Source organism: Theropithecus gelada, chromosome 15 (assembly GCF_003255815.1).
Source record: "Theropithecus gelada isolate Dixy chromosome 15, Tgel_1.0, whole genome shotgun sequence".
Taxonomy (NCBI): Eukaryota; Metazoa; Chordata; class Mammalia; order Primates; family Cercopithecidae; genus Theropithecus; species Theropithecus gelada.
This window is the reverse complement of record NC_037683.1, coordinates 44,423,029-44,493,362: the sequence shown is the minus strand read 5'-3', so window position 1 is coordinate 44,493,362 and position 70,334 is coordinate 44,423,029. Positions and strand designations below refer to the sequence as shown.

Here is a 70,334-nt window from a genome sequence, read left to right as displayed (position 1 = left end):
AGAATCTTTAATGCTACTTTAATGGTATGTATTAGAGAACTGTGAAATCCTACTCACATAAGGGACCTTAGAGATCCTCTGAAAATCAGTGTATCTTTTAGCCTAAAATTCCTGAGGACTCTGTCATGTACTAGAATTTGTTTGGGAAACTAAATAGTATACCACTGGAAAATACTTATCACGCCCTTGCTTGGTGCTACCCCTGTGATAGATGCTAGGGGAAGCAGGGCTGAATAAGACGTGATTTCCATCCTTGAAGGATGAAACAAGCTACCCAACAAAATGAAGCAAAGCCATGAGACAGGTTCCGGCCTATTGCTGTGGAGTTTGGAGACAGAAGGTAGCACTACTTGCTTCAGTATAGTATAGGAAGGAGAAGGGGTTAAGGAAAGAGGCAAGAGGAAGGCTGAATTTGGCCAGACTTCAGTAGAGAGGAAAAGGCCTTCTGGGTCAGAAGGGGATGGTAAGCAGTTCACGCTGGAGCTTTGGGTATATGAAGGTGAAGAGAAAAACTGGAAATCATGAAAGAAAAATAAGAGTGTTTGACTGCCAAGCTGAGTCAATGATTGTTCAGAAGAAGGGAGGAATGAGGGGTGGGCCTGAGAAGGAAGAAGAGAAGCAGAAAAGCCCTGGGTTCTCTTCCCATTCTCCTGCCTGCTTCTTTTCTCAGCCTAGGCCTAGAGCATGTGCTTTTCGGCAGTCAGTGTCTCGGGAGTGTGGTTTCAGAGAGCTTTCCTCCAGCACTGTCAGCCCCAGGACCCTGCAGCACAAAACCAACTTACCAATTAGAGTGGCGTTTAAAAAAAATATTAACCAAAGTCCTTTCAAAAGATTTGGTGTGCATCTCAGTCATTTACAGTGATGGGCCAATGTAATCAGATTGCTAACCTAACAACGTAGGTGGAAGAAGAGAATCAGTGTTTTGAAAGAAAGGAAGAGCATCAGATAGTTAGGGGAAGGGGAGACACAGATGGATTCTTTGTTTAAGTAGAAGACCCAAAAGGTGGCAAAGAGACTAGATCACAGAAAGGACAGTTTTGAAGGTACAAGAAAAACTTCCCAATTTTTCCAAGGGCTAATTCTGCCCTCTCCCAGCTGTCCAGTTCCAGTCCCCAATCTCGCTTTACCTTTCTTGTCTAAGGAAAGAACTGGTAGTGGGAGAAGCAACCAGCGACATGGAACCGGTTCAGGGTGCTTGCCGGGCACTGCGGGTTACAAATAGAGATAAATACAGACTCTGTTATTGAGAAACTTAACATGGAAAATGAGACTTAATACAAATAATTAAAATAAGAAGTCATAAGTGTTCAGTGCTAGTAGAGAAATAAGAGGAAGTGGCACAGGAACAACAGAGAGGAAAGGGATATTTCTGGCTTAAGGGGGCTGACATCAGGCAGATGCTTTCCATAGGCAGTAGGTTTTGATGTAAGCTTTTAAAGAAGGATCAGGATTTAAATGGGAAAGGATGGCAGGGAAGGGATTCATAGAGCGGGAAGATAGGTACATAGCTGTGAAAATACAGATGTGTTTATGGCTGTGGCTCAGGGCTGTGTTGGAAAGAGTTTGGGGAGATAAATTTACACTTTGATTTAGCTCTTGATGGGGCTCCATCAGGCAATAGTCTGGAGGATTGGTGGTTAGGACCTAAAGCAGGAATCAAGGAGTTTGCAGCGAGAGGTATTATTGCTTACATGTGAAATGTATTTCCACTAGCTTGCGAATGGAAACTAATTCCCCTTCCACCCTCTGCAGTTACAGGATAGAGAATCCTACATTGCCCTTCTAGTTGGAGCCAAGTATGGGATTAGCCAAATTATCAATAGCAAACTCAACATCATGTCCACATTGGCAGAGTTTGCAAACATTAGCCGTGTAGAGCTAACAGAAGAGTCTGAGAAAGTGAGCGTGGTCAAAGTGTATCTTCAGGACGTCAAGGTAACACAATGGGGAGAGATTCTGAATTCAACTGCTGGAATCTGGGGCCAAATGGGGGCCAGGCTAGTTTATATGAATTTTAAATAATAATAAAGTCTAATGTCCAATATCTGCTTAAGAGGACGAATTGTCCGTCCTGTTCTATCAAAGGGAAAGTGGTAAATGGTACATTTTCCTGAAGAAGTCCTAAAAGGTTTTTTTATACAAACTGAGATGGACCATGTGCTTTCCTGTCGGGGTTGGAAACGTAGATGGAGAACACCAGAGGATTTTTTTTTTTTTGAGACAGAGTCTCGCTTTGTCGCTCAGACTGGAGTGCAGTGGCGCCATCTCGGCACACTGCAAGCTCCGCCTCCTGGGTTCACATCATTCTCCTGCCTCAGCCTCCCAATTAGCTGGGACTACAGGCGTCCACCACCACGCCTGGCTAATTTTTTGCATTTTTTAGTAGAGACGGGGTTTCACTGTGTTAGCCAGGATGGTCTTGATCTCCTGACCTCGTGATCCACCTGCCTCGGCCTCCCAAAGTGCTGGGATTACAGGCGTGAGCCACCGCGCCCAGCCCACTAGAGGATTTTATCACATGCATGGGATCAGATTGCTGCCCAAAAGCTTTGAGTGGTGGGCATTAAAATGGGTAAATAGTGGGCCAGGTGTGGTGGCTCACGCTTGTAATCCCAGCTACTTGGGAGCCTGAGGCAGGAGAATCACTTAAACCCAGGAGGCAGAGGTTGCAGTGAGCAAAAGATTGCACCACTGCACTCCAGCCTGGGCAACAAGAGCGAAGCTCTGTCTAAAAAAAAAAAAAAAGGTCACTAGTGCAGGGTACCTCTTGAGCCTCTCTCAAAGGTCTTACTTTTATTCTGCCCTCCTTTGATTTAATCCCAACATACTCCAGAGTGGTGCTTTATTCTTCTTATCACCCTCTCCCTCATTCTCCACATGTTCTTGCTCCTTTTTCTTTTCTAAGTTTAGTCTTGCAAGGTCCCTCTTGCAGGAATGAACAGGGTGGGATAGGGCAGTTTAGATATGGCCCTGGGGTAGAGGATGAGGAGCCAGAAGACACTGTACAGATTGGGCGGGAAGAGCCCACTGTGTGTGTGTGTGAGTGTGTGTGTGCACGAGTGCGTGTGTGTGTGTGCGCGTGTGCATGCATGTGCAATGGTGTCCGTGTATGAGTACATGCAGATCCTCATTTAAAGCCTTGCAGGTGAGGATATGGGGCACCAGGAGATCTATCGGTGGACCATGGCCGGATTTACTTGGAATCTCTCGTTGGTCCCACATGGCTTTGTTGTCAGTCTTCAGACTGTCCCTTGGTCCTTGATAAACATGAGATTTCTATTTGCTTTCCAAGGTGCTGACTTTGCTGCTGGAATCCAACAGTGCAAAAGACCTAGCCTGCCTGATTGCTGGGTACTACAGGCTGTTGGTTGACCCAGTTACCTCCATTTTCCTCTGGCCTGGAAACAAACAACAAGCGCACCGTGTATCCACAGAAGAAGGTGAGGCGCTGAGTCTTGCCCCAGTAAGGACAGGCCCCTTTCACTGGCCTTGTAGGTAAGGGCAGCCTAAAGGGAGGTGGTGAATTGAATTGAGCCGAGGCTTCAGCTCAAGCGGATGAGAGCTATTTCTCTGTTTATTTCCTAGTAAACAATTGATCTTTCATAAATACTAAACAAAGAAGCTTTCTTTGTATCTGAAATTTTCCTGAAACCAAGGAATGCTGTGGAAGAGCTCCAGTTCCCTGCAGTATTTCCTAAGATCGTCTCAGATCCACTGCATTTTATCATTATTTCTCAGCCAGGCGCAGTGACTCACACCTGTAATCCCAGCACTTTGTGAAGCTGAGGCGGGTGGATCACCTGAGGCCAGGAGTTTGGGACCAGTCTGGCCAACATGGTGAAACCCCATCTCTACTAAAAACACAAAATTAGCCGGGCATGGTGGCACACACCTATAATCCCAGCTACTTGGGAGGCTGAGGCAAGAGAATCACTTGAACCCAGGAGGTGGAGGTTGCAGTGAGCTGAGATCGTGACATTGCACTCCAGCCTGGGCAACAAGAGCAAAACTCCATCTCTCAAAAAAATAAATAAATAAATAAATAGATTATCATTATTTCTCATCAAAAAGTGATGTCACTTATTTGTTCAGGAAGTAGATGACCTAGCTTCTCTTCCATACCTATGCACTCTTTTGCAATCTCTTGAAGTATAAAAGAACATCTCTGCAAGGCAGGTAAGATACTTTCCCCCAGGCCAGCTCCCAGTTTCTGCCAGGCTTTTGCTTCAGCATCATTGATGCAGCATGTCCCCAGGGATATGCTGATAAATGTTTAACAACTCCCTGCAGGGGGACAAAAAACAATTTGAAGGAATTGCCCAATTCCATGGTGTCAACACTCTCACCGTGGCTAATTTCAGGCTACCACCACATGATGTCACTGAATGTGGAGATGGGAAGAGGTGGTCAGTAGCACACCATTGCAGTGTTTCCTCTATATGGATAAAGTAGAAATCAGCTCAAGAGAATAGGTATTAATACAGTAAGTAAAACAGAAAGTGATGAGTTTGGAGTATCTGTTACCTTTGTTTTTATTTTTATTTTTATTTTTTAAGAGGCAGTCTCGCTCTGTCACTCAGGCTGGAGTGCAGTGGAGCAATCTTGGCTCACTGCGGCCTCCGCCTCCTGGGTTCAAGTGATTCTCCTGCCTCAGCCTCCCGAGTAGCTGAGATTACAGGCACATGCCACCACGCCCGGCTAATTTTTGTACGTTACTAGAGATGGGGTTTCACCATGCAGGTCAGGCTGGTCTCAAACTCCTGACCTCAAATGATCTGCCCACCTCGGCCTCCCAAAGTGCTGAGATTACAGGCGTGAGCCACCACACTGGCCTGTTACCTTTGTTGTTACACAATGTATTTATGAACAAAGGGTGACTCCTCAGAGTCTGCTCAGGGAGACAACACAGAGTGGGAACAGGGCTGTTGTGGAGGGGCTGGGGGGTGACTGCTGCTGCCTGTCAGAGAAAGTCCTCTAGAGGAAGAGGTGTTAGAAGTAGATCTTGAAGAACATGCTGGAGTTAACCAGGCACAGAAAGGAAGACAGATCATTCAAGGCCGAGGGACCCTGGAGGAATGACCTGAGGAAAAGGCCATGACCTGAAAGAAGCTCTCCCTATGGGTGGCTGGAACATGGCAGGGAAGGCTGCTGTGGGGGACTGGGTGCCTGAGGAGGGGCTGGACCATATTGCCAGAGGGGAAAAGGGAGATGGTGAAAAGAGATAGGAGCCCCACCATGAGAAGGGCAGCTAGACTGCAGAGGAGACCTCAGGGCCGTTCTGTGAGGGAGACACTAGACTGAAGGGGAGGCATCAAGACCATCCTGTCGGGGGGACTAGACTATGGAGGAGGGTTCGAGGCCATCCTGGGAGAGGGGGAAGAGCCTGCAGAGGAGGCCTTAGGGCCATCCTTTGAGGGAAGGGAGGACTAGACTGTGCATGAGGCGCCACGGCCATCCTGTGAGAAGGGTAACAAGGCCATATTGTGAGAGTCTGTAGCTGTTGTGGGGGCGGTCAGGCTCTTCCCCATGGGCAGGGCAGCCATCAGAAGGTGTAAGCAGGGTGTGATGAGGTCGGAGAGAAGTTTGAGAAAGATCATTCTGGAGGCTTACAGGAATAAAGAGATTGCAACCTGGCTCAGTGCTCCCCACCCTCCTACCATTAATCCTTCCTGAGAACCTACAGCTGGATAAGTTTTCACTGTCCTACAAAGCCCGTAGCACCCATGGATCCAGAAGGCCAGGCTTTAGAATGGTGCCAGCCTAGCAGCCTCATACTCCCCATAAAATTGCTAAAAATATAGATTCTCAGGCCCCACTTCTAGAGATTTGACTCAGTACATCAGGGGTAGGGCCAAGGATCTGTTGTATTTTTAAAATATGATTCCCCATCTGACTTTGATGCCCAGACACAACAGAACTGAGGTCTGGGGAGGGGCTTAGCAAACCTGGGCAGTGCTGCCCCTGCAAAGAGGAATCAAAGTAAATACCACATTTCCATGAACAGACAGTTCTTCTTGGAGGTGGGGATGGAGTTAATCCAGCCTCCTTTAGCTCAGAGAGATGTGGGACAGGCGGTCTGATACTGTGGGGAGAACATGGAAGGTGGAGTCCCTCAGATCCCGTGTTAGTCAGTATAGCACGGTCTTAGGCCAGCCACCCTCTGGCCCTCAGTTTTCTTATCTGGCAGGTTTCTGTGGGGGTCGGGGGGGCTAGAAGGACACACAGGCGGGAGAGTTCTGTTGTGTAACTGTTGGTGTACCTTGTGTTGCAGGCTATGAATCCAGGGCCTGCAGTGACTCAGAGGAGTCCTCTGAGGTGGACTGCGTACTCGAACCTCTCTCTGACAGGCGCCTGGTGAAGCTGGCACCCTGCAGATCACTCATAAAGGAGGAGCAGCCTCCTGGGAACAGCCCCACACCTGAGGTGGCTAGGAGGGGCCCCAGCACCTGCGGGGCCAGCAGCACCACAGACAGTGCCGAGTCTGAGGCGTCCGACTCAGCCAACACTGAGAGCCGCGGCTACAGGACCAGCGGCTCGAGCGAATCCATGGACGCTCTGGAAGAGGATGACTTAGATACCTGCTCCTCCATCAGGTCCGCTTTCTTCCACTTCGGCTCGCCAAGCCTCCCAGAGAGCATTGACTCTGACAGCCAGGAGGAGAGAAGCGGGATTGAAACCAGTGGCTTCCTCTGTCTCCTGGACCTGGCCCAGAGAGCCAACCCCCAGTGCCAGAAGACAGAGTTTTCCGAGAGTGCCGCTTTGGAGACATTTGGCTGGGCACCAGAACTGAGCACAGTCAGGCTGGACCCCAGGCTGTATGAAGGCAGCCGCGCTGACTACTATAGCCTGTGCTCCAGTGTCTCCCCGGCCAGCTACCTGAGTGACAGTTCCGACAGCACAGCTTCCCGGCAAGGGGGAGCCCCACCAGCCTGGGGTCAGCAGGGCTGGACTGAGGCCCAGCCTAGTTCCATGCTGGAATCCCTGGCCCTGCACCCACCACTGGCCTTTGAGGATGGCAGCTCAGATGAGGAATACTATGATGCGGCTGATAAGCTCACTCCCCCAGGCCCCCCCTCAGGTGAGCCCTCCCTTGCAGGTCTGCAGACACAGCAGGCAGCTCCCGAGTGCCTCCTGGGGGCCAAGGCCCGGGGCCAAGCTTGAGAGGAAGACACATGAGTGAAACAGGGTCCCTGTCCACTTCTGAGGAGGTAGATACAGATTCCGTGGACGAAATTTGAGGCATCGTGGCAGGGCTGCAAGGGAGGTTCAGAGAACTGTGGCAAGCAGAGATGGAAGGGATTCGTCCAACAGTGGGAATCAGGGAAGGCCTCCCAGAAGAGGGGGCAAATGGGCTGGGCCTTGTGGGAGGGACAGAATTTACACAAAAGAAAAGGGCTTGGCAGGAGTGCCGGGCAGAGCGAAGTGGCTATGTCATCACTGATCCTGAGGCTGCATTAAAGGAGGCCGTGAAGCAAGAAGAACCAGACGGACAGGCCGTCCGGGGTCCAAGGGACCCTGACATCAGAAGGTGGGGGATCTGGTGGCTGTGTTTCAATCAGGTTCCTCACACATTCCTCCACCGCGAGTGTGGAGGGTCTTTCCGTGTAGGATGACTTCCCACGCAGAACTGAGATCCGGGCAGGACACACACACACACACACACACACACACTGCATTCTGAAGGAAACATACTGGAAAAGAGCACGTGGATATTGAAGGTGACCTGCCAGGAGCTGGGAGAGCTGCAGCCCTTGTTCCTGTCTCGGTGCTTTCCTGCTGCTCTCTGATCCTCTATTCCCTGCCCTCCTGTGCTCTCCTACTGTTCTGGAGAGAAAGGCCAGCTCCTCTGGGAGCCCTGTCAGGCCCTTTGAGGCCCTTTGTGACATGGCCTCTGCCTGTGTCTCTCCCTCCTCCTGCATTCCTGCCATACAGCCCGCCTTGCCACTTTCTACAAGTGCCTGTTTTTTCCCTCCTCCAGCCTTTGCACGTGCTGCTCTTTCTGCCCAAAACACCCCTCCCCTGATCGTGGCTGCTGGTGCCATCCATCTCTCAGATTCCAGTTGGAATTCACTTCCTCAGAGAACATTTCCCAGGCTTCCCAGCCCAGGGCAGGTCTCCCCATCCCTGTCACATGTTCTTGCAGCACCTGAGGCTCTCCCTGCCTGGCACCTAGCACAGCATGTAAATTACATATTTACTTGTATGATTCTGTGTTGATGTTTCTCTCCATCACTAGACCGAGAACTCCTTTGAGCGTTAGAACTGTGTGTTTCTCACTGTGTCTCCAGCACACAGTGTCTAGCAACTGTTGCTAAATGAATGAATGAAGTCTCCACCATCTACACTGAGTTCTACTGACTATGCCCCTAAGGAAAGGAGAAACCATGGCCAGACTGCTTACTGCTCCCCAAAGAACCCAGACAACCACTTTCTGTGCCCCCAGCCTTGCCCTGCAGGGCCAGCTGTTGTGCTGGGGGCAGGATGGAAGTGTGGCAGAAACCATCAGTCAGGGCCCTTTTATGGGAGTCTAGTCAGGGACATACGGGGTTCATACCGGACACTGTTGTTGTTTTTTTTATAGGGAGCCAGTGTGTTGCTGAGAAGAGAGCCAGAACTAGGATTCCTCAGCCTAGGTTCTGATCTGGCCCCTGACTCACTACTGGAGCTTCTCTGTCTTTGGGACTTAGAAACTCCTTGGTCAGTGGCTGTCAGTAGCCTAGGGCAGTCAAACGTGGCTGGGCATCAGAATCACCTGAGGGACCTTGTTTGAAAATCATAGATTCAGCTGGTGCGGTGGCTCATGCCTGTAATCCCAGCACTTTGGGAGTCCGAGGCAGGCGGATCACCTGAGGTCGGGAGTTTGAAACTAGCCTGGCCAACATGATGAAACCCTGTCTCTACAAAAAATACAAAAATTAGCTGGGTGTGGTGGTGCATGCCTGTAATCCCAGCTACTTGGGAGGCTGAGGTCAGAAAATTGCTTGAACCCGGGAGGTGGAGGTTGCAATGAGCCGAGATCGCACCACTGAACTCTAGCCTGGCCAACAGAGCAAGACTCTGTCTCAAAAAAATAAAAAAAAATAAAAACAACGACAACAACCTAGACCTTATAGATTCCTAGGCCCTAGCCTCAGAGATTCTGGGGAGCAGCATAGGACTTGATAGGGTTTCTAATAGCAGCCAGGTTAGAAATGACTGGTCTGACTACACAAGCTATCTGATTCTCAAGTGCTAGGCTCTGATCCTAATTCCTTCTGGCTGATTCCCAAGGGTTCTTCACAATAGTGCCTCTCCTCCCAGAAAGATCCATCCTGGGACGCACAAAACTCGATGCCTGTGACAGAGTCGTGGCCCCTTTGCATTCAGACATGAAATGGCAATAACAAGAATAGCTTCCTTTTAGTGAATACCTAATGAGGCAGAGGCCTTGTGCTGGGTGCTTTATAAAAATGCGCTAATTAATTTAACCTGCACAGCAGCACTGATTGGCACTATTGGCACTAAAAGACTTGGGTTAACATCAGCACAAAGAAAAAGTGTTAGGAAGTAAGATTGTTTATAGAATTGCTGGCTAACCTAAAGAACTGTGGATTCAGAAATAGACAGCAACCAGGCTAAGAGTCTAGTAACAGGATTCCCTACCTGTATTATCAAGATATTGTGGCTGGAAAGAACGGCACTGCTTTTTTTTTTTTTAATCAATGTCTTTGAGTTTGGACTTGTGGGGAATTTGTAGCTGACTGGCTGAGTGACTTGGCTGGCGTGGACAGAGCATCTTCATGAACACTTCCAGCAGGTTCTAACCACTGGGGAGATGTCATTCCCTAAATCGAAGTTGAGGTGCTGTGACCAAAAGACAATTAAATGGATCTTAGGGAGCCAAAAATTTAAAAATGTCTATCACAGCTGGGTGCGGTGGCTCAATCCTATAATCCAAGCACCTTGGGAGGCTGAGGTGGGAGGATTGCTTGAACTCAGGAATTCAAGGCTGCCGTGAGCTGTGATCGCACCACCGCACTACAGCCTGGGGGACAGAGTGAGACCCTGTCTCAAAAAAAAAAAAAGTGTCAGCCAGGCGCGGTGGCTCACACCTGTAACCCCAGGCCTAAGCAGGCGGATCCTTTGAGGTCAGGAGTTTGAGACCACCCTGACCAACATGGTGAAACCCCATCTCTACTAAAAATACAAAAATTAGCCTGGCGTGGTGGCAGATGCCTGTACTCTCAGCTACTCAGGGGGATGCGGTGGGAGAATTGCTTGAACCTGGGAGGCGGAGGTTGCAGTGAGCTGAGATCATGCCATTGCACTCCAGCCTGGGTGACAGAACGAGTCCCTGTCTCAAAAAAATAAAACAATGTCTGTCACAATTATTATACCCATCTTTCAGATGAGGAAGTTGCGGAGATCAGGATTGAACTTGCTCAAGGTTACACAGCCTGGCCAGAATTTGAACCCAGGCAAGCCCAAGGCCTGAGCCCCAAGCTCTATAAACCTCTTTGGTTTTCTGCTTTTTAATATATTTTTTCTTTCCTGACTCCCAGGGCCCAGAGATGTTTCTGCTGCAGAACCCAGTGCCACAAGCTTGCAGAATAAGGCCAGCACTTGTAGCCCTGAGAACAGCCTGCCTTGTGGGCCACATGGAAGAGAGCCAAGCAGGAGGGGAGGAGTCAAGAAGTATGCCAAGACCCTGAGGAAAAGAAGGTCTTTCCTACAGACCGACTACACCTCTCAGGTCTCATTTCCCCTGGTGCCATCAGCCTCCCTGGAGAGTGTAGACGACGTGTGCTACTATGACAGGGAGCCCTACCTGGCCCTTGGTGCACCCTCCCCAACTGTGTCCTCTCTGCAGGACATGCAGGGTGAGCCTGGCCTTCTGGAGACAAAGGCCCTGGGGCTGCTAGCTCCCCTGAGGGAGACCAAGAGCACAAACCCAGCCTCCAGGGTCATGGAGATGGAGCCCGAGACCATGGAAACCAAATCAGTCATCGACTCTCGAGTGTCTTCTATTTCTGCCATTCGCTTCCGGATTGACCCCAACAATAAAGAGAATTCTGGTGTTGTCCCTATTGCCAGCTCCTCAGCAAGCCCTCCTCACTGTTCTAATCCAGGTTCATCTGGCCCAGATACTGCTCAGGCAAGGCCTTCCCAAATCTTACCTCTATCTCAAGACCTGGATGGCACTGCCCCCAAAGAACCCACCATAGAGCATGGGGACAGCTCCTTCTCCCTCTCCAGTGGCGACCCTAACCCAGACAGAGTCTGCCTGGCCAGCAACCCAGGGCTACATAAGGTCTCTCAAGGAGACACACTAGAGCTCCAGCTGGAGCCCCATGTCCAGTTGGAAATGGGATTGGAATCTTTTTGTACAAATCATATACAAGAAACTGCCCCCAAATACACAGAGCCTTTGTTGTCTCCTGGAGATGAGCCTAGAAGTGATGAATGTGGAATAAATCCAGGAGAGAAGATAGCTTCCATCCCTACAAAGGAAGAGCAACAAGGACAACTATCTTTGGAAAGAGACAGAGAAGTTACAAACAAAAATGGCACCAAGATATTTCAGGAGGAATCTAGGAAGGATTCAGGTGACTCCCTGGGTGATGTGTCAAATAATGTTTCACAGACTCTTGATATTAATTCTCCAGCTGGTAAAATAGTAACCTCCCTTTCTTTAGATGCTCCTGTAACAGGGACTGAGCAGATCCCACCACATGCCCCTCGAGACCCTCAAGGACAGAGCAGAGAACCCCCAGGGCAAGCCTGCCAGGCTCAAGAACAAAAACTATTCGTAGAGTTGGATTTAGACCCTGATTTCTTTCTTGGGAAGCAGACAATTTCATCAGCCCTCCCTCCAGAGGGGATCAAGGCAGAGACACCTAACCATGTGACAGGGGAAGATACAGCCCATAGGGACAGCCCTGAGTGGGTCTGTTTTAATCCTGGGCCTTCCCTGCCAGAGCCACTACCACGTCCACAAGAGGATCCTCACTTAGAAACTTCAAACCATTGCTTACTCTCAGAAGGCAAAAGTGACAGCTCTAGCATCTGCCTTCCTGCTGAGAAGTCTTTTCTGTGCTTTGCCCCAGAAAGCCGTCCTGAAGTCTCTGCCAGTCTCAGGATGGCTACATCTTTGGGTTTTGCAGGCATGAATGAGATGGTGGCTCCCAGGATAGGGATGGAGCAGTGCAGCTGTCAGTTCTCCTATGCCACATGCTTCCGTGGCCCGCAGCCTGAGACAGAGGAAGAAGACCGGGACTTGGAAGCACACCCCACGGCCCCCCTCACTTCACCGCCCTCTGCCGGAAGCCCGGTGGTTCTGCCCTGGAGGCCTGCCCGAACCCATAGCTGCAGCACTGCACCCCTGTCGAGGAAAAGCCACATCTGGCCAGAGTACTGCTCCAGGGCACTGAGACAGCTGAAAGCCACCCCCGCCAGCACCCCTGAGGGCTTCATCCAGCTCATGGAGAGCTTGCTGGAGCTACAAGACATTTTAGAAACTTCCTGGGGGATTGGAAACAAACATCCCCCGGAGAAGTGCACCTGGCACTTTACTGAAAGCCGGAGCCGCCTCTGCATGGGCTCCCAGAAGCTCCTGTCGAGCTGTCAGCATGTGATCAGAATGGACCAGTCCCCCGAAGAGATGCAGGGGGCCGTGCGTGACACCTTCCAGCACCTGGTCCAACTGGCTGGCCTCTGCTTTCAGTTCACGGACTGTAGCCGCTGCTCTACCCGGCACAGGGAGGCAGCGGGGAACCTGAGGGATGTGGTGTACACCTACCATCAGTTTGTAGAGGCCGCTAAATCGACCTGCGAGAGGGGCTACCATGACCTGAGTGTGAAACTCCTGGCCCGTCAGTGCACGGCCCTCACAGCCGCCGTGTTTTGTTTGACCCAGAAGTTCCGGGCATCCACGGCCCTGTAAGCAGGTCAATGGCCCAAGGGCCTCCTGCCCTTTCTTGCCTTGGACACTTCCCTGAGAAGCCCCTTCCACTTTCCCATCCACCCTCTTCAAATGTTTACTATATAGAGTATTCAAATAAACTGCTGCTTAATCTTGGCCTGAGTCATAGAGTTTGAGTCAAAAGCATTCACTTATATTCTTTCAACAAACATTCACTGGGTACTGCCTTTGTGCCAGGCCTTGGGATTTACAGATGAGTAAGACAAGTCTCTACCCTGGTCAGGATGCTTATAGACTCTCAAGGGCACAGATTATTTAGATCACTATTAGCAAAGCATTTATCGTAAAAGGAGCATACCCAAGGAGTGTAGAAGCAAAAGGAATACTCAAGAAGGCAGGGGTGAGGGAGAAAGGTGGGGGTCACTGAAAAACAGTCTTGACTTCTCATATCACACTTATTTGGCAATAACCTTTGCAAATAGGAGTGAATACCGGTGATATTTAATAGATTCGACCTTCACAAGTTGTTTGCAGCGCTTGCACCAGGAGGCCTGAGATTCTTGGCTGCCCCGCTGCAGCAAGCATAGATTGCCACTAGGTGGCAGGAAGTTCTTTACTTGCAAGGCCACACATGTGCTTTATCTGAAATTGATTGCATCCCTGAATCTTGCACCTTATTCATGTTTTAAATATATAAAAAGTCGAACATTGACCAGGAGCGGTGGCTCACACCTGTAATCCCAGCACTTTGGGAGGCTGAGGCGGGCGGATCACGAGGTCAGGAGATGGAGACCATCCTGGCTAACATGGTGAAACCCCGTCTCTACTAAAAATACAAAAAATTAGCCGGGCGTGGTGGCATGCACCTGTAATCCCAGCTACTCAGGAGGCTGAGGCAGGAGAATCATTTGAAGCCGGGAGGCGGAGCTTGCAGTGAGCCAAGATCGTGCCACTGCACTCCAGCCTGGGTGACAGAGCGAGAGTCCATCTCAAAAAAAAAAAAATAAATAAATAAAAATAAAAAGTTGAACATTAAAGCCTTGAATTAGATTTGCCTTTTTAAGAATATTAAAGCAAAAGAAATATATTGGATACCTTTCTTACCCCAGTTGAGCCAGTTAATCCCAGTTCATCCCAGTGGACCTTAGACAAGCCACTTCACCTCTCAGTGCTTTGGTTTTCTTTTCTGCAAATTGGGATACTAATAGTGCCCATGTTATGGGATAGAAATCCAGCAAGTACTCAATCTAGTAAATGATAAATGCTAGTTATAACTGTCAGCTCTTATGGATATCTATTCTAGTCCGAAACCATACCCTGCATTTTGTTTTTAGACCCCAGGGAAACTGATTTTAAGCCTCCCTTGGGATGCCTCTTCACCTGGCTTCTCTGTCCAGGCCAAAGGTGGTTTAGTCACTCACCTTAGGCTATTAGAGTTCATTAAAGGAGTCCCTTGTCCCTCTGGTGCTCCTGACCAGTTGTGAGCTCAGTGCTGCCCCTGTGGCTTTTCCCTAGGGCTCCTCTTCTCCATCCAGCAAAAGCAGGAACAGAGAGGAGAGTGTTAAGTCACACACCTCAGCTCTCTCCAATCAGAAGGAAAACAATACCTGAGAGAAGACGTGAAAAGGCATCCTTCCCATCTCCTGTTACCAATGACTTGTTATTAATAACTAGAAACCAGTTAACCAGTACTTGTGCCAGGAAAAGACATATTTTCTTAGAGGCCTGTTTCTTAGAATACTTTGAATACAATTTAAATGAGGCTCTTGAACACAGATTGGAAGCAGTTTCATGGCAATGAAAAATAGGAACTACAGGACACCAAAATAATAAAAATTGCCTAATGTTAAACACGACTTGAAACTTTTGCCAGCAGAAAGCTATGAAGAGGTAAATCACTCATTTATGTGAACACAACCTATGTGTTCACAAGTTTAGGGGAGGAGCTCGGGACTTCACTCAACAAGAATTTTTTTTTGTTTTAGATGGAGTTTCACTCTTGTTGCCTAGGATGGAGTGCAATGGTGTGATCTTGGCTCACTGCAACCTCTGCCTCCCAGGTTCAAGCGATTCTCCTGCCTCAGCCTCCTGAGTAGCTGGGATTATAGGCATCTGCTGCCATGCCCAGCTAATTTTTGTATTTTTTTTAGTAGACAGGGGTTTCACCATGTTACCCAGGCTAATCTCAAACCCCTGCACCCAGGTGATCTGCCCACCTTGGCCTCTCAAAGTGCTAGGATTACAGGGGTGAGCCACCGCACCTGGCCTCAATGAGGATTTGAATCCTGGCTTTGGCCTGTGTTATTAGGTGTTTCTCTGGGCCTGTTTCCCCATCTGGATAAAGGAAATAATACTTTTCATTTAATGAGGGCCTACGATGTGGCAGATGCCTTATTTAGATACCTTGAATGCATTTTTCTAATATGGCCAACACCCTAGAGATTGTTGAATAACATATATTCAGCATTATTGTGAAGAATACATAATCATGGAAGGCAGAAAGAAGACTGAAGCTTCCAGCTCAGCACTCAATAAGTGTTTGTTTCCTTTTTCTTTGCTTCTCCTCCCCTCAAATTCATTAACTGTCTTGAGTTGCTACTGTATGGAGCTGCTATTTTTCTCTACAGTTCCCATGAGGAGAACTAAGTTCCAGAATTGCTGGGAAACCCTTCACTGTTTGTTGAAAGCTAAAGAAGCAGGGGAAATTGCACTGTTTAGCACTTTCTTTAGAGTCACGCAGCCTCCAACATGAGATAGGCAGAACGGGGACTTGCTACCCTGAAATGCAAGAGTCAATTGTTTAGTGACTAAGAAATGATGGGACATTTACACCTTTCCTTCCTTTTCCCACCCACCATCACATTGGCTGATTCATTTCTTTCAACAAACATTCATGGGATGCCCATGCCAGGTGATGCCTGATGCAGCATTATGAATGTAACTAATTGGGGAAGAATCTTATTATATTTTGAAAAGCTCCTGATAGAGATTAGGTGATACGTGGAGATAGAGGCTTACAACATAAGGCACGGTTCACTCAAGGCCTCCAGAGAGAACAGATAAGGTGCTGTGAGGGGTCTAATGAGAGAGAAGTCATTTTGGGTAAGGGGCAGAGTAGTAATCAGGGAAGGCTTCCTGCAGAAGGCAGCATTAATTAAAACTAGCATGTCAAGAGGTATTTATTGAGTACTGTGTGTCAGGTCCTGGATTTGACAGATAGAATTTGGATATGTCAAGAACATAGAGAAAAATCATTCATTCACTCTGTCGACAAATATTTACTATGTAGTGGCACTGGGAATACAACCGTGAACACGGCAGACATAGTCTCCTCAAGGAACTTATAATTGTAGGAAAGACACAGAAAAAAAAATCCATTACTGAGGTAACAAAGAAAACAAAAAAAAGATGCCAAGACAGGGATACAATGAACCAATCTTGCCAGAGTGCTCGTCAGGAAAGGCCTTTCTGAAGAGGGAATGCTGAAGCTGGGGCCTAAAGCATAAGAAGCCAGCCATGGAAAAGTGAGAGGAAAGGGAACAGTATTTGCAAGGCTCACAGGGCGTTTGAAGCATTTCAGGATCAGTACAACTGGAACATAGCAAGCTGGAGGAAGAGTGATAGGAGATGAAGCTGGGAGGGGCATGCAGGAGCTGGGTTGTGTAATACAAGACCTCGGGAAGGGGGTTAGATTTTACATCAGGAGAGACACATAATCATATGGCAAACGCATGGAGTGGGGTTTGGGGAAAGCAATGAGACCAGCTAGAAGGTCTTTTCCTCCCACTGGAAAGTGGCCGTGAGCTTATTCAGAGGCAAAGGACACAAGAGTGGTGGCAGGGAGTGGGGGAAAGCGTTCAGCATGGCTCAGTGTGAGGTGCAGGGACTGGTAGGTGTAGTGTGAGCTAAAACCTGAAGGCGTCATTGAAGATCATTTAAGCCACTGTGCAAGCCCCACTGGGGCATTTCAGCAGACAGTGGGAAGCCAGGGCCGTCTCTGAGCAGAGCAGAGCAGAGCAGAGATGTTAAAGCTGGGCTTTAGAAAAAGCCATATGGGGGTGGGGGAGGGGGTTGGGAATGAGTGTTTAGTGTTAGTATTTAAAAATCGCAGCCAGGCACAGTGGCTCACACCTGTAATCCCAGCAATTTGAGAGGCCGAGGCGAGCAGATCGCTTGAGCCCAGGAGTTCAAGACCAGCCTGGGCAACATGGTGAAACCCCATCTCTATTTAAAAATAAAAATAAAAATAACAATAAAAAAGAAAAAGAAAAATTTGTAAAAAAAAAAAGAAAAGAAAGAAAGAAAAAAGAAAAGAAAAGAAAAGAAAGAAATCGCCCTGGAAGCTGATAAAGGATGGATTGGAGCATGGATTGGGGATGGGTGGTAGGTGCTGGAGGAGCCCTGGAAAGAAAAGTCCAGAGAGGGAAAGTTGGGCCAAGGAGGAATCCAACCAGGCTGTAGTTTCTTGAACAGGAGTTCGGGTTCATTCAGGTTGGAGTGTCTCTGAATGGGTGAGACCCCTAGGACTGCAGGAGTGAAGGAAGAGTGGCTGATAAGGAGGCCAAGTCTTGGGCAAGCCGATTCGTGTCTTTGATGGAGGAAGAAGAGTGCCCAGGGGCTGGAATCATCCTGATCAAAGCCCTGACATCTCTCTTGTGCGCTGGGGCAGTGGAGAGGGAGGTTGTGTGCTCAGGAAAGGGCTGTGTCAGCTCGAGGGCTCTGCTGGCTATGGCAAAGCCTGGGGAAGGGCAAGGCTGTGGAATGATAGGCGATCCAAATTTGGTTTCACCTGTTAACGAAGGGGAAAAAAGGTGCTAGACTCAGTTAATCTCTTCAGAATTGGGAGGACCTGGGAGGGGAAGGATCTAGTTACGGTAATAGAGATGTTTTTACAGGTGCAAATCCCTCCCGCACCCCCAACACAAAACAGCTTTGCAGGGCCATTTCAAATTAAGGCAATGAAACATATTTTGGGGTAAAAGTTTTTGGTTTCTTTTTCTGTCATGTGATGTCAGGTTGGAATTTGGTATCTTATTGCTACAAAGATTCTGTTCTGCCAGTCCCAGTTGGGTCTAAACTCCGAAAGGGACGGGATATAATATCAGACATGCCCAACGGCCCCGCTCCGCTCCCGCTTCCCAACGTGGCCTTAACTAGTTTTTAATGTTTCTTTGGAATCCCCTTGGCCGAGAGGGAGGTCCATTCAGTCGGCTGCGGGGCTTAGAATTTTGTTTTTCTTTTTGTTTCACACACCCCAGTTTCGCAATATCCATAATGTCCAGCCCTTGACAACCAACATAGCACCTGGTCACCTGCAGGAGCCCTGTGAAGTTGGCAAGGGGTTGGGGTTGTGATCACCGTCTAACAGACGGGGAAACCGGGGCTCAGAGAAGGCGGGCAACCCCCACGGCGGGACGCATCTCCCCAGCGTCAAGGCTGGGAGTAGAAGCCGCAGCCTCCGCTCCGGCCCGGCCCCACGGCTGGACGCAGCTCCCCAGAGCCCGGGCTGGGAGCAGAAGCCACAGCCTCCGCGCCGGCCCGGCCCCACGAGCGGCCGGCAGATGAAAAACTACAATTCCCAGGATGCCATTCCGAGCGGGGTTAGGAAGCGGAAGCGAAGCCGGAGGCGAAATCCGAAGGCGCCGCCGCCGCTGCTGCCTGGGGTGACGGGATCAGGTAAGCTGTCTGCTGGTTTAGGGGGCTGACTGGGGGCTGCGGGGTTCAGCCTGGGACAGCCGCCTCCCTCGCGGCAGGGCGGACGCTGGGAAAGCAGTGTTTAGCAGTCATGTGGCCTGTGGTACACTACCTTCCTGGGCTTTCCCTTCCTGCCTCTACTCGCACGCGCCGCAGCTTGTGGGCTGGGAGGCACCCGCAGGCGGGGTGCTCTCGGGCTGGAGTCGATGTGCCATCATTTAGCGGCAGCGTAGGTGCCCATCAGGTGGGACTTGGGCTAGCAAAGGTCTGAGGCCTCTGCCAACCTAGGGTGAGGGTGCGGAGTGGAGTATTTATGAACTCAGCAAGTATTTATTGAGCGTCTATAAGCAAACAACACTTGCCTACATTGTAGGGATGGAGGAGGTTCCGACAAAAAATAAATAAGTTATGTTGGATAGTACAAATCTGAATGAGGGGAGGAAGGTAGTCTGTAAGTGTCTGAGGGAAGAGCATTGAGGGTAAAGAGAATGGCGAACACAAAGGCCCTGAAGGGTATGTTTGAGGAACAGCAAACCAGAGAGTGCAGGGGAAACTGGAAGGTGGACCTTAATGATCTGCATAGGTCATTGTATGGATTTGGGCTACTTACCTTAAGTGAAATGGAGAGTACTGCAGGGTTCTAAGCAGAAGAGCATGATTATCAAACACTTAGGATGCTCACAGGCTCAGCACTAAGTGTGTACAGGTGAATTGTTCCCTGGCTTTATAATCTAGTGGGGAAACAGGCAGCTGTCATGCAAGGCTGGGTCAGATAGTTGGAGCCCCATGAAAGCTGAACGAATGTCATCCCCAAGTACCCAGGATGTACTGTTCTGTCAGGTGCTTAGTAACTTTGTTGAATGAAAGTAAGGAATAGTCCCAGTTTTGAGCACTGGACCCACAATGGAGGCTCAGAAACGATTTTGAATGAAGAAACGGGAAATAAATGAAATCTCACTTCTTAATACTGTTAACAATGGCAATTAAATTTCAAGCTGAATGTGAGAGGGGGACAAACATTCAAACCAGAGCAGCAGTCAGATTCATGCAGATAGGAAATGTAAAGGTGCTGCCAGGATTGGGTAATGGACAGTTACATAAAGATCACAGAGTTTCACTTTAGGAAAATGAACAAGCTCTGGAGATGGACGGTAGTGATGGTGGCAAACAATGTGGATGCTCTTAGTGTGTTTTTAGCTGCACATTTACAAATGGTTAAAATGGTAATTCCTATGTCAAAAAAAAAAAAAAAAAGCTAAATCTGGGCGTAGATAATGCCCCACACAGATTGAGCAGATCTCTGCTTCTGTGATGTCCAACTTCACCTTTGCTTTCTGAGGATCCCTAGGTGGCAATCACCTAATCAGTATTTACTGAGCTTCCATTCTGTTCCAGGCCTTACGCCAGTTAACAGATACACAAAGATACAAAAGAGGTGGGCTCTGCCTTCAGGAGTGTTAGCTTGTTTTATTACTCTTCTGGTGGTGGTTGGAGTTGTTTTTATTTGATTTTCAAGATTATTGCATCCCAAGTTCCTGGTCTAAGAAACATTCTCAGGGACTACAGAGATTTGGAGAAGCATGAGGTAAAACGAGGGGAAAAGAAAGGAAGGGAGTGGGAGTGGTGGCGGTAAATTTCAGTTCAATTCAACAAAAAATAAACACTGCTGTTTTCAAGGAACTATACTGTGAACTCTTCAGTGTTTAGGTAAATGTAGGTATAAGCCCTCCTACAAAGGAATTCAGTTTGATAGGAGAGAAAATACCAGCACAGACTTTCCAGTCTTTAAGAACAACAGTGGAAGTCTGTAGCTCCTAGGATCTCCTATCCTCGATCTCTTTTCTCCTCCTCAGCGAGACTACCTCCAGAGAGAGCTCCAGAGAGCCTCCCAGTCATTCCCCAACAGGCCCCCGCATACAGGAGGAGCTCAGTGGAATGTTTATGAACTAATGAATGGTCAACACAGGTAAAAATACAAAATGCTTTGAAGTTTAAAGGAGGAAGAGATCACATGGCTATTAACAAATTAGCATTTATTTAACAAATTGGTGTTGGTTTTCTCACCCTAATAAAATGAAGTTGTCAGTTAAGGATTAGTTTATCTTTATCTTTTCATTTGTTCTTTTCTGAATGCCTATATGCAGAAAAATGCAGGTGACTGATGGTTGGCATAACAAAGTCTGTTCAGTCATCTAAAAAACTGTCATAACAGGGGTCTAGATATCTTTTGTTAAAAATACATGTTTATGGGCTGGGTGCAGTGGCTCACTCCTGTAATCCCAGCACTTTGGGAGGCTGAGGTGGGCGGATCACTTGAGATCAGGAGTTCGAGACCAGCCTGGCCAACTTGGCAAAACCTGGTCTTTACTAAAAATACCAAAAAATTAGCCTGGTGTGGTGGTTCATGCCTGTAGTCCCAGGTACTCGGGAGGCTGAGACATGAGAGTCACTTGAACCTGAGTGGTGGAGGTTGCAAGGAGTCGAGATGATGTTACTGCACTCCAGCCTGGGTGACAGAGCAAGACTATCTCAAAAAAAAAAAAAAATATATATATATATATATATGCGCCAGCACAGTGGCTCACACCTCTACCCAGTACCTGGGAAGCTGAGGTGTAAGGATGGCCTGAGGCTAGGAGTTCAATACTGGCCTGGGCAACATAGCAAGACCTATATCTTTAAAAAAAAAAAAAAAAAAAATATATATATATATATAAAAAAAATTAAAAATCAACTTCACTGTTCATTCATGTGGAGTGCTTCTGAAATGTTTAAGAATAGCTTGGATTTTTTGTTTTGTTTTTGAAACATGGTTTGCTCTGTTACCCAGGTTGAAGTGCAATGGCACTTCATTGTAGCCCGCTGCAGCCTCGATCTCCCAGGCTCAAGCGATCTTCTGGCTTCAGCCTCCCAATAGCTGGGACTACAGGTATGCATCACCATGCCCATCTAATTATTTTTTATGGAGATGGGGTCTCACTTTGTTCCCCAGGCTGGTCTTGAACCCCTAGGCTCAATTGATCCTCCCTCCTTAGCCTTCCAAAGTGCTGTGATTACAGGCATGAGCTTCTGCGCCCAGCCAGCTTGGCATTTTCCTCATTTCTCTGGAAATATTACATACATTATGAAATTTTATACATGCCACTAATTCTTTGTGATAGAGTCTGTTGTAAATATGTTTAAAAATTAATTTGTACCGGGTTTTAAAGGATTTCTAAACAGAAATGAACTTTAGCCTAGGCAGACAAATGGACACAAATTTCAAATCTATAATTTTGAAAATCTGGAAGGTAATTTACTTGGTCATCTTCAGGAATGTATCTGGTGGTCACATGTTCACATGATATGTCACGAATAACCAAAACTACTCAGAAGATTTACCTTTTAAGAACAACTGTAAGAACAACACTGAAGGGGTTGTGAATAGTAGTTAACAGCAGCAAGTATTTCGTGAGTACTTGTTTTATATCAGTAAGTGAAAGGTATCTAATTCTTGCAACAATCCTGTGAGGTGGTTTTAATCCCATTTCGTGGAAAGACTCTATGGCAGAGACTTAAATCTTCTAGATATTGTCCCATCATTCACAAGTGGCAAGCTAGGAAGTGTGTCTGAATTCTAAGAATGCTATTTTTCCACTTAAACCTATTTAAGTGTGTCTGAACTGAAAACAACTACAATTTGGCCCAATTTTGAGCATTTGATGGAGTACAAGAAAGGCAATGTGAACTCAACACTAGAAATGTTTTCCAAACACAGGAGTCAAAATGGAAAAGAAAATATAATTCTAGGACACTAGCCATCTCTACAGTGAATAATATTTATGGAGTTATAATAATATAAATGCAGTTTACAGCCGGGTGCAGTGGCTCACACCTGTAATCCCAGCATTTTGGGAGGCTGACGCAGGTGGATTGCTTGAGCCCAGGAATTCCAGACCAGTTTGGATAACATGGTGAAACCCTGTCTCCACTAAAAATACAAAAATTAGCTGGGTATGGTGGTGCATACCTGTAGTCCCAGCTACTCATGAGGCTGAGGTGGGAGGATCACCCGAGCATGGGAAGTCAAGGCTGCAGTGAGCTGTGATTGCACCACTGCACCCCAGCCTGGGCAACAGAGTTGAGACCCTATCTCAAAAAATAGTTTACAAATTTGGTTTACAAATTTTAGAAAATACCACAGGGATAGACAAAGCACTTAATTGTTTTGTCAGGGCAAAATGTAAAACCTACCTTGACCATATAAAATTAAAGGCTCAGTTGGAAAATTAAAGGAGGAACAGAGATAGAAATATAAGGGTGTTTATGTTCACAGCCTAAAGATATTGGGGAGTCAGAAATACTATGTCTTGAACAAGAAACAGAAGTTTAAAAATATTCTTAAAAGTATTAAAGACTTCTGGTAATTGTTATGACAGAAGGAATGGGTATTGGACTTACCTTCCTACAATAAACTATAAAACTGGACAAAGGATATGAAGAAATTGTTTTCAGGTATTGGGCAGTAGTCAGGACAAGACTGTAATCCTTGAGGGAGAAGAAACACACAAGCGAAGCCCCACAGTCACCCTGGCTTTCTACCTGAGGGTATATAGTGACATGGAGCCCATACAGAGTGCATCGGTGTCATTGAGTGGAGGAAACAGTTGAATTTAGGGCTGCTGAGATGGCTGCATACAGCAGGGTACTGGCAAGGAGGGAGCTGTGTAGCAAAGGAGCTCCAGAAATCTGCATAGGGGTCCCCAGATGGTGATGCTGTGGAACATTTGGAATGCTCATACATTGCTGACAGGCAGTGTAAAATGGTATAATACTTTGGGAAATGGATGGTTGTTTCTTATGAGTTAAATACACACCTGTCCTATGACCTAGCAATTCTACTCTTAAAACTTAGTCAATGGATGTGAAAACATATGTCCACAAAAACACATCTATGAAAATGTTCATAGCAGATTTATTCCCCAAGCTGGAAAAAATCTCACATGCCCATCAACAGAATAAATTGTGATATAGTCATACAGTGGAATGCTATTCAGCAATAAAAAAGCAACTACTGATACATACATGTGTAAATCTCAAATATTTTAAGGGGAAAAAAGTCAAGTGCTAAAGAGTACATAATGTTTGCATCTATTTATATGAAGTTGTATAATAGATACAGATAATTCATGGTTATAGCAAACAACAGTGGTTGCCTTTGGCAAGTTGTGGGAATGGGATGAAGACTGATTTGGAAAGTGGAGAAGAAAGTTAAATTTTCTGAGGTGAGGCCAGGCGCGGTGGCTCACGCCTGTAATCCCAGCACTTTGGGAGGCCAAGGTGGTGGATCACTTGAGGTCAGGAATTCGAGACCAGCCTGGCCAACATGGTGAAACTTCATTTCTACCAAATATACAAAAATTAGTTGGGCAAGGTTGTGCGCGCCTGTAGTCCCAGCAACTCAAGAGGCTAAGGTGGGAGAATCGCTTGAACCCAGGAGGTGGAGGTTCCAGCGAGCTGAGATTATGCCACTGCACTCCAGCCTAGGCAACAGAGTGAGATTTCGTCTCAAAAACAAACAACAAAAACTTTCCAGGGTGATGGAAATGTTCCATATCTTGACAGGATTGTCAGTAACACAGGCCTTAGACATTTGTTAAAGCTCATTGAGTTAATATATTTTACCACACACACAAATTCATTAAACTGTACTCTTAAAATCTTTGCCAGAGAAATGTAAAGATCAAGGTAACCTGATCTCAAAATAATTTCAAAATCAAGGTAACTAATGAAGAATTAAAAATAATAGGCCAGGTGCGGTGGCTCACACTTGTAATCCCAAAACTTTGGGAGGCTGAGGTGGGCGGATCACCTGAGGTCAGGACTTCGAGACCAGCCTAACCAACATGGTGAAACCCCATCTCTACTAAAAATACAAAAATTAGCCGGGCCTGGTAATCCCAGCTACTGGGGAGGCTGAAGCAGGAGAACTGCTTGAAGCTGGGAGGCGGAGGTTGCAGTGAGCTGAGATCGCAACACTGCACTCCAGTCTGGGCGACAGAGTGAGACCCTGTCTCAAAATAAATAAAAATAATAGGGGTTGATTGGGAGCAGTGGCTCACACCTGTAATTCCAACACTTTGGGAGGCCGAGGTGGGAGCTCAGGAGTTGGAGACCAGCCTGGGCAACATAGGGAGACCCCCATCTCTGCAGAAAATTTAAAAATTAGCCAAGCATTGTGATGCATGCCTGTAGTCCTAGCTACATGGGAGGCTGAGGCGGGAGGACTGCTTGAGCCCGGCAGGTTGAGGCTGTAGTGAACCATGATTGTGCCACTGCACTCAAGCTTGGGTAACAGTGAGACCCTGTCTCAAAAATAGTAATAATAATAGTAGGGACTGATTTAAGCGATTTGAATTCTTAGCTTTCATAGCGAGTCAATACATTCAAAGCTGATGAATCATGAAATAATGATATAAGCATATGAGTTCAGGTTAAGGAGTTAAGTACCAAAAGAACGAAAAACAACTGGTTAACAAGGGTTGCCACTAGAGGTGGAAGGGATAGGAGTGTGGATTATTACTTTTCATTATAAATAGGTCTTTTTACCATGTACATGAATCATACTGCATAGACTTACACTTTTTAAGATGTATTTTTCATAAAATAGTGGTTGTGTGACTACACTCAGAGGACCAGCCATAGGTAATGGTCACATCATTCTTGGTCTATGACACTTGACCATTTACTAAAGCATTTCTTTCTTTTTTTTTTTTTTTGAGACGGAGTTTCACTTTTGCTGCCCAGGCTGGAGTGCAATGGCATGATCTCGGCTCACCGCAACCTCCGCCTCCCAGGTTCAAGGGATTCTCCTGCCTCAGCCTCCCTAGTAGCTGGGATTGTAGGCATGTGCCACCACACCCGGCCAATTTTGTATTTTTAGTAAAGACAGGGTTTCTCCATGTTGGTCAGGTTGGTCTCGAACTCCCGACTTCAGGTGATCCACCCGCCTCGGCCTTCCAAAGTGCTGGGATTACAGGCGTGAGCCACCGCGCCTGGCCGACTAAAGCATTTCTCACTCATGTCGTTCTTAGATTTTGAACTCCACTTTGAAATTATGACATCATTTGTTAAGTGTTCTGTAACAGGGATTGTCCATAGTTTTCAACCTCAGCACTTCTGAGGGATATTAAACATTTTCATTGGTGACTGTGGCTTTCTACTGCAGTGGTACTCAGCTGAGTTGGAGGGAATACATAGTTTAAAAAAACTAAGTCTGATACATACCAACTACCTAAAAGAATTCTTGGTTTCATGTCACTCTACTGTATATTTTGGTTCATCCTCCCAGAATGTCTCTAGTATAGTACCCTATTTATAATAGGTATTCAATAAATATTTGCTAAAGGAAGGATTTTGAAAATAAACTGGTTGAAACATAATGGGGGAGGTGATGTGGCTTTTGCAATCTCTGTCCTACTCTCAAATCATATAATGCATTTTAAAGTACACAATAAATAACTTGGTTATCTTTGTCACTGCAGCAGTAGATAATCATTGATTGATTGGAGATGTCAGGTGTTGTGCATGTCCTCTAAGAAGTGCATCTGGGGCCGGGCACAGTGGCTCATGCCTGTAGTCCCCACACTTTGGGAGGCTGAGGTGGGTGAATCACTTGAGGTCAGAAGTCTGAGACCAGCCTGGCCAACATGGTGAAACCCCGTCTCTACTAAAAATACAAAAAAATTAGCTGGACTTGGTGGCAGACGCCTGTAATCCCAGCTACTCAGGAGGCTGAGGCAAGAGAATCACTTGCGCTCAGGTGGCAGAGTTTGCAGTGAGCTGAGATCATGCCATTGCACTCTAGCCTGAGTAACAAGAGTGAAACTCTGTCTCAAAAAAAAAAAAAAGTGTATTTGGTTTCCTTACTACTGAACTGTTTCTCTGCTGAATCATTTCTCTGGAAGACACAAGTTTTTCTCAGTCCAGTAAATCTGGTTCAGTATTTTACACACTTCTGATCTTTTGGTAACACAGTAACACTTTGTTATTTGGATGTAGGGAGATACCTATGTTAGTGAAATAATGTAATAGCTTACATAATTGTGCCTTTTTCCAGTCTGGTTGAAAGAACAGAGGACTAAGCACATGGACTGGAGATTGGAAGGGAGTACTCAGAAAGTAGAATCACCTGTGCTGCAGGGGGAAGAAGGCATCCTAGAGGAGACAGGTGAAGATGGACTTCCTGAAGGCTTCCAGCTTCTGCAGATTGATGCGGAAGGCGAGTGCCAGGAGGGAGAGACCCTGGCCACAGGCAGTACAGCATGGTGCTCGGTGAGTGTAGTGAATTGCCTGGCCATCGGCCTTGAATGATGGAATGTCTCAGACACCCCTGTTTTAAGGATGGATACTGGTAGTGAAAAGAGAAACTGGGAATGAGTTTTGTGTATTCTAAGTGATGAATTAATTTTCTGCTAACTGGTTTAAAGTTTTAGTTTCATTTGAGTCATAGGAAAAGTAAATAAAGTTCAAAAGGAATTTTTGATACATCTCTGAAAGGTCAGGAAATCTAAACTCCAGGCCCTGTCACTAATGAATTTTCTGTGACCTTGACCAGGTCACATCTCTTTTTCTGGGGCTCTGTTTTCTCTAAACACGATCCAATCTAGGTTTGTTTTTATGAGTAATTTCCTTTTTCTCGCCAAACTTTATATATAAATGAGAAAAAATAAGTAAATGTTTCTAATGTTCATTTTCCTTTTTTGGTGCTTATGAAGTTCTCAAACAATTTTGTTTTCTGGATAATATAAGAAAAATGTCCAGAGAAAACAGAGACACTGGGAAAAGATAGTTGCAGCAAAGAAGAGCAAAAGAAAGCAAGAAAAAGAACGAAGAAAAGCCAATCGTGCAGAAAATCCAGGTGACAATAAATGAGACTGCTGGTATAATCATATTTATTTTTTAGCAAACGTGTCTGCATGTTCCAAGGAGAGTAGGAATTTTGTTTAAGTAAAAAGAGGCATCTGGGATGTGGGACCCACTGTCCTATTTTCTTGGGAATCAAAACATCAAAGAAAGCAAAATTTGCGGCTGGGCGCGGTGGCTCATGCCTGTAATCCCAGCACTCTGGGAGGCCAAGGTGGGTGGATCACGACCATCCTGGCTAACATGGTGAAACCCCATCTCTCCTAAAAATACAAAAAATTAACCGGGTGTGGTGGCGGGCGCCTGTAGTCCCAGCTACTCGGGAGGCTGAGGCAAGAGAATCTCGAACCTGGTAGGTGGAGGTTGTAGTGAGCCGAGATTGAGCCACTGCACTCCAGCCTGGGCGACAGAGTGAGACTGCGTCTCAAAAAAAAAGAAGCAAAATTTAAGGTGGCGTTTCAAATATAAACTGTCTGATTAGCGTATGTGTTTATAAGCTCAGAATAGATGGAATGATACCAGCAACAGTATCATTTATTCAGTACTCTGTGCTAGGTTCAGTTCTAAGAATTTTACGTGGATTACCTCAGTGGAGAGGAGCTATTATTATCATTCCCATTTTGTAGGTGAAGAGACTGAGGCTTCGAGAAATTAAGTAACATAATTACGCCCAAGATAATTTAGCTAATCAGTGAACAAACTGAATTTGGATTTAAACCCTGCTGTGTGCTCCAGAGCCCATACTCCTCCCTGCTCTGCTGTGTGTAAATCTCCTAATGAACGAATACCTTATACCGCTATCAAGTTTCTCTTTATATGCAAAAAAAAACAAAAACAAAAACAAAACTCACCTGGCTAGGGAGATTTGTTTCTTATATAGTATTATTCCTCTGGTTTTCCACTTTTATTTCTTTTTGATCTTTCTGCTTTAGGCATCTGCCCCCAGCACAGCAAACGTTTCCTGAGAGCTCTAACCAAAGAGAAACTTTCGGAAGCCAAACACTCAGGACCAAGACTGTGTATCGATTTGAGTATGACCCACCACATGTCAAAGAAGGTAGAACATCCACTGGAATTCCTGCTCGCATGAGGGAGGCCCAGAAGGGTGCAGCTTTCACGAAGAATATGGCCAACTCCAGCTTCTGGGATTCCTTAGAAAACTAGGAAAGTGTTTGATTTCCTATACTGGATTACTCAGTTCCAAGGTGGCTGTTGTAAAGAATCTGGAAGAGAATATATGTAGTTTGGTTTAGTTTGCAAATTTTTACCTTGTCTTTTGTTTCAAGCCCCAACATCTTTGCCTCTTTGTTCATGATGTCCTCGGTCTGGATGGAACCTTTCAGGTTCAGTTTGCCAGACACTGAATCTTTGGGAAGAGGAGTATTTGCTTGGTAGCACGTTGTGGGAAGATTAGCTGGTGGAAGAACTTTTTGCAACGTGTTTGTTTTTTTGTTTTTGTTTTTTTGAGATGGAGTCTTGCTCTTGTCACCCAGGCTGGAGTGCAATGGCACAATCTCAGCTCACTGTAACCTCTGCCTCCCGGGTTCAAGCGATTCTTCTGCCTCAGCCTTCTGAGCAGCTGGGATTATAGGCACCCACCACCGTACCCGACTAATTTTTTTTTCTTTTTTATTGAGACGGAGTCTCACTCTGTGGCCTGGACTGGAGTGCAGTGATGCGATGTTGGCTCACTGCAAGCTCCGCCTCCTGGGTTCACGCCATTCTTGTACCTCAGCCTCCCAAGTAGCTGGGACTACAGGCGCCTGCCACCACGTCTGGCTAATTTTTTGTATTTTTGGTAGAGATGGGGTTTCACCATGTTAGCCAGGATGGTCTCAATTTCCTGACCTTGTGAGCCACCGTGCGTGACTAACTTTTTTGTATTTTTAGTAGAGATGGGGTTTTGCCATGTTGGCCAGGGTGGTCTCAAACTCCTGACCTCAGGTGATCTGCCCGCTTCTGCCTCACAAAGTGCTGGGATTACAGGCATGAGCCACCATGCCCAGCCTCAATGTATGCGTTTTAACTGATGCTCATTCACCCCATTGATGAGGGAAGGATTCCCACACTAGAGTTCTGAGAATGGCAGAATGCATGACACCTGACACTGGACAGATGCGATTCACAGCAGTTCCTGAGTCTCATATACTTACAGCCCAGGGGAGAAAGATACTGTATACCATACAGGGCCAAGTGGGGATTGTAATCAAGAACAGAATGAACAACAAGGGGCTGTGTGAGGTGGGCTTTGTAGTATCTAGGGGGTGAGGTGCCCCCTGGTTACTATAGGAGGATGTGATTGGCTTGTTTGGAGAATTCCATGGGCTGGCAGGGAACTAAAACTCACTCCTTAGGGATAAACAGAGACTATGCCTTGGACCCTTGATAAAAAGGATTTTTTTTTAAAGCTAGGAGACCTTATTTACGGGAGCAGAGTTGGGAGGGGAGCTTACTATTAGGCTATTTGAAGTATTCCCAGTTTTGACAGATGTCAAGGCAGCACATAATATTGGGCCTTAATTTTAGGCCTTACATCACAGTATGTAAATTTTAAACTCTCTTTTCAGACATCTATTGTATGTGCTAGTGTTTGCATATTTTTCAGATAAGTTAGGAAAACTGCAGATCTGAGGTTCTTACCTGAAACTTCTAACTCTAGCCCTCTAAAAATGTTAACCAAGAATTCCCTACTATTAGGCTGGGCACAGTGGCTCCTGCCTATAATCCCAGCATCTTGGGAGGCTGAGGCAAGAGGACCACTTGAGGCCAGGAGTTCCTGCCTATAATCCCAGCATCTTGGGAGGCTAAGGCAAGAGGATCACTTGAGGCCAGGAGTTTGAGATTAGCCTAGGCAATACAGCAAGAACTTGTCTCTAAAAAATTAAAAATTAACCAGGTATGGTGGCCTGTACCTGTAGTCCCAGCTAGTCAGGAGGCTGAGGTAGGAGGATCACTTGAGCCCAGGAATTTGAGACTGCAGTGAGCTATGATTGTACCACTGCACTCCAGCCTGGGTAACAGAGCCAGACCCTGTCTCAAAAAAAAAATCCATACTGTTTAATTAAGATAGCAGATTAAATCAAACCCAGAGTCTTTTTTTCCTATCCAACAAATCAAGCTAAATTGTGAAACTGCTTTTATGTAAGAGCATTGTCTGTGATTCAGGGTAAAAAGTTAAAACTTCCAACCCTATTGCATCTCCTGAAGTTAGGAAGAAGGTACCAAATTTATCTGATGTTCTATAAACATTTCTGTATATTAATCAAACCTCTTTAATAACTTAAATAGTATTACGTAAGATTTTAGATAAAAGCTAAAATAAGAATTTCATATATTAAACATTTAACAGCAGGGCCAGCAGGAGGGTAGATTCTCAGTTTTCCACTACCTCACTGTTTCCGGACTCGTATCATTATCTCTTGTCTGTAAGGTGCGATACCATGAGGTATAACACACGCACACATGTACTCCTAGTTCATGGGGTTTTCTGGAGTAGCGTTCAGTGAACTTACTGTAGCCATTTCTTGATAGCTAATTTAGAGTGAGTTGCCATGTTTTCGCCCTGAGTTGTTCTTACTTCTTTGAAGGAATTAAGTAGACTGGCTGGACAGATTCGAAGGTTGTATGGTTCAAACAAAAAAGCTGACAGGCCATTTTGGATCTGCCTCACTGGATTCACAATAGACAGTCCCCTTTATGAAGAGTGTGTGAGGATGAATGATGGATTTTCTAGTTACCTGGTAAGTCTCTTTTTGCATATTATTTGAATTGTCATCTGAAAAGTTTTTGTGGGTAATAGTATTTTTTTAAATTTACTTTTTCATATATATAATGTTATATTTTCAGTATTGAAGTCTAAAACCTCTCATTAGGTCTTACATTTAAAATTTTTTCTCATCCTCCTACTGCATTGGCAAAGTACTGTTACCAGAGTCTAGGACTATATTTTGTATCCTGTATATTTTATGCTAGACTGTATACTCCAGGAATATTTTTGGGAAATGCCATGACTCCTTTCTTGTTCTCATTAATGGTGAATTGGGAAACATGAGTTTTGGGGGAAGAGAAGGAACCCTTTTAGAAGTAATGCAAATTTAAGATAAGTTTTAGGGAGTACTAAGGTACTTTTCACCTCTCTTTAGGATCTCATACATTTAGTGATACATATACATGCAAGAATCCAGATGAGTTTCTCAGAAATGTCGCTGAAAATGCCCAGTGTGTATTTCACTTCTCAGCATTGTGTAGCTGAGACTGAGCAGTTGTGGCCTTCCCCAGGAAGGTCCACGGAAGATGAATGTGAAGGGTGCATTGCACAGGGCTGCACAGCCAGCTGTTTTGCTGTTACTGTCTTCACAGTCTCTCTTGCAGTGCAGCTAGTTCCAGTTTTCTTCTATGTACTTTTTTAAATGATTATTTTACAGAAGCCAAACAGTTCCTTTTACAGGTCCACATAGTTCCCTTACTTTCCTGTCTTCTTGCCTTTCTTAGGTGATTCCCTCAGTTTTGAGTTCTTCTCCTTTTGTGTATGTCAGTATTATCTCTTTTGAGGCCAGGCATGGTGGCTCACACCTGTAATCCTAGCACTTTGGGAGGCTGAGGCAGGTGGATTGTTTGAGCTCAGGAGTTCGAGACTAGCCTAGGCAATATGGCAAAACCCCACCTCTACTAAAAATACAAACATTAGCTGGGTGCAGTGGTGCGCGCCTGTAGTCCCAGCTACTCAGGAGGCTGAGGCTGGAGGATCACTTGAACCTGAGAGGCAGAGGTTGCAGTGAGCCTAGATGTGCCATGGCACTCCAGCCTGGGTGACAGAGCCAGACCCTGTGTGTGTTTTTTTTTTTAAATCTCCTTTCAGAAACCCAGTTCCAGCATTTCCTTCCCCAGAAGGTCATCCTGATGTTGTTACTCCCTCATCGGTAGTCCTGGAACATGCTCCCTGTACCTCTGTCAGAACCCCATGTTGCTGTCTCATTTCAAATAGGTTTGAATGTCTGTGTCTACTTTCCCTCCTAACTAAGTACTTTCTGAGAAGCAGCTGTCAGTCTGTCACACATGCAGTTCCTTGATAAACCTAGAGCTATGCCTGATAGAAACTCGAAGCCCAGTAACTAGCTGTTGAACTTTGAGCGTTGTTTTTTTTTTTTTTTTTTTTTTTTTTTTTAGCCAGGCTAGAGTGCAGTGGCATGATCTTGGCTCTCTGCAACCTCTGCCTCCTGGGCTCAAGCCATCCTCGCATCTCAGACTCCTAAGTATTATAACTGGGACTACAGGCACATGCCACCATGCCTGGCTAATTGTTTTGTATTTTTAGTAGAGACTGGGTTTCACCATGTTGCCCAGGCTGGTCTTGAACTTCTGAGCTCAAGTGATCCTCCCGCCTCAGCCTCCCAAAGTGTTGGGATTATGGGCGTGAGCCACCCCACCTGGCCGTGAGCTGTTTTAACATTGGACCGTTTGCATTTTCAGCTAGATATAAAAGAAGAAGACTGCTTTAGTTTATTTCCTCTGGAAACCCTTGTGTACCTGACTCCTGACTCAGAACATGGTATGTAGTTGAATGCATGGATTCGTATAGCCCATTGTTCCTAACACTGTGTTTCATTATTCCCTGTGGCAGAATTTATTAAAGCCCCTCAAGAAGGATACCCCTTCCTCCCCCACCAAAAAAGTAATGCACATGAGCTGCGCTCCTCTTATGGGCAGGTGCCTTGCTGGATGCTTTGATATGTCTTACTGTGTGGCTCACAGCTCACAGACTTAGGGTTTCCATGCTCATCCGGGCCTTGTGTACTGCCTGCCAGTCTTTCCCAGTATCCTTGGTCAGCTGTGCCACTAGCCCTTCTTGGATCAACATTAGATCTATTTTTTCCTAGAAAATCATTCATTTCACGTAATTTTAAAATATATTGGTATTCAGTTGATCATAGTATTCTCATATAATTATTTCACATTCTTCTGTAGTTTTACTTTTGTTTCCTTTCTGAATCTAATGTTGATTTGGGTCTGCTTGCCTTTTTCATGATTAGCTATGCCAACAGTTTGTCAGTTTTATTGGCCATTTTAGAAAATTAGCTTTTGGTTTTATTGAGCAAGTTTCTTTTTGTTTTCTATTGAATTTCTACTTTTATTGTTAATAATTCTTTCATTTTGCTTTCTTTGGATTTACAAATTATAAAATAGATTTGATCTCATTGGCCTTCATTTTTTCATTAGCTCTTGAAGATGTTGATCTAAACAAAGTTTACATCCTCGGTGGGCTTGTGGATGAAAGCATTCAGAAGGTAAATATTACATTTCAGCCCCAACATCTGTGTTTTAAAAAGCAGTGCTTACTTTTAGAGGCATGTGCTCTGTCATAATCTCATCTAGAGGATCTAAGAACTCAGAGGGAACAGGAAGAAAGCCATCCCCATGAGGCTGGCCCTCTAGCCGGTGAAGTTCCCTCTCTCCTCATGAGCAATGTCAGCAAAATCAAGAGTTGGGAACTGGACTGGGCACTATTTGGTAATTACATAAATAGCCATTGTTGAGCTTCTCCAGTTCTGCAAGGAAAACTCTGATCTTGACAAGTAAGCATCCACTCAACATTCTTACTGGCTGTTTGTTCTTTGAGAGAGTAGTTTGCTCCTTCTCACGTTGACCTCTCTGCTGAAATAGTCTTCTATCCCAAAACTTCAAACTCCTAGAATTATCCACATTTTTTTTGGTTGGAGTTTTAGAGGAATAATTGGGGTGTCACTGGAATTTTGAAATATGTTTCTTTTATATAGCTATTTGTCAAGATAAGTTTGTTTATATTTACTAATTAACATATTACATAGATAATACGTTAAATAATAAAGATTAATATATAAATATAAAAGAGTAGAGTGAAAAATAAGTCTTTTTCCTACCTTTGTCTTCCAATTCCCTTCCTCTGAGGCAACCAATGTCAAGTTTTCTTGTGTATCCTTCTTGAGACATTATATGATCACAAAGTATGTGTGGGTATATTTTACATATATGTAGATGTGTGCTATTTGTTCCTGTATGTATGAGATGTACATATATTTAACACAGATGATAGGTTAATTAAATTTATTTTAAAAACATTAGTGTTCCATGACTCCATAGTGATCATCTAAAAAATGAGCAGGGGCTGCTTACAGAAGAATGCCAGCTAATAAGAAATGCATAATAGAATTAGAAAATCATCATTTTGTCACTCCTAATATAATCATTGACTCAGACAATTGAAAGAAAGGTTGTGGAGGAACTGGCTATTTACATGGTCTCAAAGTATCACCCTACAGATAACAAAGGCAAAGATTTACCATTACAATAAAGCATTCTGGTGGTCACCATCTTATCCAAACTTGATCAAACTTAGTATCACCCATAGAGGTACAATCTCTGCCTCCTGAGGTGAAGTATTCTTGCCAGAAAATGTTTTTTCTTTTTTCCTTTTGAAGCAGGGCCTTGCTCTGTTGCCCAGGCTAGAGTGCAGTGGAGTGATCATGGCTCACTGCAACCTCACCTCAAATTCCTGGGCTCAGGCAATCCTCCCACCACCTCAGCCTCCTGAGTAGCCAGGACTACAGGCCCATGCCACCACACCTAGTTAGTTAGTAATTTATTTTTTTGAGACATGGTCTCACTCTGTTGCCTAGGCTGGAGTGCAGTGGTGTGATCATGGCTCACTGCAGCCTCAATCTCGTGGGCTCATTCAAACCACCTGCCTCAGCCTCCTGGGTAGCTGAGACTACAGGTATGTGCCACCATGCCCAGCTAACTTTTATATTTTTTGTAGAGACAGAGTCTCGCCATGTTTCCCAGGCTGGTCTTGAACTCCTGGACTCAAGCAATCTACTCACCTCAGCCTCCCACAGTGCTGAGATTACAGGCATGAGTCACTGTACCTGGCCTTGTTTTTGAATTTTTTTGTAGAGACAGGGTCTCACTTCGTTGCCCAGACTGGTCTCAAACTCCTGGACTCAAGCAATCCTCCTGCCTCAGCCTCCCAAATTGCTGGGATACAGGTGTGAGCCACTGTGCCCAACCTCGTTTTTAATTTTTTTTGTAGAGACAGGGTCTCACTGTGTCTAGCCTCGAACTCTTGGACTTAAGCAATCTCCCATCTCAGCCTCCCAGAGTGCTGGGATTATAGGTGTGAACCCTCTCACCTGGCCCAGAAAATGGTTAAGCTGAATTTAATCATGAGGAAACAGACAAATCAGAATGTGGGACATTCTGCAAAACAATTGGACTGGACTTAACTGAGGCAGGAGGCTGTTTTAGATTAAAAGAGGTTCGTCCAGGCACAGTGGCTCATGTCTGTAATGCCAGCAGTTAGGGAGGCCAAGGCAGGAGGATCATTTGAGGCCAGGAGTTTGGGACCAGCCTGGGCAACATAGTGAGAACCTATCTCTACAAAACAATTAGGAAAAGAAAAAACGGTTAAAAAGCCGTAATAGCCAAATGCAGCATGTGAGCCCATTTGAATTCTGTATTGAGAGGAAAGCTTTATAAAAGACAGTTTGGGGAGAGTTGAGCAGATTTTAATATAGATTGTGTATTAAGTGAAATTACAGATTTATTAAAAAGTTTCTTTGAAGTGAAAATGGTATTGTGGTAAGGTAGGAGAATGTCATTGTTCTTAGATGCATGCTTAAGTATTTAATGAAGAAGTATTGTGATGTCTGCAGCTTACTTTCAAATGGTTCGGCAAATTGTTTTTTATTGAGACAAGGTCTTGCTCTGTTATCCAGGCTGAGTGAGGTGGTGTGATCATAGCTCACTGCAACCTCGAACTTCTGGTCTCAAGCAATCCTCCCGTCTCAGCCTCCTGAGTACCTAGGACTGTAGGCGCGTGCTACCATGGCCAGCTATTTTTTTTTTTTTTTTGTTAGAGACGAAGTCTCTTGATGTTGCTCAGGCTGGTCTTGAACTCCAGGCTGCAAGCAATCCTTCTGCCTCAGCCTCCCAAAACACTGGGATTGCAGGCATGAACCACCTTGTCCAGCCCAAAATACGTATTTATATACAGAGAGAAAAAATGCAAAATATTAACAACTGGTGAGTCTAGATTATAGGAATGAATATTGATTGTATTATTGTTTTGAACTTTTCTTAGGTTTTAAATATTTCAAAGTAAAAAGTTTGGGCCGGGCGTGGTGGCTCACGCCTGTAATCCCAGCCCTTTGGGAGGCCAAGTCAGGCAGATTACAAGGTCAAGAGATCAAGACCATCCTGGCCAACATGGTGAAACCCTGTCTCTACTAAAAATATAAAAATTAGCCAGGCATGGTGGTGTGTGCCTGTAATCCCAGCTACTCAGGAGGCTGAGGCAGGAGAATCTCTTGAACCGGGGAGGTGGAGGTTGCAGTGAGCCGAAATTGCATCACTGCACTCCAGCCCGGTGACAGAGCAAGACTCTGTCTCACCAAAAAAAAAAAGTTTTGGAGGGCTGGAGGACTACTTGAACCCAGGAGTTAGAGGCTGCAGAGAACTGTGGTCATACCACTGCACTCCAGCCTGGGTGATGCAACACAGTGAGACCCTGTCTCTAAAAAATAATAATAATTAATTAAAAGTTTATTAGTCTTACCTGCAGCAGGGTGACAGCCCCCCCCCCCCCCTTCTTTTTTTGAGACAGGGCCTTGCTCTGCTGCCTAGGCTGGAGTGCAGTGGCACAATCACAGCTCACTCCAGCCTCAACCTCGAAGGCTCAATTGATCCCCCTACCTCAGCTTCCCAAGTAGCTGGGACCACAGGTGGGTGCTACCAAGCCCAGCTAATTTTTTGTTGAGTTGGGGTTTCACCATATGGCCCATGCTGGTGTTGAACTCCTGGACTCAAGTTACCCACCTGCCTCAACCTCCCAAAGTGCTGAGATTGCAGGCATGAGCCACAGTGCCTGGCCAACAGTCCCTTTTTTGAGGCAGTTAAGTTCAGAGGGTCAGTGAGAAGTGCATGACTTATAGATGTGCAGTTTTAATACGTTGCGTTATCTGTCCACCTGTAAACTGAAAAATAACTGGAAGATTCGTGAGATGTTTAGAACTTTTTGGTTGTTATTGGAGTTTGGCTTCTTCACAGAAATAAGCTAAGAACAATATTTCTTCAAGGAGATTCATTTTATTATGAATCATTGTGCAAAGAACATAAACTAAATTGTAAGCTCTTCTAGGGCAACACCCAAATATCCTACTAATTTTGAATTCTGTACTCTAGTTCAAAGTGATTATAAAGGAATGACTTTTTATAAAATGTATCATAGCTCATATATGCAAAGGAGTTTTATCCTTTCAGTTAAGTCCTTATCAGAGTTGCATCTCTTAAAACATTTTTGGAAGTTCTCTCTTAAAATTTTGTTTCATGTGAGTGAGAAGCAGGTGTCAGCATCAAAAAGGTATTAGGTCCACTTCACTCTATTCCACCTAGTTAGACCACACTCATGATAGCCAGTCAGTTATGGGACTGTAAACAAAATGATATTGACTAGCTTAGAACAAGTTCAGAAGAACTTGCCCTGAATGATGAAGGGACTTGAAACTAAGTCATAGTCAAAGAAGAGTTAGGCCGGGCGCGGTGGCTCAAGCCTGTAATCCCAGCACTTTGGGAGGCCGAGACGGGCGGATCACGAGGTCAGCAGATCGAGACCATCCTGGGGTGAAACCCTGTCTCTACTAAAAAATACAAAAAACTAGCCGGGCGAGGTGGCGGCGCCTGTAGTCCCAGCTACTCGGGAGGCTGAGGCCGGAGAATGGCGTGAACCCGGGAGGAGGAGCTTGCAGTGAGCTGAGATCCGGCCACTGCACTCCAGCCTGGGCGACAGAGCGAGACTCCGTCTCAAAAAAAAAAAAAAAAAAAAAAAAAAAAAAAAGAAGAGTTGACAGAACTGAGGCTACAATCTGGAGACCAGAGGATTCCTAGGGGCATGATCACTGCCTTCAGGTTTCTGAATGGCCATCTTACTTGCATAGTCTGACCTTGGGGGAATAGACCTAGGATGAAGGAGTGGAAGTCTCAGAGAAAACAGAGAATTTGGCTCAAGATCAATAAGAATTTTTTATCAGCTGGTACTATCAAAGTTGGGTGGGTTGTCCCAGGATTCATGAACTCCCTGTCACAAGAGCTGTTCATTGAGTGGCCATATGGCCTCTTGGAGGAGAAGTCATAGAGAATAGACAGACATTGGATGGGTGGTTAGAGTAAGATAGTTCACTATTGAGACCCCTTCCAAGCCTCGGCATGTTAATTATCCCAGTAATCTGAACCTTTCTCTTTAATCCTGAAATCTTAGGTGGAAAATCTTTCCTGTGCTTCTTACAAGGCAGCAATGTAATTTGACTGAGTCAAGACTCAGTCTGAGGGACTTCATGACTGAGGAACATGTTATAAAGGGACATCAGTTTCTGTATTCCGCCACTAAATGGCCTCAAGTTGATGGACTTCTTGTGACTCCTTTTTGCAGTTTTCAGAGCCTTTCCTTTTATTCTTAAGACAGGGTCTCCTCTGTCACCCAGGCTGGAGTGCAGTGGTGCAATCACAGCTCATTGCAGCCTTGACATATGTCCCAGGCTCAAGTGATTGTCCAACTTCAGCCTCCAGAGTAGCTGGGACTACAGGCACACACCAGCACACCCTGTTAATTTTCTTTTTTTTTTTTTTTTTGTAGAGACAGGGTCTCCCTCTGTTGCCCAAGCTGGTCTTGAACTCCTGGGCTCAAGCAGTCCTCTGGCCTTGGCCTCAAAGTGTTGTGTGAGCCACTGCACCTGGCCCCTTTCTTTTAATTGGGCTGTCTGTTCTCACACCTTAATGCCACTTGTTGCAGTGGTGCACCCGTCTTGAATCTTGTCTACCTTTTCTCTTGATGCTGCCTTTTGGCAATGAGCTGGAAGTTCCAGATATCCAGAATTGGGTCTTACTGAGTTAGGGCTCAGAATGGGCTCTGATTGATTCGACTTCTTGGGCCTTTTGATGTCTACTGTAGCTGCAGATGTGCCTCTTTTGCTTATTTCCCTCTTGGTTCTAAGTGGTATTGAGTGGAGGACTGTGGATAAGTGACCCCCCAAAAGTAAGATATTGTCACATAAGCTCTTGAGACAGTTAACTCATCTGCAGTTTCTTCCATTCCACAATAGCGTACTTATTTTTAAAGCTGTATTACATTGGGAATATACTCATGGACAATTTTTATAAGAAAAAGATTTAACTGTATTTACAGAAGGTGACATTTCAAAAGGCCTGGGAGTACTCTGTCAAGACCGCACGCTTGCCAATCCAGGAATACATGGTCAGAAACCAGAATGGGAAAAACTATCATTCAGAGATCCTGGCCATCAATCAAGGTACTTCTTACACAGCCCCCATCCAGCGTGTGTGAGTTCTGGTGCTGCTGCTTTGCACTGTGTTTAAGTGGCCTTTGAGTCAGTCTCTTGTGACTAATGTGCTTGGACTTTATTGCGTGCATTTCGTGACACATATTCTGGCCACCAAGAGGCATTCTTTGTTTTCTTCCTTGTCACCAACTATGTTAAAGATAGTTGAAATTGTCCCCTTGGCCAGGCGCAGTGGCTCACGCCTTTAATCCTAGCACTTTGGGAGGCTGAGGTGGGCGGATCACCTGAGGTTAGGAGTTTGAAACCAGCCTGGCCAACATGGTGAAATCCCATCTCTACTAAAATACAAAAATTAGTCAGGCATGGTGGCGCGTGCCTGTAATCCCAGCTACTCCGGAGGCTGAGGCATGAGAACCGCCTGAACCTGGGAGGTGGAGGTTACAGTGAGCCGAGATCACACCACTGCACTCCAGCCTGGGTGACAGAGTGATACTCTGTCTCAAAAACAAAAACAAAAAAAGCTGGGTGCGGTGGCTGATGCCTGTAATCCCAGCACTTTGGGAGGCTGAGGCAGGCGGATCACCTGAGGTCGGGTGGTCGAGACCAGCCTGACCAACGTGGAGAAATCCCGTCTCTACTAAAAATACAAAATTAGCCAAGTGTAATGGCACATGCCTGTAATCTCAGCTACTTGGGAGGCTGAGGCAGGAGAAGTGCTTGAACCTGGGAGGCGGAGGTTGTGGTGAGCTGAGATCGTGCCATTGCACTCCAGCCTGAGCAACAAGAGCACAACTCCGCCTCAAAAAGAGAGAGAGAGAGAGGGAAGCGGGGGGTGGGGAGAGAGACAGTAAGAAGAAGAAGGAGGACGAGGAGGAGGAAAAGGAGACGAAGAAAAGAAAGAAATTGTCCCGTTGACCTAGAATGCCCTGCTTTTAACCTCTCACTGACCACTGAATTCCTGTTTGATCTTCAGGGTTCAGTTCAGGAACATCTTGGCTTCCTTCCCCATCCCAGGCCATGGCAGGGCCCTTCTGTGTTCCCATTTTACTGTGTTCCTTTCTGTTACTCCCTACAGGCCTGTATCTTTCAGAGTAGGTTGAGGTCCTTGAGAGTAAGCAGAGCTTGTGTCCTTGCCTCTCTCCCCGCAGGACCTTAGTACCACATATGGTGCAGAATAGGTTCAATGAAATATTACAGAACATCCTTTTCATTTCATTTACTCATCCTTTTTTTCCTCTGTGTGGTCACTGTGTTTTCTGTTTACTCTCTAACAGTGTTTGATATCCTGTCGACTTACTTAGAGACTCGCAACTGGCCTGAAGCATTGAAGAAAGGAGTTACTTCAGGAAAAGGCTATATTCTTCGGAACTCAGTGGAATGATGGGCCTAAGATTGCAGGTGCGTGGCCAGGCGTGGTGGCTCACGCCTTAATCCCAACACTTTGGTAGACCGAGGCGGGCAGATCACCTGAGGTCAGGAGTTCAAGACCAGCACGGCCAACATGGTGAAACCTGTCCCTACTGGAAATACAAAAATTAGCCAGGTGTGATGGCATGCACCTGTAGTCCCAGCTACTTGGGAGGCTGAGGTGGGAGAATCACTTGAACTCGGGAGGTGGAGGTTGCAGTGAGCCGAGATTTCGCCACTGCATTCCAGCCTGGCTGACAAGAGTGTCACAGCAAGACTCCATCTCAAAAAAAAAAAAAAAAAAAAAAAAAAATTGCAGCTGCAAGAGTGAGGTGCTGGAGTTAACCTTGACTAAAGAGCAGGGCAGAGGGTGGCAGTGGCACATAATTGCCTTTGCATGACATATTCTCAGAGCTTCACAGTAAGCTAATGTCCGGGACCACACTGAATGCTTTTTAATTTCCCATAGTGCCTGGCTCACAGAAGTGCCCAGATAAGTAATAAAAAGTTAATGTGGTGGGCGCAGTGGCTCATGCCTGTAATCCCAGCACTTTGGGAGGCTGAGGCGGGCAGATCACAAGGTCGGGAGTTCCAGACCAGCCTGGCCAATATGGTGAAACCACCCTGTCTCTACTAAAAATGCAAAAATTAGCTAGGCGCGGTGGCGCGTGCCTGTAGTCTCAGCTACTCAGGAGGCTGAGGCAGGACAATCACTTGAACCTGTGAGGCGGAAGTTGCAGTGAGCCGAGATCGTGCCACTGCACTCCAGCCTGGGTGACAGAGCAAGACTGTCTCAAGAAAAAAAAGAAATTTATGTAACAAGGAATTAGCCTCAAAACCACATGGCTTTGGATGTGCTAATTGAACTGTTGTATATCTATTTGTGAGAGACCTCTTGAAATTGTTTAAATGGTTATATCAAGAGTTTAATATTCACTAAACTGGCATCATAAAATTGGATGACTTTCTCCAGCCTTGTCTGATCATGCTCATCGTCTCCCAGCTCTGTAATAAGCTTTGCAGGATCCAGCCTGTTCTGACCTATCCCTACTGAGTCCCCATAGCATTTTGTTCCCTCCTATGGCTCTTACCCTGTGGCGTATGCGCATGGAGGACTTCTCTTCCTAATGGCAGGATCCTAACAGGACAGATCTGTGTACATATCTTTCTATCCTCTCTGAGCCTGGTACCAACTAGATTCTTCATATGTATTTGTAACAGATTAAATTGTAAAGCAAACACAGTATTGATAAAAGTCTGTCTTGAAAACGGCTAGAAAGTGTTACATTTTGACACATGAGCATGTTAGATAACCTGCTTATTACACAAATCTCATGTTCCTTATGTCCCAGTTGGACATATTTGCTTCAGTTACTCTGACAGTTTGGGTTAACTTGCTAGTTAAGCAGCTAGCAAATTCAGGAAATGTATTCAATAACTCAAAAGAACCAAAAGATTACTTCTCTGCTCTGTCCCCTCCCCTTCACAATTTAATTCCTAAGGAACTGTGATCACCTAATAAATTACACCAGTATCTTTCTATTATTTAAAAACCGGCCAGACAGTTCATCATAAAAGATATGCGACCAACCTAAGTACCCATCAACCAATGAATGGATAAAATGTGGTGTGTATATATATCCTATGGAATATTACTCAGCTATAAAAAAGAACCAAGTGTCTTTTGCAGCAACTTGGATAGTATTAGAAGCTATTCTTAGTGAAGTAACTCAAGAATGGAAAACCAAATACCAAATGTTCTCACTTGTAAGTAGGAAAAGCTACAGGTAAGCACACAGAGTGGTATAAGACACTGGAGACCCAGAAGGGGGAAGGGGAAGGATAAAAAAACGACATATTGGGTACAATATATAGTACTCAGGTGACTGGTACACCTCAGACTTCACCACTATACAATTCATTCACGTAACCCAAAACCATTTGTAGCCCTAAAATCTATTGAAGTAAAAAAACCGCCCAGTCCTCAGAAAACATCATTAGGAACACATAAAGCTCCTTGGTCTTTATCAACATATAAACAATGAGTTCTATAATCTCTTTCATCCAAAAAGGACTTTCTATGGATAGGCTTCAGGGGATCTATATCTCACATATTCTCAAAGAGGTCTAGAAACCAAGAATCACTGATGTGGATCGCCCGGCAGTCTTTTTACCTTTAAAGGTTTTGGTTAATATACTAAATAGCATAGAAGAGTTTTCTATGCTTAGCTCCTAGGAAATGATTTTAGCAAAATAATACTCGGCCAGATTTGGATTCAGAAATCCTCATTATTTATATAATAATAAACTATATCAAAATCTATCAAATATACTACATCAAAAATATCCTATAACATGAAATATGTGACTAATGAATTTTTAATGGAAGTTGTGAAATGTATCATGCTATTTGAAGTAGACAAAAGTATATTACAAAGTAGCATATAAGCTATAATTTCAATTTGATGAACATACAGAGAATGTAGGCCAAGTTAAATTCTGTACCTCCGTTTCAATTATGAGGATAAGTGTCTTCTGCAGTTAGTAAGAATAAAGGAGTTAATCCATGCAAAACACAATACTTGGTAAATGGAAAACACACAGTATTTCATTGTTATATACTCACCCCCTGAATAATGGGATTACAGGTGACGTTTTGCTGCTTTATACTTTTCATGTAGTCTGCATTTCCTCTGGTGAACCTGGCTTACTATTATAATCAGAAAATTATTTTACTGCTGACTTCCAGTTAATTATGGAAGCTGTAGCAATACTAAGGGAGTTAACTCCAAATATACCATAATACTGTTTTTTAGTAAACTTTATTGTACAGAAACAGAAAATATGATTTTGCAATGATTTTCTCTCTAAAGCGTGGGTGAAAACCAGTAACTTACTTATAAAAATATTTTAGGACTCTGATAATATATCTGATAATATACATTCACACCTTATCTTCTGAGTATTTAAATGGGGAGAGGTTCACGTGAAAAAAGTATTCCCCAGGAAACCCATAGTTTTTTGCATCAACTGACCTGTAAAAAAGTCCACCTATATCAACTTTCTGCCAATCTGGAGAAGATCTGTTTTCTTTGATCTGACGTCATGTGTTCACAAGCTTCTAAAATGTTTGCCAAAATTAAAGTCTGCTGGATGGTTTTTGCCTTAACCCATATTCTTCCATTCATTCCAAATACTATCTCCAGTGGATAGAGTTTTCCCACTTCCTGTATGATTTCACAGTCTGGAGCTAATAGCCTGGTGGGAAGAGAAAAGGAAATGAAATTTAATAAAGCGGTGAAGGTGTGTCCAGAGTCTCCTTTAGAATGTGATTCCTTTTCTGAGTTCTCCGTAGTTGTTCAACAAAAACAAGGCACATGATGACATTTGCTGCCTCCTTCCAAGAAACTTTACAATGTTCAAAGGTACATTAGAGATCACAGAGGTGGGCTATCCCTTACGAAGAAGTCAAACTCCCTAGGTTACCAACTTTGCAAAAAATGTAAAAGTCATTCCACTAGATTGTTAGAGCAATTTAATTCTAGACTGAGAATCATAACTTTTTTTGTTACCTACAGTGCTAAAAGACACTTTAAACTTACTTTCCTGACCATATTATTCTCTTGCATTAAATATAGTACTTGGAGAGGAACATTGGCTCTTTCAAACCATAAGGGTGGTGCTTGGTTTAATAACATGCTTCTGTGATGTCCTAACTTAATTCTCCAGATCTTTAGGATACGGAGCAAGAAGAGGCATACAAGATAGCTCTGAACTTCACGGGCTCTAGGAGTAAAGCCCCTGAATATGGCACAGCTTTGGGTGGGTAAATTTGTAAACACCAAAAAGAGAATCTGCCTCAGTGGGAACTGTTAAACTTACCAGGACCAAGTGTCAGAAGCCTTCTGTGAATGGCTACATAACCTTGAACATCACGATCTAAGCTGCGTGTGACCCCAAAATTAGAAAAATTTGATAATTCTGTACAACTGCAGACTGCATCTGTATTCAAGTGACTCAGAACAGGGGAAAGGCCAGTTTTCACATTTGGGCTGAGTCAACTAAGGAACAGGCCTGGGAGGGAAGACATGAATACAGAGTAAGAGCTTAAAGCATGAAGTATTAGCCCACCAGAAACTACACAGCCAAACACATCTGAATTTGATGCGTTTCCAAGAAGATAGGATTAAATTCATGAGTTTCCAAATGTGTTAAAATGGATATTGATTTTTAACTTTGAGGAGAAATTTAAATGTTACAAATAATCTGAATCCTGAAGATTAACCAACTTTCCAAGAATGTGTAATTATAAAAGAAGGCAGGCAAGGCAGCAGACATCAGGACTTACTTTCTAATTAAGCCCAGAGTCACTTTAAAAAGCAGACCATCCTGTCCAATGACACCCATTCCATTGGCTCGTCCACAGCTGTCAATACAGACCATCTCTGGTTCCATGTCTTTATTAGCAACCACAAATTGGCCATAGATGAGATCTCCAACCTACAATGATATTAAAAACCAGTTCATTTCCTCTCAGCAAACTACTCTACAGGTGCTGCTATTGGTTCTTTCTCACAGGCATCAATGCCAGCCACCTACAGTTCTGTGGCTAAGGGACTGACTGTACTACAGGATTCCCACAGTCACTTTGAAGTTGAGTCTTGGGGAAAAAAAGGAACACATGTATCATTCCCTTTCACCAACCAGGAAATCACAGACAAGGAGCCCATCTCAAGGCCAGAGAACACCTCTAGGATTGCACTGTCCAATATGGTAGGTAGCCAATTGTTTAAACTTATATTTAAATTAATTAAAATTAGATATTTAAAATTAATTTCCTGAGTTGCATTAGCCACATTTCAAGTGCCCAACAGCTAGTGGCTACCATACTAATCAGTGCAGATACAAAACAGCATCACTGTAGAAAGTTATGTTAGGTGGCACTACCCTAGAGAATTACAGATTTACAGAGAGAGGAACTCCGGCATGCAAATTATTCAAAGCAAAACAAAACAATAATTCACTGACACTTCTCCCTGCAAGATTTACTTAAAAACCTCATAGAGCTAAACTTTAAAGGGATGAAACTGAGGAAATGGAGAGTGAACTCAATTCTGTTCACTCAAAACATATTAAGTACCCACTGTTTGTTGGTGACTATGTAAACTAGAGAGGAACAAAACATTCTCTGCTTTTCAGAAGCATTTGGTCTTGGAGGGCAGTGGGGAGGTACATATAAACAAACCTCAGTCGAGGCTAAATCCAGTAAGTGCTAGAGCAAAAATATGAGAAAAGTCACAACTGGGGATGGCTTTACAGAGATGGTCGTGTTTAGCCTAGGTCTCAAAGGATGAGAATGTGTTCCACAGGCTGCGAAGGGATAGTGCAATCAAGACAGAGGGAAGAGCATGTGTAAAGGAATAAGGGCAGGAAATTGAGTCTAATGGCGTTTGGTGTGATTAGAGTATGGCTGTATGAAGGATATGATTAGGGATGAGGAAAGACACCTGGAGTGTAATGCCAAGGAATTCTGTGGATTTTGGAGAATCTCGTTTTTCCTTTTCGAGAAAGTAACTGTGTTAGGATATCAGCTCTCAAAACCCTGGATGGTGAGGTAAAAGCGTGGAGGCAAGGATTAATGAAGAAGTGACTGAGACCAGTCAAGACGGAGCTAAAGCCTGAACTTGCAAAGTGGAGCTAAAAGGATAGACATGCCAAAAATCAGAGACAGAATCAAATAAGATTAAGCAAATAAATTTGCATGAGAAGTAAATGTGAAGAGGCAAAGACATCACTAAATTTCGGGCTGGATAGACAAGCAGCGTGTGGCTATGCTACCTGAAAAGCCCAACCTGAAAACCCAAGGTAACAGTATTACTCCTCTATCAGCTTCTAGGACCTATAGCCAGGATGGATGGATAGCTGATAATGTCAATTTGCACCACCTGTCCCTCCTCTAAGCCTACAGCAGACATCCTTGTCCCGAGGATATGGACATAACAAATAATGGTGATGACAGATACAACCTTTCAACTCAGTAGAAATGAAACATCCCAAGAACAAATGTAGGCAATGTAAAATAAATTGTAAATGTTAAAAAAAAAAAAATTATGTGGCTCTGATCCTGCAGCATCTGAAGAAACTCTTGGAGCCTGGGGCAATTATATACATGCTCAAAGATCTAGGTCATACTTTGGAGACAATTCAGGTAGCCTTCTGGATATCTGAGTGTTCTAGGGAATGGATGTTTCTTTCTTTGAAGCCAAAGGCTCCCATAATTACCTGCACATTTGGTCTGTTTCTTTTAGTTGCACCTTCAAATGACAAGTAAGACAAAGAAGCTGGCTCACTCCCTCCAACATCAACTTTGAATATATCTCCAGATTTAGCTGTCACTATGCCAATCACATGGTCTCCTTTCACTGGAACATACTACAAAAGGAAATAGAATGAGAAAACAGCCATAAATGAGAAGATACCATTGGAAGATACCTTCAGCAAGTCCTTCGTGGTTACTTTATTGTCATTAAAGAGAAAGAAATCTGATCATATGCCACTTTCGGTAAAAGAAAATCACATCATAAAGTGTCAGGTGTGCAGCTTCTGGTAGTCTGTTAATTGAGTCCAAACCCCATTATCTCTTCAGCACCCCAACCAGTAAGTTCCTAGCATTGTGGCATAAGTTCAGTGGCAAAGGAATCCTTACAACCAAGGAAGCCCATTCCATAGTTAGACAATTTTTTTCTATGTGAAAGTTCTTACCTGTTCTAGGAGAAATTAACTCCCTATGACATCCACTCATTGAGCCTGGTCTTGCCCTCTGAGACTTGAACGGGCAAGCCTGCTGCTCCCTGACGTTTGGAGTTTTGAAGACTTTATAATCATGACTCACGGTCTCCAAACGTTTTTCTCTCCTGGTCGCCCTTCTCAGGCTATGTTCCTATTGTTCACGGTCCCTCTAAAGGACATGCAGAAATGGGCACAAGACTACGGTGGCTCTAGGTTTGCCTGAACAACAGAGGGCCTCAGGATCCCATCCCTTCTTCTTTTGGGAGGTCTTCTCAAACCAGGGCTATCACTCTCACGGCCGCACCACCCCTCCGCAGTCCCAGCTCACCCGCTTCTGCTGAGAGTCCACCCAGTAAACACCGCCGCCGCTGCCGGGCTCCTTGTGACGGAGGCGGCCGCACTTGGTGACCAGCAGGCGGTCCCCACAGCGCCGCAAGCCCGGGCCGCATACAACGCGCACCCGCGAGCGCGCTCCAGCATTCAGGCTCAACGGTCGCTCCCCGGCACCGCCAGGGCCTTCCGCGTCCTCCTGTTCCGGCAGGAGCAGCTCCTCACCCGGGAGCACCACCTGACCTAGTACTGTGCGTGCAGCGCGCGCCCTGCTGCCCGCGAGATACTCAGCCGCAACAGACACAGGTTCGGCCATCGCGTGCGCCACCAAACACCGTTTCCGGTACCCTCCTTCCGCTTCCGCTCTGCTTCCAACACCCGCCCTTGAGGACTTTCCGTTTCCGGCAGTAGCGGTCCGTTGGATTTGGACCAGTTTATGAAGCTTAATGGCTGTCAGCTCACGGGTCCTTGTCCAAGGTGGCTGTGATTGTCTGTAGCCGACCACCTGTCTTACAGCCTAGCCGCGGGTCGGTATGAGAACTGCGCAGCTTGATCCATCAAGAAGCCTCCACTTTCAGTGTCTCGGGTCCCGTGTTTTGTGACCGGTCGCATCGTGGGGATACGAGATGCTCCCACTTAGAGTTTCCTGGGATCTCTGGAAGCTGAGCAGAGGGGCTTTGAAAACTGGACGCTGGGGCCGGGTGCAGTGGCTCACGCCTGTAATCCCAGCAGTTTGGGAGGCCAAGGTGGGTGGATCATTTGAGGTCAGGAGTTCAAGACCAGCCTGGCCACCATGGTGAAACCCTATCTCTACTAAAAATACAAAAATTAGTCGGGCGTGATGGCATGCACCTGTAATCCCAGCTACTCGGGAGGCTGAGGCAGGAGAATCACTTGAACCTAGGAGGCGGAGGTTGCAGTGAGCCGAGATGGTGCCACTGCACTCCAGTATGGACGACAGAGTGAGACCCTGTTAAACAAACAAACAAAAAAAAAAAAAAGAAGGAAATCGGACGCTAGGTGGGCTTCTGGACCCTTCTTTCTGACTCTGCCCTCAGAAGAGTGGCTCACCTTTTAACAGGGAAAGTATATTTTTTCAAAATAAATAAAACCTTCTTGGTTGTTAGAGATCTAGTCACATTTAGAAAACACAGACAAAAATAAAATAAGGAAATAAACGATGTTTTATTCTTACCCGTTTTTCTCCCTTGCTACGTGGTAGTTCTGATTCTTTAGAGCCCAAGGTGTGGCATGAAATAGGTAATGCCTGATGAATGAACGAATGTATTCCTTTGGTGTGTATTTCTCCCTAGACTTTTTCCCCCTGCAAATATACATATTTCACATGCTTGCGATAGTCCTGCATGGCCTGGAATATAAGTAACTCAAATTTCCCTGGAGCACACTTAGTTGCCCAGGTGAGAAGCAGTTGAATTCCAAATCCATAGAGCTTCCAATCATCTGACTTTTGAGGTTATTTGAAATCACCGTTTTCTCTGTCAACTGGAACCTTCAATTAGTGCTTGATCAGATTCTCCAGCAGTGGTAGAGTTCCCAGGGTCTGGGAGGTCATGACTGACTGATGGCCTTTAACTGCCCTCCCTTTCTGCTGCTCACCTCTTTGAGGCACCTGCTTCCAATGTTATATATATATAAAATATATAAAAATATATGAAATATATAACATATAAATATATAACATATAAATATATATAATATATAAATATATTTTTTTAGACAGAGTCTTGCTCTGTCACCCAGGCTGGACTGCAGTGGCACCATCTCAGCTGACTGCAACCTCTGCCTCCCAGGTTCAAGCGATTCTCCTACCTCAGGCTCCCGAGTAGCTAGGATTACAGGAGTGCACCACCACACCTGGCTAATTTTTGTATTTTTAGTAGAGACAGCACTTCACCATGCTGGCCAGGCTGGTCTTGAACGCCTGACCTCAAGTGATCGGCCCACTTTGGCCTCCCAAAGTACTGGGATTACAGGCATGAGCAACCATGCCCAGCCAAATTTTTAGATTTTTCAGGATGATTAAGACAGATCATTTCTAACACACCCTCCAAATTTGGCAAACTATTTTCCCCTGGGTATAATAAAAGGCCAACAAATAAAAGGAGCTCCCACCTCCAGGTTAGTTTCCCTGGCAAAAGTGGAAGCTCCTGTGGCAGGGACAGTGTAAATTGTGCCCGCTTCCCCACTCCAGAAGTATTCGGTGACCACGCCTGCCTCAATCTTGGCAGGCCCAAGGCCACGGCTCAAGGGCGCTCAAGGACCTCACACTCAGGTCAGGCAAACAGGCAGGTCGGGAAATGTTCTCTGGACCGTCCTTCATACACCCCATGTCGGTAGTGAAGTCTCTGGAAGAAACTTGGCCCAGATCTGGCGGCGGAGCCCTATGAGGCCCACTACCCTGAGGGGACCGCACGTGGCGAGCGGTGTAGCTCTCTCGCAGGTCAACAGCTGAAACAGGGAGGCTGGGAGGAGAGTCTTCTCAGGACCCGAAGGCGGTGGCTGGGCGGGGCTCTACTGAACACCGCCTACCCTGACACGCCCAGAGCGGGTGGGGCGCGCGGGACTGCTGCATCGCCGCCACGTCGCGCGCAGCCAAGTAGGTCCTTCGCCACCTCGCGGTCTTGCGCCCTGGAGAGAGTGAGCACCTGGACCTGGGCGACGGGAGCCCTAGGGCGCGAACGAGTGTCTGGAACCCGGTTTCAAGCCGTCGAGGGCGCGCGAGTCGGTCCTAGGGTCCCATGCGCGTTTCGCGTTTTCGAGCAGCGCGTACTTCCTCTCTCGGTTATAAAAGTGGGAAAAGTGCAACAACTGTGGAATGCGGAGGAGGCCGGAGGCCGAAGCCCGGTGCAGGTGGCGTGCGCGATTTGCCCTCTGCCGGCCCGTGTGTTTCCTTGCAGATCGCGAGGTAGATTATGCCAGTTCTCTGTCAGAGGCTGACGGGTTTCCAGCCAAAGCACTGCTCACCTTTCCAGTGCCTCTGGCCTACGTCTCCCCATTCGGAGTGTAACCAGGCTCCTTGAGATTTAAGTACTCTGGCATTTTTCTCTGGCATTTTTAGTAACTGAGGTATTGAAAATTCCGTTTGGTGTTTTTTGTTGTTGTTGTTGTTTGTTATTGTTTTTTTTTCTGTTTTGCTTTGCTTTTTGAGGCCAAGTCTCGCTCTGCCGCCCAGAATGGAGTGCAGTGGTATGATCTCGGCTTACTGCAACCTCCACTTTCCAAGTTCAAGTGATTCTCTTGGCTCAACCTCCCAAGTAGCTAGGATTACAGGCATGCACCACCACGACTGGCTAATTTTTGTATTTTTAGTAGAGTCGGGGTTTCACCATGTTGGCCAGACTGGTCTCCAACTCCTGACCTCAAAATGATCTGCGGGCCTCGGCCTCCCAAAGTGCTGGAAATCCAGACGTGAGCCACCGCACCCAGCCATAGTGAAAATTCTGATCAGGCCCTTGCTTGCATGCACATAGTAAGCGCTCGCGTTTTGCCCAATATCTCTTGTTCCCACAATATAATTATAAACTGCTGATGTCCTGTTTCTTTGTCTAGCAGGAGAGATAACTTTCAGGATCATGAAAATATTTTGCAGAAGGAATGAATGCCATTAAGGACTTTTCGACCAGCTGCTGGCACCTATAAGTCTGGTTGCTCAAAGTTTTATCTGAGACTGTAGAGGCACAGACTTTTCCCCTATCTTCCTGGCAACTCTCCCTCCTTTACACCCTACCCCATAAAAACGCCTGCTGTCATCTCTTTGTTAAGTACAGTTGAGAGATCTTTCTCTTCTGCCTTCTTGCTTTGGCCCAACTGAACAATCCTTTCTCTATCTCCAAGCACCTGTGTCTTAGTGTTTGGCTTCAGCTTTGCATCAGGTACATGAGCCTGAATTTGGGGTTACATAACATTAGTATGACACTTGGGGAAATTGCCAAATTGACCTTTGGAAAGGTTGGACCAGAATGTAGCTTTCTGGACTCCTCCCAGAACTTCCTCTTTATAACTAATCTTTGTTAGTTTAGAAGTTGGAAAGGTGGCATCTCACGGTTGCTTTTCTTTACAGACTAGTGAGGTTGGGCATGTGTTCCTTTTAACCAACACCACTAGTTGAGCATTTGCTTTCAGCCAGGAATTGAGCTGGGGAGGCCGCTGAGTCCTGGTCCCTGCCCTTGGGGGAGTTCACTGTCTCCACATGAAGATAGCAAGTGTTAAGGTGGATGCAACAACCTGAATAGAGTGTCAGCCCTGAGGGTACAGAGGATGAAATAGTTATCTCTACAAGGAAGGAAGGCAGGGGTCAGGATAGGTGTTACAAAGGAAGTGATAATTTGAGTGAAATTTTTTTTTAGTTTACTAGTTTCTAAAATTATAAATGAACTACATGCTAATTTACATACTGAAATTAACCATAAAAGTCCATGAAAGTATTGTTAACATCTTTACTCAAATACAGGATTTAATCTAAAAACATAAATGCTCACAGTTATCACTGCACAAATGAGAGACTACTTGCTACAGATGTTTTTACACAAGGATCATAACTTCTCAAACAGGATTTATTGTAAAAAGTAAAAGAACACTTTTGGTTTTTTTTGAGATGGAGTCTTGGTCTGTTGCTCAGGCTGGAGTGCAGTGATGCGATCTTGGCTCACAGAAAACCTCCGCCTCCCGGGTTCTAGCAATTCTCCTGCCTCAGCCTCCCAAGTAGTTGGGACTACAGGCATGCACCACCACACCTGGCTAAATTTTTGTATTTTTAGTAGAGATGGGGTTTTGCCGCATTGGTCAGCCTGGTCTTGAACTCCTGACCTCAGGTGATCTGCCCACCTCGGCCTCCAAAAGTGCTGGGATTACAGGCGTGAGCTGCCACTCCCAGCCCAGAACACACTTTTTCTTACCAACTACAGTTTTAAATGTGTTAGCAATTCCATAAACTATAGTTTCCTCACCATCATTCCCCAAATCTGAACTACATTCTGTTGGTTAGATTCCTATGTGGAATAACATTCAAGTTTGGTCTTGGTGTATCACAATACAGGACTGATTTTAAATACTCAAAATTACTTGGTTTTCTGGTTTCCAATAGCTTTGACATTTATCTGCATTTCTCAAGTAAGGAAACATCTTTCTAGTTCATGTTTATTTTCATTTTGTAGTGCGTGTGTGTGCCTGTGTCATGGCACCCTTTGTTAGAGAAGAGCCCCAACCTCCTAGAGAATAGCAAGAAATAGCAAGACTCCAAAGGAGATGACTAAGCAAGAAAGCAGGTTCACCTGCCACAACTCCATTGGTAACAATGTAGATGAAATTTGGTGGATCAGATGAAGAAATTTATTATTCAATACAGTATACAGTGGAAGTATCAGCATGGTATAGCACTGGTTGGCCTGTCCTCAAGTCCTATGGGGTAAATGCAATGGGCCCGGACAGTGGTTGCACATGCAGCAATTTGCACCACAACTGACGGATCCAGGGCCAAGGGCCTAACATCTTTTGTAGCAAGTGGCAAACAAACCAGCCTCCTTCCCTGAGGGAGTGAGCTGTTGCATGGTAGTTATGCTGTGGTCATCTTAACCTACTTAAATGCCAATGTGACTAGCTAGAAATGGTTCAGTATTAGAGGAAAGTTAGGCCTTGTGTTTGGTATACTTAGCAAGCACATGCAGAGATGCTCAAGGCCACAGCAGACTGCCTTTCCCAATAGAAGTCAAGGCCTGTCATCATCTGATTCTAGCTTATCTCTGCAGTGTCATCTCATGCAATTTTTTTAATGCTCTAAGTTTTTTTTTTTTTTTATCATTCTGGACTATTCACCAAGGCCACTTTAGCTGTTGTATTCTTCTAGCTACTGATTCTCTCCTCTTATCTCCTGCCACACAGTAAGATTCCTGAGCACAGACAGTAACTCCTCAATAAATATAAGGCTGAAAGGGCCTGAAATTGTGACAACTACATAAGAAAACCGTGTGTCATGATGTTATTAAGGGACTATATTCATTGAATGCCTTCTATATACAAGGACCAGGCATAGATGGATCCATGGAAAAGCTTGATATATCTTTATCAGTCAAAGTCTCATCAGGAGACAAACCATGCTCATTTGAATAGAGACAGTTTAATATATGAGGAATTATTAGCTATAACAGGGTATTGGAATAAAGAAGCACTGGCTAATAAGAACTAGAGAGCTTTAAAGAGTATGGCAATAGCAGATATAAGGAACAGCTGCTACTCTAATGCTGTGATAGAGTTCCCAAGGAGGAGCCTCTCGCCTCCAGCCAGGGCTGATTGAGACCCTTTTGAAGAGAGTACGGCTATGGCTCATTAAATGGCAAGAAGTCATTGGGAATCTGCCAGTGGAACTTCCCATAAATCCACCCTCTAGAATTTTCTGGCACTTTTAGGTTGCTGAGGAAACGTATTCATGGGGAGGAGTCTCCTGGAAGCCTCTGCTATAAAACTGCCCAATAGGGTGCTAAGGAATATTGCTGGCTGCCAAGTGTTTGTGGCCACCAATCAAAGCAGGAACAGATGCTGGAGAAGGTGCTGTGCTGCAGAAGTGTGCCAGTGAGCACAATGAGACCAGGAAGCAAAACCCATTCCTCCTGAAATGGCTCTTCAGGGCATTCTACCTATAAAGCATATCATCACAAAAGAGAATAAAGGAAAAAAAAATGTAAGGCTCAGATCCATTTTCTCAGAGCAGGCAGTGAAGGATGAATTTGGACCTGAGAGACAATACATTGATAACTGGCACAAGGTCTCATGAGGTTGTGTATTAGTCCATTTTCATGCTGTTGATAAAGACATATCCAAGACTGGGAAGAAAAAGAGGTTTAATGGGCTTACAGTTCCACATGGCAGGGGAGGCCTCACAATCATGGCGGAAGGCAAGGAAGAGCAAGTCACATCTTATGGTGGCAGGCAAAGAGAGCTTGTGCAGGGAGACTCCTGTTTTTAAAACCATCCGATCTTGTGAGACTTATTCAGCGTTCTGAGAACAGCACAGGAAAGATCTACCCCATAATTCAATCACCTCCTACCACGTTCCTCCCATGACAGATGGGAATTGTGGGAGTTAAAATTCAAGATGAGATTTATGTGGGGTCACAACCAAACCAGATCAGGTGGTAATATCAAACTCATCAGTAATAGCAATAAGGTAGAGTCTGCCCATTCCCAGATAGCTTCACTGGTGAATTATACCGAACATTTAAATAAGAATCAATACCAGTTATCACAAACTCTTACAAAAAACAGAAGAGGGGGGAACATATCCCAATTCACTTGATGAGGCCAGTATTACCCTGATATCAAAACTAAAGACATCATAGGAAAAGGAAACTACAGATCAATATCCTTTATGAATACAGACACAGAAATCTTCAATAAAACACTAGCAAACTGAATCCAGCAACATATAGAAAGGACTGTATACTGTGACCAAGTAGAATTAATCCCAAGTATGCAAGGTCTTTTAACATCTGAAATCAATTAATGTATTATGCCATCTCAAAGGATGCAGAAAAAGCATTTGAGAAAGTCTAACACCCTGTCATGATTTAAAAACAAAAACAAAACCAAACCTCAATAACTAGGATTAGAAAGGAACCTCCTCCATTTGATAAAAGACGTCTATGAAAAACCCACAGATAACACTTAATAGTGAAAGACTGAAAGCTTTGCACTTAAGATCAGGAATAAGACAAGGAAGTCTGCTCTTGCCATTTCCATTCAACATTATACTGGGGGTTCTGTCCAGGGTAATTTGGTAAGTAAAAGCAATAAAGATATCTAGATAGGAAAAGAAAAATTAAAACCATCTATATTTGCACATGATGTGATCTGGTATATAGAAAATCCTAAGACACCCACCCCTCCAACCCCCCCCCACACGCAAACATTGGAACTAACACTAACAAGTTCAGCAAGCTTGCAGGATATACAAAAATTAATTATATTTCTGTACCCTTGAAATGAACAACCCCAAAATAAAACTTTAAAAATAATTCCACTATATAGCATCAAAAAAAGGAAAATATTTGGGAATTAATTCAACAAAAGAAATGTCAAACTTTTTTTTTTTTTTTTTTAGTTTTGTAGAGATGGAGGTCTCACTATGTTGCTCAGCCTGATTTTGAACTTTTGGGCTCAAGCACTCCTCACATTCAGCCTCCCAAAGTGTTGGGATTACAGGCGTGAGCCATTGTGCCTGGTCAGAAACTTAAACTCTGAAAACTACAAAGTATTGTTAAAAGAAATTAACAAAGATCTAAATAATTGAAAAGGCACCCCACCCCATTTTCATGGTTCAGATGATTTAATATTATTAATGGGAGGTCATGGCAGGATGACTGAGCCCGGGAGTTCCTGACCACCCTAGGCAACAAAGTGAGACTACATCTCCACAAAAAATAATAATTTTAAAAAATATTGCTAAGATAACACTATTCCCAAAATTGAAATACCGATTCAATCCAATTTTTCTCAGAATTCCAACTGCCTTCCTTGAAAAAAATGACAAATTGCTCCTAAAGTTTGTATGGAAATTCAAGAGACTCAGAATAGCCAAAACAATCTTGAAGAAGAACAAAGTTCTTCTTTTGTCAGAACAAAAGAACTTATATTTCTGATTGCAAAACTTGCTACAAGGCTACAGTAATGAAGACAATGTTGTATAGGTATAAGGATAGACACAGATTAATGAAATGGAATTGAGATACAGAAATAACCCATCATCTTCAGCTAAAAGTTGAGAGATGGGAAAAAATATTTTTAAAAAACCCTTCATGCTTATGATTAGCTGATTTTTGAGAGAGGTGCCAAGACAATTCAATAGGGAAAGAATAATGTTTTCAATAAATGGTATAGGCACAACTGGATATACACATGCAAAAGAATGAAGTTGGACCCCTATCTTAAACTATATACAAACATTAAATGATTGAAAGGCCTAAATCTCAGAACTAAAATTATAAAACTCTTAGAAGAAAATACAGAGGCAAATCTTTGTGACCTTGGATTTGACAGTGGCTTCTTAGATGTTATACCACCAAAATCACATTCAGGAAAAAATAGAAAAATCTGACTTTATCAAAATTAGAACAGATAACTCACTATTCAGGAGAAAAGATTTTAAAATTATATGTCTGATAAGGGACATGTATCTAGAATATATAAAGAACTTTACAACTCAATAATAAAAAGATAGATGACCCAATTTAAAGTTGGGCCAAGGATCCAAATAGACATTTATTCAAAGAAGATATATGAACAACCAATAAGCATATGCAAAGATACTCAGTCTCATTAGTCATCTGGGAAATTCAAATTAAATTACAATGAGATATCACTTCACCTCCACTAGGATGGCTACAATAAAAAAGACAGATTATAACCAGTATTGTTGTGGATATAGAAATTTCAGAACACTCATCTTGCTGGTAGAATTGTAAAATGGTACAGCCACTTTGAAAACTGAAAAACAGTTTTGCAGCTTCTTAAACATAAAGTTTGCATTATTTATACTTCTGGCTATTAATCATTATGCTATGAACATTCATGTCTAAATTTTTGTGTAAACATAAGCTTTCAGTTTTCTTGGGTATATCCTAGAAGTGGAATTGTCTGCCTACCTTTCTTTCTTTTTCCCTTCCCTTCCCTTCCCATAGCTCACTTCCTAATAGCCAAAAGTATAAATAATGCAAACATAAAGTTCCCATATAACATGGCAATTCCAGCCAGGGGCCTGGTGGCTCATGCCTGTAATCCCAGCACTGTAGAAGGCTGGGCAGGATGATCACTTGAGCCCAGGAGTTTGAGACCAACCTGAGTAACAGAGACCCCATCTCTGAAAAGAGAAGGGAAGAGAGGGGAAGGGAGGGGAAGGGAGGGGAAGAGAGGGGAGGGGAAGGGAGGGGAAGAGAGGGGAGGGGAGGGGAGGGCAGAAGGGAGGTGGGAGGGGAGGGGAGCGGAGGGGAGGGAGAAAGAAAGAAAGGCAGGCAGACAATTCCACTTCTAGGATATACCCAAGAAAACTGAAAGCTTATGTTTCCACAAAACCTTAGACATGAATGTTCATAGCATAATGATTAATAGCCAAAAGTATAAATAATGCAAATGTCCAGCAACTGATAAGTGAATAAACAAAGCATGGTATATCATACAATAGAATATTATTTAAACCTAAAAGGAACTAAATGCTAATATGTACTACAATGTAAAATTGATCTAAAAAATATGCTAAGTAAAAGGCCACATATTGTATTATTCCATTTATATGAAATGCCTTCAAACCATAGAGACACAAAGTTGCTATTTAGTTGCCAGAGGCTGGAGAGACAGGGCAATGGGAGTTATTGTTTCATGGGTACAGAGTTTTAGTTTGGGAAGACGAAAACGTTCTGGATATGGATGGTGGTGATGGATGCACAACAATGTGAATGTACCTAATATCACTGAACTGTATACCTTAAAATGATTTAAATGGTAAATTTTATGTTTATATATATTTTACCATAATAAAGAATTATTTTCACAGAAAAAGGGGAGAGAGAAAGAAAGAGATGAATTGAATGTGGCAAAATCCTAATAATGGAATCTGGATGATGGGCATATAGTTATGTTTTTAATACTCTTCTCTCTAATTTTGTTTGAAAATTTTTCGTAACTAAAAACATAATATGGAGACAGTCAAAATAGATACCTTCTTGATGACAATTCAGCCTGATGGGGCAAATATATGGAAAAACTTGTTGCAAAACAAACAACAAACACAGCTTCGACCATGCCTTTCTCCTGCCTGAACGCCCTCCAAGAGCATCATATCACCTACAGGGAAAAAACTAAGACTCTCTGTGACCCTCTCCTCTGCTCACCTTGCACCTCATTCTGTTTCTCCCTGACTTCCATTTCTTGAGCAACACCAAATCCCTTGTAAATTTACCAAACATGCCCTGATCTGTGCCATTCTTCATGCCTTGTATGCACCCTGCTTAACAATCCAGTCTCCCTCCCTCTGCTTAACCTCTCCTTAAAAACTGGCTTGATCACCAGCTCCTCCAAGGAGTATCTTCTGACCCTCTGTTGAACTGTCCCTCATCTGTGTTTCCATAGCTCACTGTCCATAATTTATCATAGCATCAAACACACCAGATTGAAACAACCAAATTTGTGCAAATGCACATACACACTCAGATCCCGAGAACCTAGAAACCAGTATATCAAAGGCATTGTGTGAACTCTGTGAAGGAGTTTCTGTACCAGGAAAAGCTCCACTAACTTAAACTTGCTAGGTGTTTCTCCAGCTTTATGAACATTTAATGTCACATATCCCTGCAGAGACCACTTAAAAGTTTACTTTTGCTCTAGGCTGAAAACAGTATACTTGAGGAAAAACAGTAACATGACTTACACCTTTGAAAATATCCACTTTTAGTTTTCACCTAAATAGTGCAGGTAATTTTGAGTCTACAAGGCTTCTGAAAAACAGCAGTGGATGCCAGGTGCTTGGGGGTGGGGAATGGGGGGTGGAAACGGGACTTCATGCCTAAGGATACGAAGTTTCAGTCTGAGAAGACGAGAAAATTCCTACCCATTGCCACCCTCCAGTTCCCATCCGAAAAGACAACTACCTTCATCTACAGCAATTTTATCCGATTTTTTTTTTTTTTTTTTGAGACGGAGTCTCGCTCTGTCGCCCAGGCTGGAGTGCAGTGGCCGGATCTCAGCTCACTGCAAGCTCTGCCTCCCGGGTTCACGCCATTCTCCTGCCTCAGCCTCCGGAGTAGCTGGGACTACAGGCGCCGCCACCTCACCCGGCTAGTTTTTTTTGTATTTTTTTAGTAGAGACAAGGTTTCATCGGGTTAGCCAGGATGGTCTCGATCTCCTGACCTCGTGATCTGCCCGTCTTGGCCTCCCAAAGTGCTGGGATTACAGGCTTGAGCCACCGCGCCCAGCCTTATCTGATATTTTACCTCAGTGTTTAAATATAATACACTGATACTGCTTGATTTCTTAATTTTAAGAGAATGTGTTGACTTCCTGACAAGGTAGATGTGGTTTTGGCTCTTCCTATTTCCACACTCTTCATCCTTCCCTTTCTACGCTTTGCTAACACATGGCATAGTTACAGCATAATTTCTGGTTAAATCAGAAGCCATTTTTTACAATATTACCAGTGCAAATATTGTTATCTGCCTTGACAGACTGTACATTTTACACAATCCTTTATTTTTCATGGAGTTGGTGATTGCCTTATTTCAGTTCGTTGCTTGTTATTCTATATACTTTGTTAATTTTTTCTACTACTCTGGCATCGGAGTCTTTTGCCTCACCTTAATAGATTCCAAACTTCCATTTCCATTTTTCCTCTGGAGACTTCCCACTCTGTGCTCCTCCCACTTTGGGGGCGCTGCTCTTCAGGCCTGCTGCACAGCTGTCTTTTTGTTAATTGTGGTAAAATATGCCTAACAACATTTATCTTAACCATTTTTACTTGTACATTCAGTACATACATAGTGTTAAGTACATTCATACTGTTGTGCAACCATCACCACCATCCATCTCCAGAACTCTTCTCATCTTGCAAAACTGAAATTCTGTACCCATGAAACAGTAATTCCCCATCCCCACCTCACCCTAGTTCCCGGCATCCACCATTCTTCTTTCTGTCTCTGTGAATTTGACAACTCTAGGTACTGCATAGAAGTGGAACCATGCAGTATATATGTCCTTTTGTGACTGGCTGATTTCACTTGGCATAATGTTCTCAAGGTTCATACATGTTGCAGCATGTGTCATATTTCCCTCCCTTTTTGTACACCTGTCTTTTGTACCTTCCTGCACTGCTCTCCTTCTTAGATCCACTTAGATCACTTTTATTCCACTTTCTTGCTTTGCCTGTCCATTTTGCTAGAGGTCCATAACCTCAAGTATCTTCTTAAATAAAGAGAATATGAGGCCAGGCACAGTGGCTCACTCCTATAAAACAGAGTGACTCTGTCTTTTCTCAAAGATCTACTCATGACCACACAAGGCATCTCCTTGCTGTGTTAGGTATATCATCCTATGTCCTATTTCTTGTGGCATCATTGAGCCTACAGCAGGACTCATTTTTAACTTCCACATGTGGCATTTTTTGAAAATTCTGTAGCTGTGGCAATACTGAGCTTGCATTTCCTCATAGTAGCCAAGTTATGGCTGCCCCCAGTAAAGGGAGATTTAGAGACAATGCTTGCAAAGTTCCTACCAATAAGTCTGGTGAAGCACTTACTCAACAAATAGAAGTTGTTCTTTTTTATGGGATTACAGTTATTCAAAGGTTCAGAATTTAAAAGTGTTCAGAAGAAAAGGGGAGCTAGAGCTGATATTTGTAGATTGGCTTGAATTTTTTTTTTTTTTTTTTTAATACTATTGAGTTGCCATCCTTGGCAAGGAGCTTGTATGTACAGTGATAGCTGTAGATCCAAGCCAGTCTACAAATGTGTGTATAGCACCTGGTTATGAGCATGGAACCTGGACCTAGATTGCCTGGATTTGACTACTGGCTTTATCACTCTCAGGCTGACTTTTTTGTGTCTGTGTTTTCTCATCTCTAAAATGGGGATAATAATCGTACCAACATATCTTGAGTTTTGAGTTAATATATATGAACCAGCTTAGCATAGTATTAGGCACATACTAAACATTATATGAATGCTTATTATTTTTCAATAAGTTAATATGATAGGATCTCTTTACTCAGCATAATATTAGGCACATACTAAACATTATATGAATGTTTGCTTTTTATTTTTCAATAAGCTTATATGATAGGATCACTTACTCCTTGAGTACATTGTTTTCTTTGGGCTACAGAAGGCTCCCTGGTTGAAAGGACACATTTGTTTTCCTGGTTGTCATTCCGATTCTTTTTTTTTTTTGAAATGGGGTCTCACTCTGTTGCTCAGGCTGAAGTGCAGTGGGGTGATCATAGCTCGTTTAACCTTGAACTCCTGGGCTCAAGGGATCCTCCTGGCTCAGCCTTACGAGCAGCTAGGACTACAAGCATGCATCACCACAATGGAATGATTTTGTTATTTTTCATAGACAGACAGAGTTTCATGATGTTGCCCAGGCTGGTCTCAAACTCCTTGCCCTCAAAGGATCTTCCTGCTGCTTGAGCTTGGGAGGTTGAGGCTGCAGTGAGCCACGACTGTATTACTACACTCTACAATGGTCAACAGAGTGAGACCCTGGGAAAAAAAAAAGATCCTCCTACCTTGGCCTCCCAAAGCACTGAGATTACAGGTGTGAGCTACTGTGCCTGGCCCTTGATTCTTCTTGTCAGTGCATGAGTCCTGGTTCAGGTATTGTGAAATCAAGTGATCATCCCACAGGAAACTGAAACTGAAACTGAGCCATCATTCTGGTACCTCAAGGACTCTGCAGGAAGACCCTAGGGGACTCTGCCAAGAACAAGTCTAGCCTGTTCTGAGTCTGTCTCTTTTTATGTATCTGTATCTCCTCCTGCCATCAACTTTCTTCCTCACCCTCTACCCCGAGTCTGTTCTCTCTCATGGCTGCTGCTTTCTCATGATTTCTCTTACTCCTTTGGTTTGCTCAGGACTCCAGTGGCCTCACTCTGCCTTATGACTTTTCAGTCCCAACCATCATGGCCAACTGCCTCACTTCTGATTTCCCAATTCAAATTCCCAAAAGTATGAGTCTGTATCGGCAAAGACTTTTGGTCTGGCAGCCTCCTGGACCAGTGGCTAATCTATAGACTGGTTACTCAAATAGTTGTCCTACCCTGGCTAGTAGGCAAGGAAAGCTAGGTAACAGCTACAAAATTCGACAGCCTAGGCCTTCTAGGATGGGTTCAGTAGGACACACGTGCTGGCATACATATGAAGAGAGTGAACGCCAGGCAAGTAGGCTGCTACAGTAGATAGGACCCATCCAGGGGTTTTCCAGAGAAGTAGAAGCAATAGGAGATATACATACAAGAGAACATTTAGTATGGGAATTGGTTCATATCGTTGTAGAAGAGTCCCATGACCTTCGGTCTGCAAGCTGGAGAACCAGGAAATCTGGTGGTGTAATTCAGTCCGAGTCTGAAGGTGTGAGAATCAGAGGAGCTAATGGTATAAAACTCCCAGTCCAAGACTGAAGGCCCGAAAACTGACGATGAGTCCCCAAGTCCAAAGCCAGAAGCACCAAGAGTTTTGATGTCTAAGGGCAGAAGATGGATGTCCCAACTTAAGAAGAGAAAGTAAAATCACCCTTCTGCCTTTTTGTTCCTTTTCAGTCTTTAATGAATAGGATGATGCCTGTCCACGTTGGTGAGGGCAGATCTTCTATTGATTCAAATGCTAATCTGTCCTGGAAATGCCCTCACAGGCACACACAGAAATAATGTTTTTCCAAGCTATCTGGGCATCACTTAGCCCAGTAAAGTTGATCCATAAAAGTAACCGTCACCTATTTGCCATCTTTCATTTAAGCCCAGATACACAGACTGGCTATCTCAGCCATTCCTTGGGTAGCACATCCAAACCTGTTTCCTCTGAGTCTCTCTGTCTTGTGACAAATAGGTTTTGGAAGAAGTTGCCTGTGGTCACCCTGAACTTGTGCCTTTAAGAGTTGGGCACACTGGCCAGGTGCAGTGGCTCATGCCTGTAATCCTAGCACTTGGGGAGGCTGAGGCGAGTGGATCACGAGGTCAGGAGTTCAAGACCAGCCAGGCCAAGATGGTGAAACCTCGTCTCTACTAAAAGTACAAAAAAAAAAAAAAAAAAAAAAAAAATTAGCTGGGTGTGGTGGCCGGCGCCTGTAATCCCAGCTACTCGGGAGGCTGAGGCAGAGAATTGCCTGAACCCAGGAGACGGAGGTTGCAGTGAAGCCAGATCACGCCACTGCACTCCAGCCTGGGCGACACAGCAAGATTCCATCTAAAAAAAAAAAAAAAAAAAAAAAAAGAATGGCATGCCACCTATTCTGTGTGGCCTGCACATAATGCACTAATTCTTAATCCCTCGCTGATCCCAGTGTAAAGTGGAGACACCAGTACATACTCAGCCTCACAGGACTGACTGGTCAGGTCACTCATTCCCAGGCTCGCGGCCACCACTCACTGACAACTACAGACCGACTCTCTGCCACCCAGTTCAGGTGCCCAGATGCTAACGCCCCATATAGCCCAGCCCCCGGCATCCTCAGTCGCTCACACAGGTAACTGCTCGCTCCCTACCTCCATTCCCGGGGCTGCGGCGTCCCAAGCCCGGCGGTGTCTCAGCTTTCCCGGTCCCCGGCGGACGGTGGCCGGGGCGGTGGGGGGGGGGCGGCGCGGGTTTCCAGCCGGTGACGTTAGGCCGCTGCACGCCGGAAGTGGCAGCTGAACGGGGGCACTGAGGTGTCGGCCGGCGGGGCAGTGGCCCGGAGCGGGGGGCGGGGGCGTTGGTCATGTTTCCCTTCGGGCCTCATAGCCCTGGAGGGGACGGATCGGCCGGAGCCGGGGCTGAGGAGCCGGCGCCCCACGAGGGGCAGGCAGCAGCCACTAGGCCGCCCTCGCCGCTACATCCCGGGGCTGATGCGACCCATCCCCCTCCACCCGCCCGGAGCCCTCGCCGCCCCGGCGCCCCATCGCTGTCCCCGGCCCCGCGCTCCGGAGAGCTCGGGCTGCCCGGAGCTCCGGAGTCCTCGGCTGCCTCCGCCCAGGGAGAGCCGTCACCTCCCTCCCCTCCGCGCCGGCGGCCCGGGCCAGACTGCAAGGCCGAGAGCCGGGGCCGACACGGCCTCTGCGCGGGCCTGGGCGGCCCTGGCGCCAGGCTGTTCGGGTGGCTGAAAGAGCGCAGCCTGGGCCGCGGGCTGTTCGTGGACCCGGCGCGGGACAATTTTCGCACCATGACTAGCCTCTACGGTTCCATCCACCCCGCGGACTCGGTGTACCTCAGCACCCGCACCCACGGCGCCGTCTTCAACCTGGAGTACTCGCCCGACGGGTAAGCGCGGCCCCTCGGAGGGCGGGCGCCCGCCTCCGCCCGGCTCAGCTGCCAGCGGACGGCAGTCCTGGGCTCGCTCCTCTGGCCCGGGCCGAGGTTAGCAAGGCCGTTTGGGGCCGCTGGCCTTCGTGCCTCCTGGCACTTTCTGAAGCGCATTCTCGCCCCCTGGAACCCCCAGCCCAGCTTTTTGAGGCAGGAAGGCGAGGCCCCACTTGCTCGCCTTCAGGACTTGGGCTCCGTGAAGGAGAAATGCCCGAAGCCACACAGCGGACCTGTCAGAGCCAACCCACAACTAGGGCATTCTGGGACACAGTAGGTGCTCAGTAAATACATTTTGAATAAATGTCCACGTTCTCCCCATCGTAGGCTCGCGTTTTCCACCTAAACCTGTGTCGGGGTAGGAAGGCTGTAGATTCCTTGCACTCTGTACCTGAACTTGCCATGATGGGACAAGTGCGTCCTTTGCTCAAGGAAGATACAGTACTAAGACACTGTAGAGACGTGGCTCTCATGATTTGGGTCATTTGTGAAGTCTCCAGGCTAGACTACAGCCTTTTTCTTGGCTGATTAAATATTTATTGTATGGCTTTGGTTTAACAGGAAGTTTCCAAAATCGTATCTATTTAAAACTTTCTTGTCAGTACACAAGTCCGCCATCAAAAGAAAAAATTTGCACAGTTCCACCATGAGGTGACATAGTTAATGTAATTCTTATCCCATCAAAGCCTCTCGGTTGCTGGTTGTTTACCCAGGTGTTAATTCATTCATTCTCTCATTCGGCGTGTATTTGTTGAGCACTTGCTGTGTTCCAAATGCGGGAGTAACCGTGCTGAGCAAAACCAGCTAATGGCACTGTTTTCATTGAACCTGGGACTTAATGGTTCAACTAGATAGTAGACAGTCTTACTAAATAATGCATAAAATATATTTGTTAATTGAGATAAAGTCTTGAAGGAACCTGTTATGGACTCTGTGTTCACGGATTCCCTGAGGAAGTGACACCTAAATCAAAATCAAAAAAATGAGTAGGAAATAAATTAGTCAAGATAGGGTTGGTAAAGGGATAGAAGTATTTCAAATGGAGATGATTGGTATGTCAAAGGTCGTAGAAGGGCAGCATGTCATGTTACAGAAGGTTAAAAGAATAGGTTTACAAAGCAAAAAAAGTTTACTGAAGAAAGACCTAAAGTTGCTAAGGAAGGAGCAAAGGAATAGAAGCAGGAATTACTGTGCACAAGTAGACTCTCTTCCATTTCAGTGATGCAAGTGCTTCCTAATCACATGTGGTGCTGGGATCTCGGGGGTCTCAACAGCAATTGGTTGGAGCATGTAGTAGTGGATGCACACCTGAATAAGGTGGAAAACTGGTGAGAGGAGAAACTATTTTGCTGAAACTTATTCATGGAACCTCGCAGCCTCCTTCCTTCAGCCAAGCCCTATTCCTAAAGTTTCCCTCAAAACACTAACAGTCTGTTCTCAAATATTGAGTTTCTCTCTTCATATCCCGGCCCCTTTCCTCCCAGCCTCCTACCGATACTTTCAGGAATTCAGAGGTAGCTATTTCTACTTTTTGGATGTGGGATTTTAGGTGGGAGTATAATGAGAAGAACAGATTTTAGAGCTGTAAGAATAAGGGATATATTGCTTAAAGTTTTTGTTTGAATCTAGAATGCATTTTCTCATAACAGTTTTGTAAAAGGTGGTTAGGAACTCTTGCACTTAATTCAATAATTTTAAATTACACAATTAACATATATGCTCATTGTGTAAAACCTAGACAATAAATGAGCAAAAAATACCCTAAACATCGCTTATGATCCCAGAGATTAAATGGATATTTAAGGAAATTTTTACTTTGTGTATGTTTATTTTAATATAAACATGGAATCAGTGTTTTGTAGCTTGCTTTTTTCCTTACAGTGTATTGTGAACTGCTTATGTTAATAAATATATTCCTACAACATTATTTAACATTTTTCATTAGTTTAAATAAAACCTCTTTGAACAAATATTTTGTATTTATATCTTTAGGATAAATCCCTAGAATGAGTTATTGTTATGAAGATTTTTATACCTATTGTTAAATTGCCCTCTGCAAAGATCATACTAATTCTCATTACTATATTCTGATTCCTACATTCTAGACACATATGGAAGTGCCTGTCTCCTCATACCCTTGGCAACACTGCATACTGCCATTCTTTTTCATCTTTATCAGGGTGATGAGTGGAAATACTTCAGTGTTTTAATTTTTCAGTCTTCTTACTTCATCTAGTATGCCCTACATTTGTGCAGGACTGAAAGTAATTTTACAGATAGATGACATATCTGTGTTAAAGGAGATAATTTATCATATCCTTCAGTTAAATATGAGTTAAATCAGCTTACCGGGTAGCTTAACCACTGTTACCTACAAGGACTTCTCAATACAGAGAAGGAGGGGGTGACACAGAATGTAAAAATTAAAATTATGAATTTAATAGAGACCAGAATATAAGGAATTTGGCAATAAAAAAGATAAAAGGACTAGAAGGTATTTTCTAAAGAATTCAAAAAATGTTTTAAGTGATAGAAACATTGTCAAAATAAGTGTATCACCTTCTAAAATGACATTTTGAAAAAGTAAAATTGATAATGTTAATAAATTATAGTATGTCAGACCCTGTCAAGCTGTCCTCCATGAGAACACATTAGGCACAGCTGTAGAGATAATTCACATATTGGAAAATAGAAGCAAAGAAACTAACTAGAATACAGACCTGGAAAACACAGACATTGAAAATATGAAAAGATTTAGTAACATAGAGCATAGAGAGAAAAAGCGTACCATATAGTTAGCCAGAGTTCCTAAAGAAAATAGTCCCAGTTTCTTCAGGAACTCTGGCTAACTATATGGTACGCTTATACCATATAAGCGTATCATATGGTATAAGGGAGACTATTTGAAGACATAATAGCTGAGAACTTTCCAGAATTGAAGAACGGCACCAAGCCATGATTTAAGAAGCCCAACAAACCCAAGCAAGAATTCTTTCTAGACCTATTGTAGTGAAACTGTGGGACAATAAATATAAAATCTTAAAAGATAGAGAAAAAAGGGGCAGGGTGCGGTGGCTCACACCTATAATCCCAGCACTTTGGGAGGCCAAGGTGGGCGGATCACCTGAGGTCAGGAGTTCGAGACCAGCCTGACCAACATGGAGAAACCCTGTCTCTACTAAAAATACAAAACATGGTGGTGCATGCCTGTAATCCCAGCTACTCAGGAGGCTGAGGCAGGAGAATCGCTTGAACCTGGGAGGTGGAGGTTGCGGTGAGCCGAGATCGCGCCACTGCACTCCAGCCTGGGAAACAAGAGCAAAACTCCGTCTAGAAAAAAAAAAGAGAGAAAAAGGCCTCAAAGGAGTAACTATGAGAGTGATAGCCAATTAGTCATCAACCATAATATAAATCTAGAGACAGTGGTAATTATTTTCTATATGCCAGGAAAAAAACCTCAGTCTAGATTTATACCCAGCAAACACAGGTTATTTGTCCTTGCCAAGAACAAAGATGAAATAAATACATATTCAGACAAGCAAAGCTGAGTAAGTTTGCCAGCAGACCTTCAATAAAGGAATTCTAAGTTCAGAGAGAAGGAAATTGTTTTCAAACGGAAGGTCTGAGAAGCTAGCAGGAATGAAGAACAAAAAGTGTTAAATATGTATGCACATGTTAATCTGATAATGTCTTTTGGGATTAACAGAGATGGAACAAAAATAGAAGACAATAATAGCATATAAATTATGAAGTGAGGCCGGGTGTGGTGGCTTATGCCTGTAATCCCAGTACTTTGGGAGGCCGAGGTGGGCGATCACTTGAGGTCAGGAGTGTGAGACCAGGCTGGCCAACCTGGTGAAACCCTGTCTCTACTAAAAACACAAAAAAATTAGCCAGGCGTGGTGGCATGCGCCTGTAAACTCAGCTACTTGGGAGGCTGAGGCAGGAGAATTGCTTGAACCTGGGAGGCAGAGGTTGCAGTGAGTAGAGATCACATCACCGCACGCCAGCCTGGGTGACAGAGCGAGACTCTGTCTCAAAGTAAAATAAAAATAAAGGATGAGGTGATATTGTAAGTGTTTATGTTTTTGGGGGGATAATTATATATGTTAACTTTAGGCTTTAATAGGTATTTAAAATTTTCAAGGAACCAAAAGACAAGAAAGATTATAATTTCCAGACTAGTACAAGAAAAAGTACGGAATGAGAAAAAAAATTCCAAAGGAGGGCAAGAAAGGAAAATAAAAAAAGACAAGGTATAATAAATAAAAAGCACAAAGAATAGCTGAAAATAAATCCAAACATTACTAGTTACAATAACTATAAGGTACTAAATATTCCAATAAAAGACGAAGAGTAGCTTGGCGCAGTGGCTCATGCCTATAATCCCAGCATTTTGGGAGGCCAAGGCAGATTGCTTGAGGCCAGGAGTTTGAGACCAGCCTGGGCAACATAGGGAGACCCTGTCTGTACAAAAAGTACAAAAATTAGCTGGTTGTGGTGATGTGCCCCTTTGTCCCAGCTACTCAGGTGGCTGAGGCAGGAGGATCATTTGAGCTTGGAAGGTAGAGGCTGCAGTGAGCCAGGATTGTGCCTCTGCACTCCAGCCTGGGCAACAGAGACCCTGTCTTGCAAAAAATAAAATAAATAAATAAATAAATAAATAAAAGAACAGTACCTCTTAAAATCTTACTCTTAATGGCATTTATAGACTACATTCAGGCCTGCTATTCAGCTGATACTGGTTCAGCTGTAACGGTTGTTAAAATATTGATATATCCATAGTGGTTGAATAGTTACTGCCCCAAGCCTGTTAAGTGTCATCTTAATGCTTCATTGCCTTCCTTGGGACTTCCTTTAGTAACCAATTATATAGCAACTAAAGAGTTAAGAACTGGGACAGCAAGAGGCTGTCAACAAACATCTCACTGGAGAACTACAGG

The 70,334-nt window shown here is 44.5% G+C and overlaps 4 protein-coding genes across 10 annotated transcripts in view; 3 read left to right on the top strand and 1 right to left on the bottom strand.

Moving 5' to 3' along the window:
- FRMPD1 (FERM and PDZ domain containing 1) overlaps positions 1-13,057 on the top strand; it is a 100,130-nt gene extending 87,073 nt beyond the window's left edge. The window contains exons 12-16 of the mRNA XM_025360041.1: positions 1-24; positions 1,753-1,935; positions 3,293-3,440; positions 6,272-7,078; positions 10,542-13,057. The exon at positions 1-24 is cut by the window's left edge and continues 72 nt beyond it. Coding sequence (XP_025215826.1) covers positions 1-24; positions 1,753-1,935; positions 3,293-3,440; positions 6,272-7,078; positions 10,542-12,922 — 3,543 coding nt within the window. The 3' untranslated portion in view covers positions 12,923-13,057. The remainder of the gene's footprint in view (positions 25-1,752; positions 1,936-3,292; positions 3,441-6,271; positions 7,079-10,541) is intronic.
- Positions 13,058-18,532: 5,475 nt separating this feature from the next.
- On the top strand, positions 18,533-42,475 carry TRMT10B (tRNA methyltransferase 10B). 6 transcript variants are annotated; one of them, XM_025359152.1, is made up of 9 exons: positions 18,539-18,577; positions 26,694-26,908; positions 27,386-27,494; positions 28,432-28,556; positions 31,087-31,239; positions 32,969-33,047; positions 33,716-33,783; positions 39,711-39,834; positions 41,100-42,475. In XM_025359152.1, exons 2-9 carry the CDS (start codon positions 26,723-26,725, stop codon positions 41,204-41,206), a joined length of 951 nt encoding a protein of 316 aa, XP_025214937.1. In that variant the 5' UTR covers positions 18,539-18,577; positions 26,694-26,722; the 3' UTR covers positions 41,207-42,475. The 6 variants fall into 6 exon arrangements, with proteins under 6 accessions (XP_025214940.1, XP_025214941.1, XP_025214942.1 ...); XM_025359155.1 differs by lacking the exon at positions 27,386-27,494 and having other exon boundaries at positions 18,533-18,577; XM_025359156.1 differs by lacking the exon at positions 31,087-31,239 and having other exon boundaries at positions 18,533-18,577; positions 32,973-33,047; positions 41,127-42,475.
- A 1,560-nt stretch (positions 42,476-44,035) lies between these two features.
- Positions 44,036-48,709, bottom strand: EXOSC3 (exosome component 3). 2 transcript variants are annotated; one of them, XM_025359158.1, is made up of 4 exons: positions 48,350-48,709; positions 47,515-47,664; positions 45,581-45,732; positions 44,036-44,490 (listed from the first exon to the last, which is right to left on the bottom strand). In XM_025359158.1, exons 1-4 carry the CDS (start codon positions 48,665-48,667, stop codon positions 44,289-44,291), a joined length of 822 nt encoding a protein of 273 aa, XP_025214943.1. In that variant the 5' UTR covers positions 48,668-48,709; the 3' UTR covers positions 44,036-44,288. The 2 variants fall into 2 exon arrangements, with proteins under 2 accessions (XP_025214943.1, XP_025214944.1); XM_025359159.1 differs by lacking the exon at positions 45,581-45,732 and having other exon boundaries at positions 44,039-44,490; positions 48,350-48,687.
- A 16,003-nt stretch (positions 48,710-64,712) lies between these two features.
- DCAF10 (DDB1 and CUL4 associated factor 10) overlaps positions 64,713-70,334 on the top strand; it is a 70,862-nt gene continuing 65,240 nt past the window's right edge. The window contains exon 1 of the mRNA XM_025359151.1: positions 64,713-65,352. Within this exon, the coding sequence (XP_025214936.1) occupies positions 64,814-65,352 (539 nt within the window). The 5' untranslated portion in view covers positions 64,713-64,813. The remainder of the gene's footprint in view (positions 65,353-70,334) is intronic.

Bases quoted from the DNA above. Each gene is read 5' to 3' on its own strand.
- TRMT10B (XM_025359152.1), top strand. From the start codon at position 26,723: ATGGACTGGAGATTGGAAGGGAGTACTCAGAAAGTAGAATCACCTGTG. The intron at 28,557-31,086 runs GTAGAACATCCA...ACTTCTTTGAAG, and splicing joins CCCACCACATGTCAAAGAAG to GAATTAAGTAGACTGGCTGG. The intron at 31,240-32,968 runs GTAAGTCTCTTT...TTGCATTTTCAG, and splicing joins ATGGATTTTCTAGTTACCTG to CTAGATATAAAAGAAGAAGA.
- EXOSC3 (XM_025359158.1), bottom strand. From the start codon at position 48,667: ATGGCCGAACCTGTGTCTGTTGCGGCTGAGTATCTCGCGGGCAGCAGG. The intron at 47,665-48,349 runs GTGAGCTGGGAC...TTCCTTTTGTAG, and splicing joins TGGACTCTCAGCAGAAGCGG to TATGTTCCAGTGAAAGGAGA. The intron at 45,733-47,514 runs GTAATTATGGGA...ATATCATTGTAG, and splicing joins GAAACAGACCAAATGTGCAG to GTTGGAGATCTCATCTATGG.